The sequence below is a fragment of the Megalobrama amblycephala genome, linkage group LG12, assembly GCF_018812025.1.
Source record: "Megalobrama amblycephala isolate DHTTF-2021 linkage group LG12, ASM1881202v1, whole genome shotgun sequence".
Classification (NCBI taxonomy): domain Eukaryota; kingdom Metazoa; phylum Chordata; class Actinopteri; order Cypriniformes; family Xenocyprididae; genus Megalobrama; species Megalobrama amblycephala.
Genome location: NC_063055.1, coordinates 17,816,514 through 17,888,602, shown reverse-complemented (window position 1 = coordinate 17,888,602; position 72,089 = coordinate 17,816,514). Strand labels below are relative to the sequence as shown.

General features: G+C 40.5%; 1 protein-coding gene, 1 long non-coding RNA gene and 2 pseudogenes across 3 annotated transcripts; all 4 read left to right on the top strand.

Moving 5' to 3' along the window:
• Positions 1-12,308: 12,308 nt before the first annotated feature.
• LOC125280158 lies at positions 12,309-14,704 on the top strand (annotated as a pseudogene).
• Positions 14,705-24,634: 9,930 nt separating this feature from the next.
• On the top strand, positions 24,635-27,130 carry LOC125280157 (annotated as a pseudogene).
• Positions 27,131-31,224: 4,094 nt separating this feature from the next.
• Positions 31,225-33,233, top strand: LOC125279976. The gene is made up of 2 exons (XR_007187503.1): positions 31,225-31,461; positions 32,570-33,233. It is a non-coding gene; the product is annotated as an uncharacterized LOC125279976 (long non-coding RNA).
• Positions 33,234-54,560: 21,327 nt separating this feature from the next.
• On the top strand, positions 54,561-55,775 carry LOC125280679 (cystatin-like protein). Of its 2 annotated transcripts, XM_048211394.1 has the most exons (4): positions 54,568-54,790; positions 54,939-55,043; positions 55,160-55,225; positions 55,341-55,775. In XM_048211394.1, the coding sequence occupies exons 1-4, from the start codon at positions 54,614-54,616 to the stop codon at positions 55,434-55,436; spliced, it is 444 nt and encodes a 147-aa protein (XP_048067351.1). In that variant the 5' UTR covers positions 54,568-54,613; the 3' UTR covers positions 55,437-55,775. The 2 variants fall into 2 exon arrangements, with proteins under 2 accessions (XP_048067352.1, XP_048067351.1); XM_048211395.1 differs by lacking the exon at positions 55,160-55,225 and having other exon boundaries at positions 54,561-54,790.
• The last annotated feature ends 16,314 nt before the right edge of the window (positions 55,776-72,089 follow it).

Below are 72,089 nucleotides of genomic sequence, written 5' to 3'. Positions count from 1 at the left end.
GCTTTGGCTCCCCTCTCTGTACCTCTGTGCTTGGCTGGGGGAGGTTCTTCTGCTGCAGGCAAGAGAGTCTCAGTTCTCTTTGGGCCATGTCAAGTTCATCTTTGGTGTTGTCCAGCTGCTGGGTCAGAGCTTCAGTCCCAGGTCTGGACACATCCAGAGGACGTTCACAGGTCCTGATCCTGTCATCTTTGTCCTAGAGTTCAGAATTTGCTATTTTTAACAGTGACTATTTGTGACAGAGTTCTTTTACCAAATCCTCTCTGGCTGCCTTTTCCAGCTGCTCTCATTGTCAGAGCCTTTGAGGTTTTGTGGATTTTCTTCTGTGCCTCTATTCTGTCAGGGTCTGTCCTGAGCCTCCATCTCTAGCTGGTCTATGTGGCTTTTAGCATGCATTAGCTCCTTGTGAGTCTCTGTGATCTGGAGTTGGAGGGTGTTCACCTCCTGTTTCAAACCAGTGAGGCTGTGGGCCAGGAAGAAGTTGACTTCAGTCAGATCATCATGATCATACCCCTGGTTTGAGTCATCTGCCTTTACTTCTCTTCCATCTTTGTCCAGTTGCTTTTGGCTCTGATGCTGTAAGGGATCAGCAGCCCTGGTTAGGAGGGTGTTCCTCACCACACCTAGCCAGTCCTTTCGGTCTGCCATCTGGGCAGTTAGGCTGAGCATCTGCAACATTTAGGCACGCTTGTGGTGAGAGTAAGGGCAAGAGACTACTGCACGATCAAACAGAATTTAGGGCTAAAGGCACAGTGAGCAGCCAGGTGTATAAAGCTAGGTTTAATAAATGACTTAAGATGGTTCTTAATGTCAAATTATTTATCAGAACGTACTGATGGCTCACAACGGGCTCGACCTCTGAACGAATGGAAGAGAGAAAGGGAGAGGAGGAGGAGAGCTTCCCATTGGATTGTGTTCATTAGTGGTGCTCAAAATTATGCCATAGCAATCGTTCAGATTACTTTTGTAACTGGCTCATAAAATTGAAACAACTGTTGTAAATTAACAAAATCAAGAAGGAAAGTATGTCTAGTTGCTTGTGGTTATATTGGGAAATTAAACCACACAAGAAAAAAAGGAAGATGTAAGTAAATCACAAAGATGAAAGAAATAATACTAGTAAAAATTAATAGCTGACTGCTATTATAATTAAAATCAATAAAAAGATTTAAAGAAGTGACTAAAACAGCAGAATGGGTTTAGATCAGTTCACACTGCACACACACAAGCTGTAGTTAAAGGCTTCACATAAATGATGCTAACCGCTAACTGTAGAAGCTATTAGTTAGCTTAGCCTGAGCGGAAGGGTTGCTAGGTGGGGTTAGCTTAGCCACCTAGCCTGGTTTGTTTACACCATGGCATCACAAGGTGATGAGTTAGCACTTCCTGTGACAAGTCGTTGTCATGGGAACCAATGCACACCACAGCAATTCAAACAGTTCATGAAGACGGTCTGCTCATTTCAAACTAGTTACGTACAGAGTTAAAATGTGACGCTTATACTTTCAGATTTTCAAAAACTTGATATTACATTTAGTAAAATGCAAATATGTTTTGGCATTTGCAAATTTTACTCATGTAAACTCTTCTCTCTACTTTAAACAACGTCTTGTACTTGTTTAAAGGGGAATTACACAGTTTGCTGTAAGTCCAAGCTTGTTTAAGCATATATAGTTAAGTCCGTCTTGTGCAGGTATACTGATATTCCTTTCAGCGAGTGAAACACAGTTTTGGTCAAGAGGTAGCTATGCTTGTAGATGCAGCCAAAGTTTAGATGAATGACATCAATCTTAACTATAAAAGGGGAGCATTACCCAAATCTACATTTATATAACGCTGTACTGAGATTCATTCATCAGAAACAGGTTAAGCAATACTGCAATTGGTATTTCTCCAACCAAAGCAGAATAATCAATTCTGGTACAGTTTACATGCCGCTGAGTTGAGATTCCTTCGTCAACACAGGCTTACGCTCTAATACTGAGATTAGGATTTCTTCGCTAAAATCAGATTAACTTTACGCTGATACCATTTGAACATATGCTAAAATGTCTTAAGACTCTTTCTGTTACGGCAGAGGTGTCACTTCAAGCTATAGTTTTATCTGCATCTAACAAGCCAGCACCATCGATCTACATGCGAATCAACGTTGTCAAACGTCATGTCGGAATTATCAATTATTAAACACACTTGGACGATGGTTTAAGCGAGTGGCGTTAGGCCATGCTGGCTTAACCGGCTCAACCTAGTGTCATATTTCAAAATAGCTCGTCGTGGATAGTCATGAGCATTTGAGATTTACACATTCACACAAGGTTTCCTTCCACTCCTACTGCAGACTCCTGCATTTCTGCGAACACACATTTTCATCTACTTTAAAAGCTTTATGCCCTATGCTGCCTAGGAACCTTTGTAGAAGCTATGGGTAAAGCACTGCGTTTGCAGTTCAAAGTCATTGGGGTCTTGAGAACCCCCTGCTGAGGGGCCTTGTGTGTTACAGGCCTTCTGTGTCAGGTCACATGAGTGGCACTGTGTGAGGGCAGGTTGTGCTGTCCAAAGGGGTGACTAGCTGTTGTAGGAGGCAAAGGTCCTGTTGGTGTCCTCCATTCATTCCAGGTTTGTCTGAGTCGGTGGCAGTAACCTTGGGACTTTCAGATCTGCCCTGCTTGGTGTCGGGGCAGCACTCAATCTGCATTCAGGCTTCTGGGTCTGAGAAATCCTTTATGCAGACTGGCTTCAGCTGCTGATAGTCTAATTGGAGTTTTTCTGGCTGTTAAGTCAAAACTCATAGTGAATCTGGTGGGGTGTGATCCAGAACAGAGAGCCTGTCTTGGTGGATCACACCAGTCAGGGACTTTGGAACGAAAGAGAATGTCTATTATGTTGGCATTGGTGCTGTGGTCTCCTAAGCTGCAGGCTCTGGCCCCTCCCCCCTTTGTGAAGGGTTGGGGGAGCTCTCGCTGCTGCTGCTGCAAAGTCCATCAGGTTGCAAGTTCCTTGTGTGGTCCATTCTTAGTTGTTCGGCTGTTTCAGTTCTTTTCGGACCACAATGTGTTTGTTTCTCACGCTGCTGAATTGTGGAGTCAGTGTTTGACTTTCAGTTCTGCATGCGGGTGGCCTTCAAGGGCCTTAGCTTTAGTGTCTCTTTAAATTCAAACCTTACGTTCCTTACGTTCTTTAACTGGCAAAGTTCAACAGCTGTCAGAGCCTCCTGAGGACTGGTGACCTCCCTCAATTGCTCTGCTCTGTCATGGTTCTTGCATCTGTCCTGTGTCTTCTCATGCTGAGTGGGTTGGTTCTCTGTGGAACTCAGTGACTTGCAGCGTTCGTTCAATTACCTCCTGTTGGAAGCCCGTATGAGCATGGGCTAAGGAGAGGATGAAGCTCTTTTGGCTCAGGTCAGGTGTCACGTGTGTGCTGGTGCTGCCGATCTCGCTGTCCCTTGCTCTGCGGTTGCAGGTTGTTGACTGCTTTAGCTGAAGGGCAACCATCACATTGTTCCGCTGGGTCTCCAGGGGGTCCTGGATGGCAGGGCTGGATGTACTGGGCAGACAGGCACACTTATGGGGACATGAGAGAAAGAGATAGCACAGGCAAATGCAAGTTCGTACAGCTATGTGGGCCGTATAGGGAGTGACTAGCTGAAGTGGGGGAAGCCAGCATGAGACTAAGGTGTTTAACTATCTTGGATGACAGCTGTAAGCTGTGTTGACTGATGACGGGGCTGGTACACGTCATTAAACTATTACTCAGAGTACAGATGATTCCTTTCCAGAAATTATCACCATAAGGTAAAAGAATAGAACAAACTGGTAGAGGGAGAGAGAGAAAAAAAATGAAATAAGAAAAGGGAAAGGAAGGAAAGAGGTTTTTTACCCATTTAGTCTTGCTAGGAGATATGGTTAAGCAGGTGTCACTGGTTCAAGTGATGACCTAATCTCTAGACTAACAGAGAAAGACCAGATGCCTTGAGGTCGAAAGGAGAAGAAACAACTGGAAGAGTTTCTAGTCCTTTCCGGAGCCCCAAGTGCACTGGACGGTGGCCGTACTTCATGTACTCAGCACTAAGGAGTGAGGAGGGGGAGCTGAGAGATAGGTGTTAGCGTAGTAATAACCTATAACTCATTATGCCTCATTAAGGAAACAACAGTTTCTAGAACTACTGTAATCCTATAGAAAAAGGGAAGAGGGTGATAGTAGAATAACACAAAAAAAAAAAAAATAATAAAATAAAATAAAAACAGAAGGTCCCTTTAGACCTAGGGAATGTGAATACCCAGGTTGATTTAATTAAATGCTAAGTTTAATTAAATCCAACTTGGCCAAACAGAGATATAGAAAGAAAGTGAAGGAAATAAAATGACACGTAGAGGAGGAATGAAGTTGAACAAAATAAAATTAGAATTTCCTAGTAGATTTAGAAATCTAAAAGGAAAGTTAAACAGACAAAATTGATTTAATTAAATTTTCAAATTTTAACCAAATTCAACTTGGCTGCATAGGGATAGTCAGGTGAACAAAGTATTAGCATGAAGTAGAGATAGGCAACTAAACAAATTGATTTAATTAAATTTTAAATTTAATTTAAATTCAACTTGACTGAATAGAGGTACTCAGACTTGACAACGTGAGTGACGCCACATACGCACACACACGCGCACACATACAAACGGTTTAAACCAGAGATGGGTGCCTTTTGAGGCGTGCCTTGTGAAGCTTTGGAACTCAAATGAATCGTTTGTGTTGCATCAGTGATTCGGAGCGTGTGTCAAACTGCCACAGTCACGTGATTTAAACGTGAGTAAACAAGGCTTTGTGATGCGTCCTAGCAGTTTCAAAGTGTTTCAATAAGCGCTACAGTTTACTGAAATATCATGTCTTGACAGAAACCTCAGGTTTAAGGATATTAGATGATTCATTGATCACATTTAATTGATAACATTTGTGAATGGTTTATTAAAGATGTCTCATATTCGCTATTCGTATTCATGTGTCTCTAGTATTCACTACGCTTACTGTTCTGACTCGCAAAGGGGCGCTTTGAGCGGTTCGAACAGTGAATCGTTTGTGACGCAATTGATTCATTTGATTCGGAGCTTCACAACGCATTGTGTTCCCATCAGCGGTTCAAATCAAAATCCCTCCTAAAGGGAATCCCAAAGTCTATAAAGTCTTTGGCTTGAATGCTTCATGCTTGCACATGTCTAGGTGCTAGCAGGGTGCTAGCAGCTTTTAGTCGAGGTAAAGGGTTTTAACTCGTAGGGTATACGCGTAGGGTTTCTATAGAGCTAGATTCGGCTACGCGTGATTCGTTGTTTGCACAACAGTCTGTGATGTGGGTGTGCTGCTATCAGACTTTCAGAGGTGTCTGCTCTACACGCTCTGTTGTCATGCGTTGCCAGGAGACCAATGCCAGCCCGCAACACGATCAGAATGGAGCAGAATTCTAACCGCGTTGCAAGCCCGCATTAAGAACTCCAGTGTGGTCACGCATAACTCATAAATCACAACAGCACATCACTTCACAGACAGTGGTGATTGCTAGTTAGCTACGCTAGAATTTACACCACAGGTTCATTGCGTGTGTTTCATATGTGCGGTCCCGCGCATGAATATGAATACAGTGACGGAACGAACAGTAAAAAGGCCTTTAATCGGTGACTGGGGAGTCTCGCCCAGAACACCATTACAAACGCTGTAGTGAGATTTCTTCGTCACACAGGTAAATTTATGCTGCTTAATCTGGAATTCCGTCATCAGAAAAAGGCTTATGCATTTACAGCTGAAAGTGGGGATTTCTTCGCCCAGATTCAGGTTAGTTTATTTGTTCGTGCTGCTAATCTGAGATTCCATCGTCAGAAAGACTTATGCATTTAAAGCTGAAAGTGGGGGTTTCTACGCCCAAATTCAGGTTAATTACTTTCGATACCCTTTTGTACGCGCTACTAATCTGCGATTCCGTCGTCAGAAAAGTTTTACGCTCATTTAGCAACTGAAATTATGATTTCTTCGATAATTTCAGGTTAGCTTCTTCATACAATTTAAACATGCCTTATAGCATCGAGGAACGTTCTGCCGTTCAAGAGAATGTGCATTGAAGCCCCCAGTTTGTGCATGTATAAGATGTTAACAAAAATTATGCCAAAACACATGATTGATTACTGGTCCATCTGCAAACAATTGCTTAAAATGATGCCCGCATTCTCCACCAAATATGTAGCGAAAATTAACTCAAAGGGGAAATATTAATAATTATTCATAACTCATTATGATTATTAATTATGATTAATTATGAATATGCAAATCCGTTAATCAGATTAACTGGACGTAGCTACATTAAAATTAACATTACAATCAGTTAACCTGTTCGTCCAGTGAACGCTCAGTGTTGATTGTTTATTAATTCTAAGAAATGTCAATTTCCAAGTTATGGAAAAATAATATTTCTTATTGTACTGTACTACTCATGTAGTCCGGATCTATCACTTAAGAGGCAATTCATTAGCAGACGGAGTCAGAACCAAATGTGTATTGTGCACAATCTTTATTAACTAACTCACAAACACATAACTAAACTAACAAACACATAACATAACATACATAAAGGGTCACACACACACACACACACACACACACACACGCAAGTCAGAATGAGTAATGATAGTGTTGAACCGGAAGAGATGCTGTTACTAGAGCTACATGAAATGTCAAAGGCAATCTGGAAAGGACTCATCAGTTTCTTTTAGCAATAGCAAAGGTAAAGTCTTTACAAATCAATACTAAATCGCTGTTTAGCATTAAAATGTACGATACTTGCAAGATGCCTTTAGGCTGAAGAGTGTCGGATCTGCAGGTTGAGGATAACTCTTGAAGTTATCATCTGAAGTTGTTGCCAGTCTGTTGGGTGATGAGCACATGGCTGGGTGTTGTAGGCCAGGGGCCTACCAGCCTTGCGGCCGGCCTCTCTAGGCCCGACAAAACAAAAACAAAAGGAGATTTGTTCGGTCCAGAAGCAAGGAAGAAGAAGAGAGGGAGTGGCACTGTTCGCTGGTTTTTAACCTCTGGTCAAAGTCACACCTCTCAGTTGTTGACCGGACCAATGAAGATGTTGTAATTCTGGGTGGCAACACCCCTCCTGTCAGGGCTTTTACAACCCAGAAAGATTAACAAGCTGAGTTCTTGAATCAGAACTATTAAATATTCTTTTAATACTGATGTGTTGCACAGGTATGGATGTACCGCATACACAAACATTTAAATCTTCCCGCTACGAATGTATAGACACTAAACATGGCATGATTGAAGTTACCGTGCAGGTCATAACATTTAACAATCATCAAACATGTAAATACAATGAGTACAATACAACATCAGTAATAATGGATACCATTTCCTGAGAAGGAATCATTTATAGCACAGTCTGTCTATACATTAATGCCATAGAGTCTGTGTTCTGTGTGGAAAATGCAGGGAAGATGCAGATTTTCTATGTCTCTACTCTGTTCTCCATGCGGCAACCACATTCCTCAGCGCAATAAACTTGTAACTGAAAACTTCCCGGGGGATGGGGACAGACTCCAGAGTGAGCTTAAAACTATTGGTTAACTAACCAATAATTGTGTCTGATTTGCCTCAGTCATTATGGTTTCTTATTAAGTACTAAGAAAAGAACAAAGAGGGAAGTGTGTACAGATGCAAACACACAATTTAAATAATGAATAAATGCAAATCAGATTAAAAAAAAGAAAAAAAAAAAAAAAAAAAAAATCAAAACATGTTGTTCCCTTACATTTATCCTTACAAATTCAGCTGTGTTGAACAATCCCTGAAGGAGTCAGTCGATTGTAGGCATAGTACTTCCAAGTTCTGAATAGCATCATGTTTGTTTAATGTTAATATTTCTTCCAGGAACTTCTGTCCAGTGCAATGTGTTCCTGCATCATTTCTTCTCTGCATGACGCATAACGGTCAGGAATGTCTTCAAACATCTTAAAAAGATTTCTTGAAGGTGGTGTTTTGGGAGCCATAGTCCAACTTCGGCACAGCAAGGGTTAGTTGTAGGTGGTGAGAGTGGCCATGGTATTCTGACATCTGTAACACAAAGGTTACTTGTTGCACACTTGCAACACCTCTAAAGGCTAGAGCACACCAAGCTGATGCCAATGAACTAGTGGTTGGCTCACGTCGGCAGCGTCTGTGTCCAAAGTTGTCCTGACACACCAAACCAATGCTAGACAGCCGACGGCCAAGTTGCACGTCAGTTCTGCACCTGTGTGAGATGAAATGCCTTTACAAACCAGCAGGTGGCAGTATCCGAACAGCCAATCAGAATGATTAGATGGCCCGACGGACTGACGAGCTCCGACGCCGATTCAACCTTTTGAATCGGCCGAAAAAAAGCCAACGAGGACCAACTTCAGCCGACGGTGCGGAACACACTGAGAAAAACTTAGTCGGCCAACGAACAAAACTGCCAGACGGCCGACTGTCGGCTTGGTGTGTTCCGGCCTTAAAGGGATAGTTCACCCAACAGCATTCGCTTAGTGATGTCTGATCGCGCTCTGACAGCGGCAGTGATGTCTCGCTCTCATTGAAGTATATGCGCGAGACATCACTGCCGCTGTCAGAGTGCGATCAGACCTTACTAAAGAGTGCTGAGCACGGTTGGACATAGTGGTGTATTAGAGATAAAAAAAAAATGATATAAATACTGTTTGGTTTCTCACACAAACCGATCGTTTCGTGTCTTAGGACATCAATGTGTCGTCACGAGCCGCAGGGTTTAATTTGGACTTGTCTATGCAAGTTTTATTTACTCTTATAGTAGAAGTTCCCATCCACTAGCATTATTTGACTGACAGACGGCAACGGTTGCAGTTAAAAATCATCATTTGTGTTCTACTGAAGAAACAAAGTCACCTACATCTTGGATGCGCTGGGGGTAAGCAGATAAACATCAAATTTTCATTTTTGGGTGAACTACCCCTTTAAGCATTGTGTAACGTTCATATATGCCTTCTGTTCTATTTGGCGAGTGTTATAAAAATACTTTCATTCATACAGATTCATAAATAATTAATTTGGAAAAATGCCTTAGTAAAACGCTCATAAAACCCCAAAAATGACTGACCCCATCCATGTTCTTTCAGAGCAGTTTCACAGTCAACAAACAACATACATGATTAGATGGCCCGACGGACTGACGAGCTCCGACGCCGATTCAACCTTTTGAATCGGCCGAAAAAAAGCCAACGAGGACCAACTTCAGCCGACGGTGCGGAACACACTGAGAAAAACTTAGTCGGCCAACGAACAAAACTGCCAGACGGCCGACTGTCGGCTTGGTGTGTTCCGGCCTTAAAGGGATAGTTCACCCAACAGCATTCGCTTAGTGATGTCTGATCGCGCTCTGACAGCGGCAGTGATGTCTCGCTCTCATTGAAGTATATGCGCGAGACATCACTGCCGCTGTCAGAGTGCGATCAGACCTTACTAAAGAGTGCTGAGCACGGTTGGACATAGTGGTGTATTAGAGATAAAAAAAAAATGATATAAATACTGTTTGGTTTCTCACACAAACCGATCGTTTCGTGTCTTAGGACATCAATGTGTCGTCACGAGCCGCAGGGTTTAATTTGGACTTGTCTATGCAAGTTTTATTTACTCTTATAGTAGAAGTTCCCATCCACTAGCATTATTTGACTGACAGACGGCAACGGTTGCAGTTAAAAATCATCATTTGTGTTCTACTGAAGAAACAAAGTCACCTACATCTTGGATGCGCTGGGGGTAAGCAGATAAACATCAAATTTTCATTTTTGGGTGAACTACCCTTTAAGCATTGTGTAACGTTCATATATGCCTTCTGTTCTATTTGGCGAGTGTTATAAAAATACTTTCATTCATACAGATTCATAAATAATTAATTTGGAAAAATGCCTTAGTAAAACGCTCATAAAACCCCAAAAATGACTGACCCCATCCATGTTCTTTCAGAGCAGTTTCACAGTCAACAAACAACATACAGTGTAAGTTGATTTTAATAAATATTAGTATTTATTACAATGATTTTCAGTATATTGATATAACATTTTAATTAATCATTTAACAAATATAAATTAATAAAGACTGAAAAACAAAACATCAAACTGGCAGTGAGCAATTAAGGAAGATTAAATCCAAATTTTGGTTGACATAAATAGCTGAAAGCAATGCTCTGGCACCATCTAGCTGTCAGAAAAATGTATAACACAGCTGAAATGATTATCCAAATGTGCGACTGACAAACCTAAAGCGTGATAAATATAGTTTTCTCAAGAAAATGCATCAATAATTCTCTAAATGTGCAAACGTTTGACTAATGTGCATTGTTTTAAAGCACTGACAGGAGTCACACGACAGCTTACACGACTAAATATGAATGTTTATTTCTTCTACATATAAAACACGTATTGTTTTGATAAAGCGATTGATATGTACTGGCAACTTGAAAATTACATTTAATCATGGGCATTTCTAACGAAACAGTGGAGTAATTTTGAATATGGAGTATTGTTTTTTTTTTTTATATATATAAATTCGTTTCATGGTTTCTTAAGACTGAATTTAAAATATTACAAAAATACATAGGCTAACTTCTTGCTCTTTTACTTAACGTCCTTTTTCTGTTTTCTGCTGTCACACGGCATGATGCCTGAGCCGAAACATTAATTTAAAAAATTTAAACCATAAACTATTACAACAAAATCCACACAACTCATCAAATGTTGAATCCGCATTAACATTTGCATGTTGTAAAAATATTTAAAGACAGTAAATTACCGTCATGTTTACATTACACATAGATAGGCTAATCCTCTGAGAGCAAGGGAGACCCACACAACTTGGCACTGCCTGCTGTAAAAAGCTGTCACACATCTAAGCTCATCGCGATCTCGATTTCCGTAATACTCAGTGAAACTGTTTACACTGCACAACTAATCTCTTAGACTGCATCATTTACATTTTGTTTACGTTGTTCAACGCTAGCAAAAACACGTTGTAAATAAAAACCTTTGACGCTCTCCAAATTATACACCGCATAAATAATTTACAACGCAAAAGACAATATTAGACCTATCTTACCTGAGGTAGTGATGGCCGATTTCGAAACACTGCTTCATGAAGCTCCGAAGCTTCATGAATCTTTTTGTTTCAAATCAGTGATTCGGAGCGTGTATCAAACTGCCAAAGTCACGTGATTTTAGTAAACGAGGCTTCATTACGTCATCACTGTTTCGAAACAGTTCGAAATTTCAGTGGTTCACCGATAGAGGGCGATGATAAAGTGAGCCCATGAATCATGCAGATTCACTGAGAACTATTGAACAAGTGTCTAGGGCTTTACCCTATGGTTTTACCTGATCTCCGATCAGTTTTATACAGTTGTAGAGCCTCGAATCATTACGGCACATTTGATTCAGCTGCTTCAGTGTTTCATGAAGCCTCGATCTGCCCATCACTAACCTGAGGATGACTGAAATCGGCAACAATTTATAACAAAGCACTGATTCACCAAACAGACAGCAGTATGATGATTTTCCTAAATAAACGCAGACGCCCCGCCCATATTGCAAAACGGACCAATCAATCACATAGGAACTCACCAACACTCTTGCAGCATTTTAGAATGTCATTTAGAATGTGACGTCACAGTAATATGCTGCTATGAAGAGACTCACTTTGTTCAATCTGCATCACTTACAGTTAATTGCTCATTGTAGTTACTTTGCAGATCTTGCAGCTTTATACGTGGATTCTCACTTTGCGCATTTTGTTGCTAGTTGCTCAGTAAAGTGTTCATTTGCACATCTGGCAGCTTACAGTAGTTACCACATTCAAAATGGTACTACTTACCTTACTGGGACTGACTGCTTTACTTCTGAGAGAAAGGAGAGAAGTCAAGAACACAAACTCAGGTCAAGATGAAAAAGTTGACCAGAGTGATCTACAACCCGTGGGTAGTACTGATGGTAGGCCTAATTTAAATAAATGTCCATGTTATGAGAATATGTAACACTGTGTTTACTAGTGTCTACATTTTTATGTTTTGGAAGGGCCACAGTCGAAGTCTGTAACTTAATCTGTAACTTAATTTGCCACAGAACAATCAATGTATATGCACAATTAAAAACTGAAATTTTACTACAGAATTCAACTTAACATAGGGACCTCAATGCATGTTTAACTATTTTTAGTGGAAAACAAGAATGTGTCCTGTGAGAATGCCATAATTTATAGCAAGCTTAGCTGCAGTATTTATTTATATGGTTATGTTGATGTCATTACCCTCTACCAGTAATCCAGAAGTCCTCCCTACTGTGGAAGAACCCATCAGTCCCCCTAAAACTGATGATGATGACGCCTTTTATGATTTTGTTGGTGATGCATCTGAATGGAGTGCTGAGGTCCTCCATGCTCTCAACAGTGTCATGTGTGAGTTTAATGTCAAATCAATCGACATCTCCCAGGTTCCAGTCTCTGATGTGTCAGACTGTAGAGTCGATGTCCCACAAGCTTCGGATAATCCAGCAGTGGACACTGTGGCATCTCAGTCAAGCCAGCTGAAGGATAATGAGGAAACAATAATGGGTGAGTTTGCTACCACAACCCTAACATAACTCAATACACGCTTTGATACAAGATCTTTTTTTTTTTTTTTTTACTTGGACACAGAACCATCAGGAGTTTGATGGTTTAAATTGACTTAAAAGTGCAATTTCTTTCAGGGTAGTTGATAACATGTAAATTAACTTTTTTTTTTTTTTTTTTTTTTTTTTACATTGAGCAAGATTTCATTTCAGTTTGTATGTATGTATAAAGTGAAGTTGTATTTTACACTGGGAAAAATATTTTTATTACATAAATAGTCTTGTAATGTGACTAAATTAATTTCTAAAAGCATAACTATCCAATGTAGTATCTCAATTAATTAATGCAAGTATGTAGTATCTCAATTAATGTATGAATAGATAAATATTGTTTTAGTTTTAGAAGTATGTCCTCTGCAGGACACCGCTTGACATTTCATGTTAACAACTCTTATTTTTCTTTGAACAGACATCAACAGTTGCAGCGATAAAATTCAGCATTCAGCTAAGTAAAGGCAGCTTTGGCACCATTTATTCAGGGATTCGCTTGGGTGATGGCCTAAAGGTGAGATCTCTTTTACTTAAATTATTTGTATAGTAAATTATTTTCCCTGTCTTATATTTGTATATTCTTATATGTACTGTATGTCAACAATTTAGAACACTTGACCCATAAGACATGCTCTACATCAGGGGTGTGCAATCACCATTATCTAGCCCGATTTTTAATTAATTAATTTTAATTAAACACACCCAAACAAGCTAATAAATGTCTTTAGGATCATTAAAAACTTCCAGGCAGGTGTGTTGGAGTGGCCCTCCAGGAGCAGGATTGGACACCCCTGCTCTACATGCTTAGAATTTAATTAAGGAAAATTGACATGTCTGTCTCCATCTAACCATCATAAGAATTGTCTTTCTTCTAGGAGGGTTATTCTGAACCTCTTCAATTAGAGCTGCAACATCAGCACTCAGAGGATAAGGAGAGAGATGGAGCCTCGGACAACGAGACTAAATCAGACTCCGAGGTTCCTGAAGTTTCCCGTTCCTGCTGATGACACACCAGAGGTTCTCAACAAAGTTACCCTCAGGCCTTACCTTACGATTGAAGAACTTGTGGGAGAGATATGCATGGGAGATTCTCACTCCGGCTATGATCTCCTCCTTCTTCTTCATTATCATTGTAAATCTGGGTCCGATGGCTCTGATGATGATGATGATGATGCCATGCTTTCTGATCAAGTGCTTCCATCAGATCATCACAACTGGTTACAGAGTGTATCACTGTTACCACATACCATGGTTCAGAACCGTAAGCTTGTACTTCCTGCTGTGTGTGAGCTACTTCTTCTATGAGGAAAAGATCAGAGATTATTTTTTCACTCTGGTGCAGAGGGAGGAGTCTGTACACATGCTCAGCAAATACCATCACTTCATTCCCTTTGCCCTGTACCTTCGTAGGGTTCTGCATGGTTGTTTTGAGTCTGGTGAAGAAACTCAATCGCCTGCCATTCTGCATGTTCATCTGGACTCATTTGACCCTGCTGATTGTGGCGATTCACTCAGGCTTAATCATTCAAAACCTTTTTGAGGAGATGATCTGGTTTATTGCACCCATCTCCAGTATTATTTGTAACAACATAATCGATTGCATGTTTGGATTTATTTTCAGTCGTAGCCTTTAAGTTGTCTCTTAATAAGACATGGGAAAGGTTTATCGGTGGCTTCCTCTCCAGTGTTGTTGTGGCAAGCAGGACGAGGGTGAAAGCCGTGAGAACGGGGTGAGGCCGGTGGCGTGATTGACACCATGTTAGCGTGAAGCCGGTGGCGTGATTGATGAGGAGCGCCACCTGTTGCTCCTGATGCTTCCATCTCCTTTTCTCTCACCTCTTCTGTCCATACCTCCAGGTGCTGCGGCTGCCGTGACAGGTCCCCCTAGATGGGGGAGTAGAGCACAGTCTTGGGAGTACTCCCCAGCTTGTGAGGGGCAATGGGGGTAAGTGGCAAGCAGGACGATGGCGAGAGGGGCGTGAGAACGGGGAGAGGCCGGGTGTGTGATTGATGATGAGCGCCACCTGCGTGCCACATCCAGTCTAGAGTTTCTCACGGAGGAGCTCCTGATGCTTCCTTCTCCTTTTCTCTCACCTCGTCTGTCCTTACCCCACTTTTACTTTTTTACTTTGTTTTGTTGTTTGTTATTTTTATACGATTAAAAAGTTGTTGAATGTTCGCTGGTTCCCGCCTCCTTCTTCCGTTCTACGAACTGTGTTACAGTCAGTGTTGGGCACGTTACTTTAAAAAAGTAGTTATAGTTACTAGTTACTTCTCACAAATAGTAACGGAGTTAGTAACTGAGTTACATCATTATAAAAGTAACTAATTACCAGGGAGAGTAACTATTGCGTTACTTTAAAAAAAAAAGAAAAAAAAAGTGTCAAATAACTTGAATGCCCCCATTATTAAATATAAGCCTAAGAATAAATAATTCTTGACCCGACTCGTGACTCATGATCCGCTCTTGCTTATGAAATTTCTCTGTACTGTCATTAAAGAAAACATAGTTTCATATTTATGTTTAAATAGTCCTATGTTATGTTTTAAAATTCATTTACTTGATTATGAAAAGTGAACACCATGAGTAAGATGCATCATAAGATGAGTCATGGAGTGGGTCAGACATGATTTTGACCACTTCATTTTGTAAAAATTGTATCTTAATTTTAATCAATGTTTCATCAACCAGTTGCCTGGATTTAATAAATAAGAAGCAAATATAGCAGGCAATATAATCATGGATGCGCGGGCGCAATCACTGGCGCGTGAACTGGAGCGCGACTTATAGGCTAAATGAACCAAAACTCAGCGGCTGCTTGCCTCGCAGACATTATATCTATAGAAAGCTTGAAATATCTACTTTAAAGACGAAATAATTAAAAACGAAAAGAGTCTACTCTGATTATGTAATCCGAATGTGCATTTTCTCTCTAGGCGCGTCCAGTATATGCGGAGATGATGGGTCAGCAATGTCAACTTAATCTTTGCAGCCGACACTGATTCAGAAAACATTACTTTATTAATAAACAATTAAAATGTCTCCTTGCTGTTTTTTGTCATATTCATAATCATTACTTTTGCCGGTTCTTTATGGCAAGCGTTATGCATACGCTTGAGTGCATAGCCTATATTACATAAACGCTCATTATTAGTTTATTCTCTCCAGTATTTAAGAAATTAAATTAATATAAATGTGATTAGTCAACTAATGGCTTAAATGAACAACTACTAATCGACTAGAAAAAACTTATTTCACATATTTTCGATCCAGCATGTCACATGATTATCGCAGTATATAGGACCTTCGAACCAGAAAGACACAGCTTACATTTTACTAAAAGGTTTTTGTCTTTATGCTCAACTAAAGTGAAATAATGAAGGATATTTCCACTTTGAGAATCTCGTCTTGCTCTCGCCTACACTCGCCATGACTGCCGCACATACTTGAATAAACGGAAACACGCCCACAGTGCGTCTTCATGTTTACAGTGATTGGCATCCACCAATCCTACAATGCGTCGCTGCTGTAAACAGGTTAGGCTGTAGGCTACGCTTCAGCCAAAATTAATTAATTTTAAAAAGTAACGTAACGGTAACGGAGTTAAAGGGATAGTTCACCCAAAAATGAAATTTTGATGTTTATCTGGTTATCCCCAGCGCATCCAAGATGTAGGTGACTTTTTTTCTTCAGTAAAACACAAATGAGGATTTTTAACTCAAACCGCTGCTGTCTGTCAGCCACATAATGGGAGTAGATGGGGACTTCGGTAAGCAGATAAACATCAAAATTTCATTTTTGGGTGAACTATCCCAGTAATTTATTTAAAAAGTAATGCGTTACAGTATTAGTTACTGTCAAAAGTAACTGCGTTACTGCCCAACACTAGTAAAAAGTTGTGTTGTAATACTACTGTCCTACATGGCTACAGTTTACTCCTACTCTGTGTGTCCATTGGAGTTAAAATAGCAACTCTCAACACTTTCACAGTGAACTGTGAGCCATCTGATCTCTTCCAGCTTCCAGGACTACAGCCTACCATCTGTACTGCAGACTATTATAGGCTGGACTATTATGAGGTACCAAACTCTATAAAAGCAGACGTTTTGGCAGTTTGCTGGTCTAGAGCAATTTCATTATTACTTTCATTACTGCAGTCAGAGCACTGATTTGTAGAGTGGGAGAAGTTATTACATTTCTTAACAGGTCAGTTACAAAAAGGATACCTTTACGATCAATCCTGTATCGTTTTATCAACTCCCTGTCATCATTTCATAATATATGCTACATAACATAATACATATACATAACTCCAATACATTATATCTGTGTTGAAAAGTGTGTGGCCTCCTCCTCTCTGCTGCCATCTTGATATGCTGGTTAGTCCAGTTATATAATCACAACCCCGGTTGAGGCAAAGTCACATGAGTTTTTTGTTGCACATCGAGGGATTTATTTGTAAATGTGTTTATGCACGTCTTATCACTTAAAAAATGTATCCATCTTGAGCGCATAACTTTTTTTATGCACATTTTTAGAATGTATGCGCATATTGGCATTTCCATCCAGTATTGGTTTTATGCAATATCCCAAAATGTGCATAAAAACAGATGGATGGAAACATATCTTCTGACCTTGTGGGAGTGCAACTGGTCCTGTGACATTTAATGATAGGTGTACATTTAACTGTGCAACTACAAATGTTATTTAAATGCAAGCTGTAAATTCAGCTGTTCTAATCTACTCTTTTCTGCTTTTCTTGTGAATCATAATCTGAACAAAAAACAATACAAAAAGGGTCACACACTGTTATGTTCAGTATATGACAATATATCAGGGGTTCCTAAACTTTTCCATTCCAGGACACAGCTAGACAAGTATAATCTATGTCAAGACCCAAATAAATCCATGAAAACAAAGTTCTGTTTACGTAAATAATTAATTGTGTCACTGTGTTTATGATCAGACATCAGCATTAGAGTAGATGAAATATGTCCATACAGACTCTGATCCAAATATGAACTTTGATCCGTGATGTGAGTGTTTTTAAACTCATTGCAGAAAACGCTCTCATGCTAGTTCTGTGTGTGTATGAATGTGAAATGTTTTTTTACAGACATATTTTTCTTATGTGTTGGTAGATAGCCAAATGCACATTGGGGCGACGTAAAGAACGCACTCTTATGACCATGTCTCTGAAAGACAACAGCACTGAGTTGAACAGACAGAGATGAACAAACATTGTTTTAACAAGTTACATGCGCGCTCACTATAAAACATACAGTGGATATATTTCTATATTAAATCGCAACCTTTGTGATTCTAAAATCAGACCAAGCTATATTGAGATTTGTTTAATGTTGGTAATCGTGCAGCACTCTGCTAAAAATATTTTTGTGCATGTATGCCATTCACTGAAATGTAGCTGCAGCCAAGTGACTTTGCGCGACACACCTTTTCCCGCTCTGCAACACACAGTTTGAAAACCCCTGCAATACTAAATGACTATATTATATATTCAGTTCTCAAGGAATCAGTCCTCCTGCAGTGTAAAAGAAACTCACTTCTGCTTTGTTCCTCATCTAGACACTAGTAAAAATTGTCTTCAATGTCACTCTGATATTGGAAGTTTCCTCCTTGCTCCAGGTCTGCTAAAATCTCCAATACTATAAGTATTGGAGATTCCAATACCCAGCTTTAGCATCTCCTCAAACCCCAAGATTTCCCTATACAAAACAGAGATGTGTGAATAATGGCAACATCTGCACCGTTTGGTGTGAAAGCTGAAGTGCAGACATAAAACAACAACTATTCACATAGGTTTTAGAGATTTTAGATTAGTTAGTTCCCTTTGTTAATGGCCATGTCTAACTGCAGTACAAGTGCCTCCATGATCGCATCCTTCGAGTCCTGAAAAAACTTGAATATCAGTGTCTGGCAATCAAAGCCTATATAATGAAACTGCATTATTCACAATATCCACAAAAGCATGGCTTAAAATAGTAGTTCACTTCAGAATAAAAATTTCCTGATAATTTACTCACCCCCACGTCATTCAAGATGTTCATGTCTTTCTTTCAGAGCTAGTGCAAGACGCGCTTTTGTGGTTAAAGGTATATAACATTTTTATTGATTTTTTTATTTTATTTTTTAAATGACAGATCGTTTCACTACATAAGACCCTTATTCCTCAGCTGGGATTGTGTAAAGCCTTTTGAAGCTGCACTGAAACAGCAATTTGGACCTTCAAACCGTTGATCCATGTTGAAGTCCACTATATGAAGAAAAATCCTGGAATGTTTTCCTTAAAAACCCTAATTTTTTTTCCGAAGAAAGAAAGAAAGAAAGAAAGAAAGAAAGAAAGAAAGAAAGAAAGACATGAACATCTTGGATGACGTTGGGGTGAGTAAATTGTCCGGAAATTTTAATTCTAAAGTAAACTAATCTGTTAAACATTTAAGAATGATGAAAAAGTATACAGTTTTTCAATCCTCAGGCATTTTGACTGAAAAATTGTCATCTCCTCTTTTAGCCCTATCTCTCTTTTGCAGATGTCCTTTATTTGTATGTCCAGTGTGTCCTTCATGGTTTCTTATTAAGTACTAAGAAAAGAACAAAGAGGGAAGTGTGTACAGATGCAAACACACAATTTAAATAATGATTAAATGCAAATCAGATTAAAAAAAAAAAATCAAAACATAGGCTATGTTGTTCCCTTACATTTATCCTTACAAATTCAGCTGTGTTGAACAATCCCTGAAGGAGTCAGTCGATTGTAGGCATAGTACTTCCAAGTTCTGAATAGCATCATGTTTGTTTAATGTTAATATGGTTCTAGAAATCTCATCTTTTTTTTTAAAAAATTCATACTCAATATAATATAATCATCGTCAGTCACTCTAAGCGAGTATGACTGTCCTCTCTTTTGGGTCTACTTGTGGGTCTTCAGATGGCTGTAGAGGCCAATCCGTACTTTACATACTTTGGTGCAGTGTGGGCAGGGGAGGGTGGTGATCTTTAATGATGGTTGAGCCTTTTTGTCTTTCTCCTTGCGAAGCTGTTGCTTTGTCTCTGCGCACAGCGGATTTCTGTTTCATGATGTGCTGCACCATCCTGCAAGGATTTCTTCCAGGAACTTCTGTCCAGTGCAATGTGTTCCTGCATCATTTCTTCTCTGCATGACGCATAACGGTCAGGAATGTCTTCAAACATCTTAAAAAGATTTCTTGAAGGTGGTGTTTTGGGAGCCATAGTCCAACTTCGGCACAGCGAGGGTTAGTTGTAGGTGGTGAGAGTGGCCATGGTATTCTGACATCTGTAACACAAAGGTTACTTGTTGCACACTTGCAACACCTCTAAAGGCCAGAGCACACCAAGCCGATGCCAATGAACTAGTGGCGACGAAAGCAGACTGCGTGGTTGGCTCACGTCGGCAGCGTCTGTGTCCAAAGTTGTCCTGACACACCAAACCAATGCTAGACAGCCGACGGCCAAGTTGCACGTCAGTTCTGCACCTGTGTGAGATGAAATGCCTTTACAAACCAGCAGGTGGCAGTATCCGAACAGCCAATCAGAATGATTAGATGGCCCGACGGACTGACGAGCTCCGACGCCGATTCAACCTTTTGAATCGGCCGAAAAAAAGCCAACGAGGACCAACTTCAGCCGACGGTGCGGAACACACTGAGAAAAACTTAGTCGGCCAATGAACAAAAACTGCCAGACGGCCGACTGTCGGCTTGGTGTGTTCCGGCCTTAAAGGGATAGTTCACCCAACAGCATTCGCTTAGTGATGTCTGATCACGCTCTGACAGCGGCAGTGATGTCTCGCTCTCATTGAAGTATATAGGCGAGACATCACTGCCGCTGTCAGAGTGCGATCAGACCTTACTAACGAGTGCTGAGCGCGGTTGGACATAGTGGTGTATTAGAGATAAAAAAAATGATATAAATACTGTTTGGTTTCTCACACAAACCGATCGTTTCGTGTCTTAGGACATCAATGTGTCGTCACGAGCCGCAGGGTTTAATTTGGACTTGTCTATGCAAGTTTTATTTACTCTTATAGTAGAAGTTCCCATCCACTAGCATTATTTGACTGACAGACGGCAACGGTTGCAGTTAAAAATCATCATTTGTGTTCTACTGAAGAAACAAAGTCACCTACATCTTGGATGCGCTGGGGGTAAGCAGATAAACATCAAATTTTCACGTCGCATTTTGCCAGTAATTTCATTACCTTCAGATTACCATCTCACAATTCGTAAGCATTGTGTAACGTTCATATATGCCTTCTGTTCTATTTGGCGAGTGTTATAAAAATACTTTCATTCATACAGATTCATAAATAATTAATTTGGAAAAATGCCTTAGTAAAAATGCCAGACACAAGACTTGTCATAAAACGCTTTTATATATAGTGACATAAGCGCGCGCCTCCAAAATGGATGCCCCGCCCAAGTATGTTGAAAGAGAGTAAAGTTAATTTTTCTGAGAGAAGAATTTATTTTTCCGAGGTGACCATAAATGGCTTTTAGAAAAATGTATAAAGTTAACAAAGACGCAAAACCTTTTTTTATTGTTATGTTTACTTTCAGGTGGCCGTTAGCAGGCAACCGGGAAAACATTCAAGCCGCTGGAGAGGACACACATTTCTCCGTGTTTATCAGTTTTTTACAAAAAGTTCAACATGCGTCAGATTGGTTAAGTAACATTACCCATAGTCTACTTTAAGTAGTTTTGTTAATATTTTTACCTCTGTTTATATGATTTTCCTTGATCGTCTGATAATGTTAGCAAAATATTAGTATTTATTACAAAAACGTGATTTTATTTTATGTTTCGCTGTAGTATATTTACAGTTTGATATAAATTTTTATTTGGCGTTTTGTTCATGTTCTGTGTGTTTTTCAAAATAAATAATTGAATTCATTTAGTCTGCACATCGTTCAATGTTGGATAGCCTTTAATTAGTTTGGGCATAAATAAATTAGACTGATGTCCGCCCAAAAAAATAAAATAAATATAAAAATTACAACTGAACAACACACAACTTATAATACAAACTGCCACGCGTCGCAGTTATTAACTGAGCAAAAGTTACGTTGTGGCGAGTATAGACCTTTCACTTTTCCGGTTGCCATCGCCACGACGAAAGTTTGAAATCGTTGCAACGTAACAGTCACGTTTGGTTGCTGGGTTGATATAAAATTTTAATTAATCATTTAAATATAAATTAATAAAGCTTAAAAACAAAACATCAAACTGGCAGTGAGCAATTAAGGAAGATTAAATCAATTTTGGTTGACTAAATAGCTGAAAGCAATGCCTGGCACCATCTAGCTGTCAGAAAAATGTATAACACAGCTGAAATGATTATCCAAATGTGCGACTGACAAACCTAAAGCGTGATAAATATAGTTTTCTCAAGAAAATGCATCAATAATTCTCTAAATGTGCAAACGTTTGACTAATGGGCATTGTTTTAAAGCACTGACAGGAGTCACACGACAGCTTACACGACTAAATATGAATGTTTATTTCTTCTACATATAAAACACGTATTGTTTTGATTAAGCGATTGATATGTACTGGCAACTTGAAAATTACATTTAATCATGGGCATTTCTAACGAAACAGTGGAGTAATTTTGAATATGGAGTATTGTTTTTTTTTTTTTTTTATAAATTCGTTTCATGGTTTCTTAAGACTGAATTTAAAATATTACAAAAATACATAGGCTAACTTCTTGCTCTTTTACTTAACGTCCTTTTTCTGTTTTCTGCTGTCACACGGCATGATGCCTGAGCCGAAACATTAATTTAAAAAATTTAAACCATAAACTATTACAACAAAATCCACACAACTCATCAAATGTTGAATCCGCATTAACATTTGCATGTTGTAAAAATATTTAAAGACAGTAAATTACCGTCATGTTTACATTACACATAGATAGGCTAATCCTCTGAGAGCAAGGGAGACCCACACAACTTGGCACTGCCTGCTGTAAAAAGCTGTCACACATCTAAGCTCATCGCGATCTCGATTTCCGTAATACTCAGTGAAACTGTTTACACTGCACAAAGAATCTCTTAGACTGCATCATTTACATTTTGTTTACGTTGTTCAACGCTAGCAAAAACACGTTGTAAATAAAAACCTTTGACGCTCTCCAAAGTTACACCGCATAAATAATTTACAACGCAAAAGACAATATTAGACCATAAATCTTACCTGAGGTAGTGATGGCCGATTTCGAAACACTGCTTCATGAAGCTCCGAAGCTTCATGAATCTTTTTGTTTCGAATCAGTGATTCGGAGCGTGTATCAAACTGCCAAAGTCACGTGATTTTAGTAAACGAGGCTTCATTACGTCATCACTGTTTCGAAACAGTTCGAAATTTCAGTGGTTCACCGATAGAGGGCGATGATAAAGTGAGCCCATGAATCATGCAGATTCACTGAGAACTATTGAACAAGTGTCTAGGGCTTTACCCTATGGTTTTACCTGATCTCCGATCAGTTTTATACAGTTGTAGATGTTTTAATTATACATTAGAATAATTAAAATGAATAATGGTAGTTATTAATCTCTTATTGGCCTGTTTAGCTTGAGCCATGGAACAGATAAACAAGCCTTTAAAATTGATAAAAGAGCACAAATTATACAGACACTCGATATTTAATCTTATTAGATGATTAGTTAATTCCATTTAATTGATTTTACTTTAAATAAAACTTTTGAAATACATTTGTTAAAGTGTATTTTTAATGCATGTTTGGCCTGAGTTTTGTTGCATTTGCACTGCTCTGACCACTAGGGGTCAACCGTGGAGACGGGTGTCAGATTGTTTCGAAGCCTCGAATCATTACGGCACATTTGATTCAGCTGCTTCAGTGTTTCATGAAGCCTCGATCTGCCCATCACTAACCAGAGGATGACTGAAATCGGCAACAATTTATAACAAAGCACTGATTCACCAAACAGACAGCAGTATGATGATTTTCCTAAATAAACGCAGACGCCCCGCCCATATTGCAAAACGGACCAATCAATCACATAGGAACTCACCAACACTCTTGCAGCATTTTAGAATGTCATTTAGAATGTGACGTCACAGTAATATGCTGGTATGAAGCAGTGTTGCCAGACGTACGATAATTATCGTATTTGTACGATAATTTTGACCTCTGTACGATGTACGATCAATAATGAAAAAAATCCCATAATGTACGATAATTTCAGTATTTTGTGACACTTCAAATGATGGTCCTTATAATCGGTTCATTGATCTAGCTGTGTGGATCCTCTACATCATGGTTGTAAGGAGAACGTGAACTTTGTTACGCATGTCTTCCATCTCATCTCATGTTACATCTTCTCGGCCAATAATCGTGGAGAATGACTCTCTCTCACGAGCACAAGTTAACGTTCCTGCCGCGGCGCTTAGGTCAGTTGTTTCTCACTAAGGTACGCCAAATTATTTATGTATTGTGGTAATTTGCAGGTCATGTCAAAAAGTTGTTGGTCTATAGATAAAGCTGTATTCTGTACATTTGACTCGTCATGTCACCTTTATTTATTTATACAGCGCTTTTTACAATGCAGATTGTGTCAAAGTATAGCTTTACAGAGATAAAGGGAACATCATTTTGGTTGTACAGCAGCTAAAATAGTGTGATTGTCCAGCTTAAGTTAGTTCAGTATTGATTCTTTCCGTTATAAAAATCATTAGTTATTAATTTAGTTCATTTACCTATACTAAAAAGTCATGTACGATAATTTTCTTCCAAATACGATAATTTTGAGCTTCTGGTACGATAATTGGACATTTCCAATCTGGCAACACTGGTATGAAGAGACTCACTTTGTTCAATCTGCATCACTTACAGTTAATTGCTCATTGTAGTTACTTTGCAGATCTTGCAGCTTCATACGTGGATTCTCATTTTGTTGCTAGTTGCTCAGTAAAGTGTTCATTTGCACATCTGGCAGCTTATGGTAGTTACCACATTCAAAATGGTACTACTTACCTTACTGGGACTGACTGCTTTACTTCTGAGAGAAAGGAGAGAAGTCAAGAACACAAACTCAGGTCAAGATGAAAAAGTTGACCAGAGTGATCTACAACCAGTGGGTAGTACTGATGGTAGGCCTAATTTAAATAAATGTCCATGTTATGAGAATATGTAACACTGTGTTTACTAGTGTCTACATTTTTATGTTTTGGAAGGGCCACAGTCGAAGTCTGTAACTTAATCTGTAACTTAATTTGTAACTTAATTTGCCACAGAACAATCAATGTATATGCACAATTAAAAACTGAAATTTTACTACAGAATTCAACTTAACATAGGGACCTCAATGCATGTTTAACTATTTTTAGTTGGAAAACAAGAAAGTGTCCTGTGAGAATGCCATAATTTATAGCAAGCTTAGCTGCAGTATTTATTTATATGGTTATGTTGATGTCATTACCCTCTTTAGGTCAAACTTCTCAGCATACTACCAGTAATCCAGAAGTCCTCCCTACTGTGGAAGAACCCATCAGTCCCCCTAAAACTGATGATGATGACGCCTTTTATGATTTTGTTGGTGATGCATCTGAATGGAGTGCTGAGGTCCTCTATGCTCTCAACAGTGTCATGTGCGAGTTTAATGTCAAATCAATCGACATCTCCCAGGTTCCAGTCTCTGATGTGTCAGACTGTAGAGTCGATGTCCCACAAGCTTCGGATAATCCAGCAGTGGACACTGTGGCATCTCAGTCAAGCCAGCTGAAGGATAATGAGGAAACAATAATGGGTGAGTTTGCTACCACAATCCTAACATAACTCAATACACGTTTGATACAAGATCTTTTTTTTTTTTTTTTTACTTGGACACAGAACCATCAGGAGTTTGATGGTTTAAATTGACTTAAAAGTGCAATTTCTTTCAGGGTAGTTGATAACATGTAAATTAACTTTTTTTTTTTTTTTTTTTTTTTTTACATTGAGCAAGATTTCATTTCAATTTGTATGTATGTATAAAGTGAAGTTGTATTTTACACTGGGAAAAATATTTTTATTACATAAATAGTCTTGTAATGTGACTAATTAATTTCTAAAAACTATCCAATGTAGTATCTCAATTAATGTATGAATAGATAAATATTGTTTTAGTTTTAGAAGTATGTCCTCTGCAGGACACCGCTTGACATTTCATGTTAACAACTCTTATTTTTCTTTGAACAGACATCAACAGTTGCAGCGATAAAATCAGCATTCAGCTAAGTAAAGGCAGCTTTGGCACCATTTATTCAGGGATTTGCTTGGGTGATGGCCTAAAGCTGAGATCTTTTTTACTTAAATTATTTGTATAGTAAATTATTTTCCCTGTCCTTATATTTGTATATTCTTATATGTACTGTATGTCAACAACTTTAGAACACTTGACCCATAAGACATGCTCTACATCAGGGGTGTGCAATCACCATTATCTAGCCCGATTTTTAATTAATTAATTTTAATTAAACACACCCAAACAAGCTAATAAATGTCTTTAGGATCATTAAAAACTTCCAGGCAGGTGTGTTGGAGTGGCCCTCCAGGAGCAGGATTGGACACCCCTGCTCTACATGCTTAGAATTTAATTAAGGAAAATTGACATGTCTGTCTCCATCTAACCATCATAAGAATTGTCTTTCTTCTAGGAGGGTTATTCTGAACCTCTTCAATTAGAGCTGCAACATCAGCACTCAGAGGATAAGGAGAGAGATGGAGCCTCGGACAACGAGACTAAATCAGACTCTGAGGTTCCTGAAGTTTCCGTTCCTGCTGATGACACACCAGAGGTTCTCAACAAAGTTACCCTCAGGCCTTACCTTACGATTGAAGAACTTGTGGGACAGCTATGCATGGGAGATTCTCACTCCGGCTATGATCTCCTCCTTCTTCTTCATTATCATTGTAAATCTGGGTCCGATGGCTCTGATGATGATGATGATGCCATGCTTTCTGATCAAGTGCTTCCATCAGATCATCACAACTGGTTACAGAGTGTATCACTGTTACCACATACCATGGTTCAGAACCGTAAGCTTGTACTTCCTGCTGTGTGTGAGCTACTTCTTCTATGAGGAAAAGATCAGAGATTATTTTTTCACTCTGGTGCAGAGGGAGGAGTCTGTACACATGCTCAGCAAATACCATCACTTCATTCCCTTTGCCCTGTACCTCGTAGGGTTCTGCATGGTTGTTTTGAGTCTGGTGAAGAAACTCAATCGCCTGCCATTCTGCATGTTCATCAGGACTCATTTGACCCTGCTGATTGTGGCGATTCACTCAGGCTTAATCATTCAAAACCTTTTTGAGGAGATGATCTGGTTTATTGCGCCCATCTCCAGTATTATTTGTAACAACATAATCGATTGCATGTTTGGATTTATTCTCAGTCGTAGCCTTTAAGTTATCTCTTAATAAGACATGGGAAAGGTTTATCGGTGGCTTCCTCTCCAGTTGTTGTTGTGGCAAGCAGGACGAGGGTGAAAGCCGTGAGAACGGGGTGAGGCCGGTGGCGTGATTGACACCATGTTAGCGTGAAGCCGGTGGCGTGATTGATGAGGAGCGCCACCTGTAGCTCCTGATGCTTCCATCTCCTTTTCTCTCACCTCTTCTGTCCATACCTCCAGGTGCTGCGGCTGCCGTGACAGGTCCCCCTAGATGGGGGAGTAGAGCGCAGTCTTGGGAGTACTCCCCAGCTTGTGAGGGGCAATGGGGGTAAGTGTTGGCAAGCAGGACGATGGCGAGAGGGGCGTGAGAACGGGGAGAGGCCGGGTGTGTGATTGATGATGAGCGCCACCTGCGTGCCACATCAGTCTAGAGTTTCTCATGGAGGAGCTCCTGATGCTTCCTTCTCCTTTTCTCTCACCTCGTCTGTCCTTACCCCCTTTACTTTTTTACTTTGTTTTGTTGTTTGTTATTTTTATACGATTAAAAAGTTGTTGAATGTTCGTTGGTTCCCGCCTCCTTCTTCCCTGTTCTACGAACTGTGTTACAGTTGTGTTGTAATACTACTGTCCTACATGGCTACAGTTTACTCCTACTCTGTGTGTCCATTGGAGTTAAAATAGCAACTCTCAACACTTCTACAGTGAACTGTGAGCCATCTGATCTCTTCCAGCTTCCAGGACTACAGCCTACCATCTGTACTGCAGACTATTATAGGCTGGACTATTATGAGGTACCAACTCTATAAAAGCAGAAGCTTTTGGCAGTTTGCTGGTCTAGAGCAATTTCATTATTACTTTCATTACTGCAGTCAGAGCACTGATTTGTAGCGTGGGAGAAGTTATTACATTTCTTACAAGGTCAGTTACAAAAAGGATACCTTTACGATCAATCCTGTATCGTTTTATCAACTCCCTGTCATCATTTAATAATATATGCTACATAACATAATACATATACATAACTCCAATACATTATATCTGTGTTGAAAAGTGTGTGGCCTCCTCCTCTCTGCTGGCTGCCATCTTGTTACTCCTAACTAGGTTAGGATACCTTAAATAAAGCACTCTTAAATACATTATGAGGGGAATTATTAAGGGAATTATACCAAATCATTTTGATGACAGACTTTCTAAAATATCTAAAACAACATTTGAGATGCTGTGCAATGAAACTGATATGCTGGTTAGTCCAGTTATATAATCACAACTAGGGCTGCACAACGATTACTCGCGATTAATCGTTTGCAAAATAAAAGTCTGTTATGTAATATATGTGTGTGTTCTGTGTATAATAATTAAAATGTATATATAAGTACATGCACATACATTTATATATTTAAGAAAAAATTATATATAAAATATATATGTATATATTTCTTAAATTTATACATGTATGTGCATGTATTTATATATACATAATTATTATACACAGAACACACATATATTGTTACAGTACAGAAGGGACTGAGGCAGATGTAAAATAAACAGGTAAGTTTATTGATGTCAGCAGAGTGTGAACAGCAGTGCGGGTGATGAAAGGTGAAGAATGATGATGAAATCTTGCTGATGTTTGCAGGAGTGGAGAGAATGGATCGCGCTGGAGACTTGGAACACAGGAGACTGGAGACTTGGAACACAGGAGACTGGAGACACTCACACACATGAGGAGGAACACAGGAGGGAAACTGGAAACGTCAGAGACAGGTAAGTAGATCGTCTGGAGTCCTTGAGGTAAGCATACAGGTTAGTAGCATACAACGAGACCGGACAGTGAGTGTGTGTGAGTGTTGGCTTTTTGAAGTGCTGGTGATTGCGGTGATAATGATGTGCAGGTGGCGGTGATTAGTACTCGGGAGATGGAGTGCGCTGGGATTGAGTGAGGGTGGAGCCTGGCGTGTCTGTTACATATATTACATAAACACAGGTTTTTATTTTGCAAACGATTAATCACGATTAATCGTTGTGCAGCCCTAATCACAACCACGGTTGAGGCAGTCACATGAGTTTTTTTGTTGCGCATCGAGGGATTCATTTGTAAATGTGTTTATGCACGTCTTATCACTTAAAAAATGTATCCACCTCAATTGAGCGCATAACTTTTTTATGCACATTTTTAGAATTTATGCGCATCTTGGCATTTCCATCCATCTATTTTTATGCACATTTTGGGATATTGCATAAAACCAATGCTGGATGGAAATGCCAAGATGCGCATACTTTCTAAAAATGTGCATAAAAAAGTTATGCGCTCAATTGAGGTGGATACATTTTTTAAGTGATAAGACGTGCATAAACACATTTACAAATGAATCCCTCGATGCGCAACAAAAAACTCATGTGACTTTGCCTCAACCGTGGTTGTGATTAGGGCTGCACAACGATTAATCGTGATTAATCGTTTGCAAAATAAAAATCTGTGTTTATGTAATATATGTAACAGACACGCCAGGCTCCACCCTCACTCAATCCCAGCGCACTCCATCTCCCGAGTACTAATCACCGGCACCTGCACATCATTATCACCGCAATCACCAGCACTTCAAAAAGCCAACACTCACACACACTCACTGTCCGGTCTCGTTGTATGCTACTAACCTGTATGCTTACCTCAAGGACTGGAAACATATCTTCTGACCTTGTGAGAGTACAACTGGTCCTGTGACATTTAATGATAGGGGTACATTTAACTGTGCAATTACAAATGTTATTTAAATGCAAATACTTTAAATGTAATTGCAACATATAACATGTATGTACAGTACATAGTAAGTAAATTGTATCAGTTGGTTAAATAGTAGTTAAGGCCACCTAATATAAAATGTGACCTACCAACTATAAAATTGTGATTATTATATGGTCTTTTCAATTGTAAGACCAATTATGAATGTAATTTGATACTTATGACTGATCATGCCCAAGCTAGTTGCGCTCAGTCTGTGTTTATAGTCAGCATTTAAAATCATATAGTTTGTTGAGTTCAGTCTGTTTCAGCTAGTCGTTAAGTGTGTCCCTGGCTTTAAGGGAACATTTCATTTTATATTTTTTAAATGCAAACATTATGGGAATGTTACTTTTGAATGTTCTATAGACATTCTGAAACATGTAGGAACATTTAAAAACATGTTAGATGAATGTCACACTAAAACCTTTCAGAAAAAAAAACAGCCCTCTTAGAAGCATGACTTTTAAGCAAAACAAAACTTCTATTCAAATTCTGTATAGATTATATAGAGCCTAGAAAGCGTGCAGAGAATGCTGCCTTTATAATCACCAAAGCAATGCTGGTCCTAGACTACGGAAGCTTGTTTCTGCCATGAAATAAAAAAAATGAAAAGATAACTGTGACTTACAGATGATTCAGGACTGACTAGATGTTTGCTACATCCTCTGCATGGATTTCAAGGAAATGACTCATGCAGTTCAATCAACTTTTCTCTTGGCAATATACACAGTCTCTTGTCAATTTCTTCCTGAATGCTTTGCAGAGCATCCATCTTTACTGTATTGTTTCAAAGTGACTATAGCTGTGTTCCAATACAGAGGCTGCATCCTTCGAAGGACTCAGACTTCAGAGGCAGCATCCTTGGAAGGCCGTGAAGGTCGGACTGAGCGTTGTTAAATGGGATGGTCTAGCCTACGGAGGGTTGTTTAGTTCTACCTTGTCACTTTACTAAACTTCTCTACAACTGGGTAGTTAAGGGATGAATGTCGCTAGGCAGTTCCTGCTGATCAAGGGGGATGAACTGTGTAACATCTATCCCAGCTTTGCCTCCAGAATAGCAGTACTCCTGAAAAGAAGTATAAAGTTATATAAAGAAGTTTAAGTTTATAAGTATAAGTTTATTTATTTTTAAAGCACCTTTAAAACATCCACAGGACTGACCGAAGTGAAGAAAGAAAACATTTCCTCTCTCACTGTATGATCATTTCGGTTATTATCATATTATTATGTTATTATAATTTCAGGCCGAGCCTCTAGGTAAAACAGCACCCTCTAGTGTTTACACTGGAATTTGCTTTTTGTTGTGATGGCAATGGAAGAAGCACAGGATGAAAAGTGGACACAGGGGAGTCAGTCGGCAAATATTTACCCCAACTTGATAGCACTTTCTACTGTGGTTGAAAAGAAATATGCTAAAGTTAGAGTAGATATCAACTGGTTTTCAGTCAAGAGGGCAAGGAAATGAAACATGGCTGCAGAGGATGCAACACAGAGTCCAAATGTTACTCCAAGTTAGCAATTATATCGTTGGAAATGACTGAAAAATGAAATTTCATAGAAAAGAGGTTGAGATTTGCCTGTAGCTCACTTCCTCATTAAAACTACCCCAAAGAGAAGCACTTATGAACACAGGACCAATCAATGCTCCCATTTGAAGTAATCTTAATGTGTTGAACTCTGTGTTTAATTGACCATTGCATGGAGAACATAGTGTTGAGTTCCAGAAGTCTCCTGAAGCACTGATCACTTGAAACTACCCCAACAAATAGCACTTACCAAATACAACAGACGAGTCAGTGCCATTGTGAGGGTACCGATAATGACAATAGAAGCAGCTGAAAATCTTGTCCAGTGTGTAGCCAGAAACTTGGTAGGATGTGGGACGAGATCATTTGCATTCAGAGATGTTGCCTGTATTTAGGAAGAGCTGGTCTGAGCCATGTGGTTTACCAGCACCCAATATAAGGGTGTCCATACCCCCTTGGCTATGGCCATGGTCGTTGACACTCTGCTTTTTTTTTTTTTTTGTGAAGCCAATCAAGTTTTGATTGCTGTGTTAACATCTTTGGAACGACTCAGCATTTTTCAGCATGGGTGGACTTTTTACACATTTAAAGCACTTCATGCAAATGCAACAATTACAAACTTAAAATGACTCTGGACAAACTTAAATTTAGACCAGAGTCATTTTAAAAGGAAAGACCTACACTAAATACAAAAACAGGAAAAGGCAGACTAAACCTCTTGGTTTAAAACAGCACCCTCTAGTGTTTACACTGGGTATGCTGCAACACCAACATGACTGAGCTATAGAGAAGCACTTGTTCTTAAATTAGGAATGCTTCTCTTTGTAGTCATCTAAAGGGGCTCTTTAAAATGTAAGAGATCTGATAAAAAGTGGACACAAGGGAGACAGTCAGCAAATATTTACCCCAACTTGATAGCACTTTCTACTTTGCTTGAAAAGAAAGATGCTAAAGTTAGAGTAGATATCAAATGATTCTCAGTCAAAATGGCAAGGAAATGAAACATGGCTGCAGAGGATGCAACACAGAGTCCAAATGTTACTCTTTTGTTGTGATGGCAAGTTAGCAATTATATCGTTGGAAATGAAAGTTAGAGTAGATATCTGAAAAATGAAATTGCAGAGGATCAACACAGAGTAGAAAAGAGGTTGAGTTTTGCCTGTAGCTCACTTCCTCATTAAAACTACCCCAAAGAGAAGCACTTATGAACACAGGACCAATCAATGCTCCCATTTGAAGTAATCTTAATGTGTTGAACTCTGTGTTTAATTGACCATTGCATGGAGAACATAGTGTTGAGTTCCAGAAGTCTCCTGAAGCACTGATCACTTGAAACTACCCCAACAAATAGCACTTACCAAATACAACAGACGAGTCAGTGCCATTGTGAGGGTACCGATAGTGACAATAGAAGCAGCTGAAAATCTTGTCCAGTGTATAGCCAGAAACTTGGTAGGATGTGGGACGAGATCATTTGCAGTCAGAGATGTTGCCTGTATTTAGGAAGAGCTGGTCTGAGCCATGTGGTTTACCAGCACCCAATATAAGGGTGTCCATACCCCCTTGGCTATGGCCATGGTCGTTGACACTCTGCTTTTTTTTTTTTTTTTTTTTTTTGTGAAGCCAATCAAGTTTTGATTGCTATGTTAACATCTTTGGAACGACTCAGCATTTTTCAGCATGGGTGGACTTTTTACACATTTAAAGCACTTCATGCAAATGCAACAATTACAAACTTAAAATGACTCTGGACAAACTTAAATTTAGACCAGAGTCATTTTAAAAGGAAAGACCTACACTAAATACAAAAACAGGAAAAGGCAGACTAAACCTCTTGGTTTAAAACAGCACCCTCTAGTGTTTACACTGGGTATGCTGCAACACCAACATGACTGAGCTATAGAAGAAGCACTTGTTCTTAAATTAGGAATGCTTCTCTTTGTAGTCATCTAAAGGGGCTCTTTAAAATGTAAGAGATCTGATAAAAAGTGGACACAAGGGAGACAGTCAGCAAATATTTACCCCAACTTGATAGCACTTTCTACTTTGCTTGAAAAGAAAGATGCTAAAGTTAGAGTAGATATCAAATGATTCTCAGTCAAAATGGCAAGGAAAGGAAAATTGGCTGCTGAGAGGATGCAAAAGTGTGTCACAATGTTGTTAGCACTTGAAAGGTACAAGTTGGAGGGAGAGGTAAAAAGCATAGAACTACAATAGATATAAAAGCAGAGAGTGGCAGGCCAAGCCTCTAGGTAAAACAGCACCCTCTAGTGTTTACACTGAATTTGCTTTTGTTGTGATGGCAATGGACGAAGCACAGGATGAAAAGGGCACACAGGGGATTCAGTCGGCAAATATTTACCCCAACTTGATAGCACTTTCTACTTGTTGAAAAGAAAGATGCTAAAGTTAAAGTAGATATCAAATGATTCTCAGTCAAAATGGCAAGGAAATGAAACATGGCTGCAGAGGATGCAACACAGAGTCCAAATGACTCCAAGTTAGCAATTATATCGTTGGAAATGACTGAAAAATGAAATTTCATAGAAAAGAGGTTGAGTTTTGCCTGTAGCTCACTTCCTCATTAAAACTACCCCAAAGAGAAGCACTTATGAACACAGGACCAATCAATGCTCCCATTTGAAGTAATCTTAATGTGTTGAACTCTGTGTTTAATTGACCATTGCATGGAGAACATAGTGTTGAGTTCCAGAAGTCTCCTGAAGCACTGATCACTTGAAACTACCCCAACAAATAGCACTTACCAAATACAACAGACGAGTCAGTGCCATTGTGAGGGTACCGATAGTGACAATAGAAGCAGCTGAAAATCTTGTCCAGTGTATAGCCAGAAACTTGGTAGGATGTGGGACGAGATCATTTGCAGTCAGAGATGTTGCCTGTATTTAGGAAGAGCTGGTCTGAGCCATGTGGTTTACCAGCACCCAATATAAGGGTGTCCATACCCCCTTGGCTATGGCCATGGTCGTTGACACTCTGCTTTTTTTTTTTTTTTTTTTTTTGTGAAGCCAATCAAGTTTTGATTGCTGTGTTAACATCTTTGGAACGACTCAGCATTTTTCAGCATGGGTGGACTTTTTACACATTTAAAGCACTTCATGCAAATGCAACAATTACAAACTTAAAATGACTCTGGACAAACTTAAATTTAGACCAGAGTCATTTTAAAAGGAAAGACCTACACTAAATACAAAAACAGGAAAAGGCAGACTAAACCTCTTGGTTTAAAACAGCACCCTCTAGTGTTTACACTGGGTATGCTGCAACACCAACATGACTGAGCTATAGAGAAGCACTTGTTCTTAAATTAGGAATGCTTCTCTTTGTAGTCATCTAAAGGGGCTTTTTAAAATGTAAGAGATCTGATAAAAAGTGGACACAAGGGAGACAGTCAGCAAATATTTACCCCAACTTGATAGCACTTTCTACTTTGCTTGAAAAGAAAGATGCTAAAGTTAGAGTAGATATCAACTGGTTTTCAGTCAAGAGGGCAAGGAAATGAAACATGGCTGCAGAGGATGCAACACAGAGTCCAAATGTTACTCCAAGTTAGCAATTATATCGTTGGAAATGACTGAAAAATGAAATTTCATAGAAAAGAGGTTGAGTTTTGCCTGTAGCTCACTTCCTCATTAAAACTACCCCAAAGAGAAGCACTTATGAACACAGGACCAATCAATGCTCCCATTTGAAGTAATCTTAATGTGTTGAACTCTGTGTTTAATTGACCATTGCATGGAGAACATAGTGTTGAGTTCCAGAAGTCTCCTGAAGCACTGATCACTTGAAACTACCCCAACAAATAGCACTTACCAAATACAACAGACGAGTCAGTGCCATTGTGAGGGTACCGATAGTGACAATAGAAGCAGCTGAAAATCTTGTCCAGTGTATAGCCAGAAACTTGGTAGGATGTGGGACGAGATCATTTGCAGTCAGAGATGTTGCCTGTATTTAGGAAGAGCTGGTCTGAGCCATGTGGTTTACCAGCACCCAATATAAGGGTGTCCATACCCCCTTGGCTATGGCCATGGTCGTTGACACTCTGCTTTTTTTTTTTTTTTTTTTTGTGAAGCCAATCAAGTTTTGATTGCTGTGTTAACATCTTTGGAACGACTCAGCATTTTTCAGCATGGGTGGACTTTTTACACATTTAAAGCACTTCATGCAAATGCAACAATTACAAACTTAAAATGACTCTGGACAAACTTAAATTTAGACCAGAGTCATTTTAAAAGGAAAGACCTACACTAAATACAAAAACAGGAAAAGGCAGACTAAACCTCTTGGTTTAAAACAGCACCCTCTAGTGTTTACACTGGGTATGCTGCAACACCAACATGACTGAGCTATAGAGAAGCACTTGTTCTTAAATTAGGAATGCTTCTCTTTGTAGTCATCTAAAGGGGCTCTTTAAAATGTAAGAGATCTGATAAAAAGTGGACACAAGGGAGACAGTCAGCAAATATTTACCCCAACTTGATAGCACTTTCTACTTTGCTTGAAAAGAAAGATGCTAAAGTTAGAGTAGATATCAAATGATTCTCAGTCAAAATGGCAAGGAAAGGAAAATTGGCTGCTGAATAGCATTCAAAAGTGTGTCCAAATGTTGTTAGCACTTGAAAGGTACAAGTTGGAGGGAGAGGTAAAAAGCAAAGAACTACAATAGATACAAAAGCAGAGAGTGGCAGGCCAAGCCTCTAGGTAAAACAGCACCCTCTAGTGTTTACACTGAATTTGCTTTTGTTGTGATGGCAATGGACGAAGCACAGGATGAAAAGGGCACACAGGGGATTCAGTCGGCAAATATTTACCCCAACTTGATAGCACTTTCTACTGTGGTTGAAAAGAAATATGCTAAAGTTAGAGTAGATATCAACTGGTTTTCAGTCAAGAGGGCAAGGAAATGAAACATGGCTGCAGAGGATGCAACACAGAGTCCAAATGTTACTCCAAGTTAGCAATTATATCGTTGGAAATGACTGAAAAATGAAATTTCATAGAAAAGAGTTGAGTTTTGCCTGTAGCTCACTTCCTCATTAAAACTACCCCAAAGAGAAGCACTTATGAACACAGGACCAATCAATGCTCCCATTTGAAGTAATCTTAATGTGTTGAACTCTGTGTTTAATTGACCATTGCATGGAGAACATAGTGTTGAGTTCCAGAAGTCTCCTGAAGCACTGATCACTTGAAACTACCCCAACAAATAGCACTTACCAAATACAACAGACGAGTCAGTGCCATTGTGAGGGTACCGATAGTGACAATAGAAGCAGCTGAAAATCTTGTCCAGTGTATAGCCAGAAACTTTGGTAGGATGTGGGACGAGATCATTTGCAGTCAGAGATGTTGCCTGTATTTAGGAAGAGCTGGTCTGAGCCATGTGGTTTACCAGCACCCAATATAAGGGTGTCCATACCCCCTTGGCTATGGCCATGGTCGTTGACACTCTGCTTTTTTTTGTGAAGCCAATCAAGTTTTGATTGCTGTGTTAACATCTTTGGAACGACTCAGCATTTTTCAGCATGGGTGGACTTTTTACACATTTAAAGCACTTCATGCAAATGCAACAATTACAAACTTAAAATGACTCTGGACAAACTTAAATTTAGACCAGAGTCATTTTAAAAGGAAAGACCTACACTAAATACAAAAACAGGAAAAGGCAGACTAAACCTCTTGGTTTAAAACAGCACCCTCTAGTGTTTACACTGGGTATGCTGCAACACCAACATGACTGAGCTATAAAGAAGCACTTGTTCTTAAATTAGGAATGCTTCTCTTTGTAGTCATCTAAAGGGGCTCTTTAAAATGTAAGAGATCTGATAAAAAGTGGACATAAGGGAGACAGTCAGCAAATATTTACCCCAACTTGATAGCACTTTCTACTTTGCTTGAAAAGAAAGATGCTAAAGTTAGAGTAGATATCAAATGATTCTCAGTCAAAATGGCAAGGAAATGAAACATGGCTGCAGAGGATGCAACACAGAGTCCAAATGTTACTCCAAGTTAGCAATTATATCGTTGGAAATGACTGAAAAATGAAATTTCATAGAAAAGAGGTTGAGTTTTGCCTGTAGCTCACTTCCTCATTAAAACTACCCCAAAGAGAAGCACTTATGAACACAGGACCAATCAATGCTCCCATTTGAAGTAATCTTAATGTGTTGAACTCTGTGTTTAATTGACCATTGCATGGAGAACATAGTGTTGAGTTCCAGAAGTCTCCTGAAGCACTGATCACTTGAAACTACCCCAACAAATAGCACTTACCAAATACAACAGACGAGTCAGTGCCATTGTGAGGGTACCGATAGTGACAATAGAAGCAGCTGAAAATCTTGTCCAGTGTATAGCCAGAAACTTGGTAGGATGTGGGACGAGATCATTTGCAGTCAGAGATGTTGCCTGTATTTAGGAAGAGCTGGTCTGAGCCATGTGGTTTACCAGCACCCAATATAAGGGTGTCCATACCCCCTTGGCTATGGCCATGGTCGTTGACACTCTGCTTTTTTTTTTTTTTTTTTTGTGAAGCCAATCAAGTTTTGATTGCTGTGTTAACATCTTTGGAACGACTCAGCATTTTTCAGCATGGGTGGACTTTTTACACATTTAAAGCACTTCATGCAAATGCAACAATTACAAACTTAAAATGACTCTGGACAAACTTAAATTTAGACCAGAGTCATTTTAAAAGGAAAGACCTACACTAAATACAAAAACAGGAAAAGGCAGACTAAACCTCTTGGTTTAAAACAGCACCCTCTAGTGTTTACACTGGGTATGCTGCAACACCAACATGACTGAGCTATAAAGAAGCACTTGTTCTTAAATTAGGAATGCTTCTCTTTGTAGTCATCTAAAGGGGCTCTTTAAAATGTAAGAGATCTGATAAAAAGTGGACACAAGGGAGACAGTCAGCAAATATTTACCCCAACTTGATAGCACTTTCTACTTTGCTTGAAAAGAAAGATGCTAAAGTTAGAGTAGATATCAAATGATTCTCAGTCAAAATGGCAAGGAAATGAAACATGGCTGCAGAGGATGCAACACAGAGTCCAAATGTTACTCCAAGTTAGCAATTATATCGTTGGAAATGACTGAAAAATGAAATTTCATAGAAAAGAGGTTGAGTTTTGCCTGTAGCTCACTTCCTCATTAAAACTACCCCAAAGAGAAGCACTTATGAACACAGGACCAATCAATGCTCCCATTTGAAGTAATCTTAATGTGTTGAACTCTGTGTTTAATTGACCATTGCATGGAGAACATAGTGTTGAGTTCCAGAAGTCTCCTGAAGCACTGATCACTTGAAACTACCCCAACAAATAGCACTTACCAAATACAACAGACGAGTCAGTGCCATTGTGAGGGTACCGATAGTGACAATAGAAGCAGCTGAAAATCTTGTCCAGTGTATAGCCAGAAATTTGGTAGGATGTGGGACGAGATCATTTGCAGTCAGAGATGTTGCCTGTATTTAGGAAGAGCTGGTCTGAGCCATGTGGTTTACCAGCACCCAATATAAGGGTGTCCATACCCCCTTGGCTATGGCCATGGTCGTTGACACTCTGCTTTTTTTTTTTTTTTTTTTTTTTTGTGAAGCCAATCAAGTTTTGATTGCTGTGTTAACATCTTTGGAACGACTCAGCATTTTTCAGCATGGGTGGACTTTTTACACATTTAAAGCACTTCATGCAAATGCAACAATTACAAACTTAAAATGACTCTGGACAAACTTAAATTTAGACCAGAGTCATTTTAAAAGGAAAGACCTACGCTAAATACAAAAACAGGAAAAGGCAGACTAAACCTCTTGTTTAAAACAGCACCCTCTAGTGTTTACACTGGGTATGCTGCAACACCAACATGACTGAGCTATAAAGAAGCACTTGTTCTTAAATTAGGAATGCTTCTCTTTGTAGTCATCTAAAGGGGCTCTTTAAAATGTAAGAGATCTGATAAAAAGTGGACATAAGGGAGACAGTCAGCAAATATTTACCCAACTTGATAGCACTTTCTACTTTGCTTGAAAAGAAAGATGCTAAAGTTAGAGTAGATATCAAATGATTCTCAGTCAAAATGGCAAGGAAAGGAAAATTGGCTGCTGAATAGCATTCAAAAGTGTGTCCAAATGTTGTTAGCACTTGAAAGGTACAAGTTGGAGGGAGAGGTAAAAAGCAAGAACTACAATAGATACAAAAGCAGAGAGTGGCAGGCCAAGCTCTAGGTAAACAGCACCCTCTAGTGTTTACACTGAATTTGCTTTTGTTGTGATGGCAATGGAAGAAGCACAGGATGAAAAGGGGACACAGGGGATTCAGTCGGCAAATATTTACCCTAACTTGATAGCACTTTCTACTTTTGGTTGAAAAGAAATATGCTAAAGTTAGAGTAGATATCAACTGGTTTTCAGTCAAGAGGGCAAGGAAATGAAACATGGCTGCAGAGGATGCAACACAGAGTCCAAATGTTACTCCAAGTTAGCAATTATATCGTTGGAAATGACTGAAAAATGAAATTTCATAGAAAAGAGGTTGAGTTTTGCCTGTAGCTCACTTCTTCATTAAAACTACCCCAAAGAGAAGCACTTATGAACACAGGACCAATCAATGCTCCCATTTGAAGTAATCTTAATGTGTTGAACTCTGTGTTTAATTGACCATTGCATGGAGAACATAGTGTTGAGTTCCAGAAGTCTCCTGAAGCACTGATCACTTGAAACTACCCCAACAAATAGCACTTACCAAATACAACAGACGAGTCAGTGCCATTGTGAGGGTACCGATAGTGACAATAGAAGCAGCTGAAAATCTTGTCCAGTGTATAGCCAGAAACTTGGTAGGATGTGGGACGAGATCATTTGCAGTCAGAGATGTTGCCTGTATTTAGGAAGAGCTGGTCTGAGCCATGTGGTTTACCAGCACCCAATATAAGGGTGTCCATACCCCCTTGGCTATGGCCATGGTCGTTGACACTCTGCTTTTTGTTGTCATCTAAAGGGGCTCTTTAAAATGTAAGAGATCTGATAAAAAGTGGACACAAGGGAGACAGTCAGCAAATATTTACCCCAACTTGATAGCACTTTCTACTTTGCTTGAAAAGAAGATGCTAAAGTTAGAGTAGATATCAAATGATTCTCAGTCAAAATGGCAAGGAAAGGAAAATTGGCTGCTGAATAGCATTCAAAAGTGTGTCCAAATGTTGTTAGCACTTGAAAGGTACAAGTTGGAGGGAGAGGTAAAAAGCAAAGAACTACAATAGATATAAAAGCAGAGAGCGGCAGGCCAAGCCTCTAGGTAAAACAGCACCCTCTAGTGTTTACACTGAATTTGCTTTTGTTGTGATGGCAATGGAAGAAGCACAGGATGAAAAGTGGACACAGGGGAGTCAGTCAGCAAATATTTACCCCAACTTGATAGCACTTTCTACTGTGGTTGAAAAGAAAAATGCTAAAGTTAGAGTAGATATCAACTGGTTTTCAGTCAAGAGGGCAAGGAAATGAAACATGGCTGCAGAGGATGCAACACAGAGTCCAAATGTTACTCCAAGTTAGCAAATTATATCGTTGGAAATGACTGAAAAATGAAATTTCATAGAAAAGAGGTTGAGATTTGCCTGTAGCTCACTTCCTCATTAAAACTACCCCAAAGAGAAGCACTTATGAACACAGGACCAATCAATGCTCCCATTTGAAGTAATCTTAATGTGTTGAACTCTGTGTTTAATTGACCATTGCATGGAGAACATAGTGTTGAGTCCAGAAGTCTCCTGAAGCACTGATCACTTGAAACTACCCCAACAAATAGCACTTACCAAATACAACAGACGAGTCAGTGCCATTGTGAGGGTACCGATAGTGACAATAGAAGCAGCTGAAATCTTGTCCAGTGTATAGCCAGAAACTTGGTAGGATGTGGGACGAGATCATTTGCAGTCAGAGATGTTGCCTGTATTTAGGAAGAGCTGGTCTGAGCCATGTGGTTTACCAGCACCCAATATAAGGGTGTCCATACCCCCTTGGCTATGGCCATGGTCGTTGACACTCTGCTTTTTTTTGTGAAGCCAATCAAGTTTTGATTGCTGTGTTAACATCTTTGGAACGACTCAGCATTTTTCAGCATGGGTGGACTTTTTACACATTTAAAGCACTTCATGCAAATGCAACAATTACAAACTTAAAAGACTCTGGACAAACTTAAATTTAGACCAGAGTCATTTTAAAAGGAAAGACCTACACTAAATACAAAAACAGGAAAAGGCAGACTAAACTCTTGGTTTAAACAGCACCCTCTAGTGTTTACACTGGGTATGCTGCAACACCAACATGACTGAGCTATAGAGAAGCACTTGTTCTTAAATTAGGAATGCTTCTCTTTGTAGTCATCTAAAGGGGCTCTTTAAAATGTAAGAGATCTGATAAAAAGTGGACACAAGGGAGACAGTCAGCAAATATTTACCCCAACTTGATAGCACTTTCTACTTTGCTTGAAAAGAAAGATGCTAAAGTTAGAGTAGATATCAAATGATTCTCAGTCAAAATGGCAAGGAGAGGAAAATTGGCTGCTGAATAGCATTCAAAGTCCAAATGTTGTTAGCACTTGAAAGCAAGTTGGAGGGAGAGGTAAAAAGCAAAGAACTACAATAGATACAAAAGCAGAGAGTGGCAGGCCAAGCCTCTAGGTAAAACAGCACCCTCTAGTGTTTACACTGAATTTGCTTTTGTTGTGATGGCAATGGACGAAGCACAGGATGAAAAGGGCACACAGGGGATTCAGTCGGCAAATATTTACCCCAACTTGATAGCACTTTCTACTGTGGTTGAAAAGAAATATGCTAAAGTTAGAGTAGATATCAACTGGTTTTCAGTCAAGAGGGCAAGGAAATGAAACATGGCTGCAGAGGATGCAACACAGAGTCCAAATGTTACTCCAAGTTAGCAATTATATCGTTGGAAATGACTGAAAAAATGAATTTCATAGAAAAGAGGTTGAGTTTTGCCTGTAGCTCACTTCCTCATTAAAACTACCCCAAAGAGAAGCACTTATGAACACAGGATCAATCAATGCTCCCATTTGAAGTAATCTTAATGTGTTGAACTCTGTGTTTAATTGACCATTGCATGGAGAACATAGTGTTGAGTTCCAGAAGTCTCCTGAAGCACTGATCACTTGAAACTACCCCAACAAATAGCACTTACCAAATACAACAGACGAGTCAGTGCCATTGTGAGGGTACCGATAGTGACAATAGAAGCAGCTGAAAATCTTGTCCAGTGTATAGCCAGAAACTTGGTAGGATGTGGGACGAGATCATTTGCAGTCAGAGATGTTTCCTGTATTTAGGAAGAGCTGGTCTGAGCCATGTGGTTTACCAGCACCCAATATAAGGGTGTCCATACCCCCTTGGCTATGGCCATGGTCGTTGACACTCTGCTTTTTTTTGTGAAGCCAATCAAGTTTTGATTGCTGTGTTAACATCTTTGGAACGACTCAGCATTTTTCAGCATGGGTGGACTTTTTACACATTTTAAAGCACTTCATGCAAATACAACAATTACAAACTTAAAATGATTCTGGACAAACTTAAATTTAGACCAGAGTCATTTTAAAAGGAAAGACCTACACTAAATACAAAAACAGGAAAAGGCAGACTAAACCTCTTGGTTTAAAACAGCACCCTCTAGTGTTTACACTGGGTATGCTGCAACACCAACATGACTGAGCTATAGAGAAGCACTTGGTCTTAAATTAGGAATGCTTCTCTTTGTAGTCATCTAAAGGGGCTCTTTAAAATGTAAGAGATCTGATAAAAAGTGGACACAAGGGAGACAGTCAGCAAATATTTACCCCAACTTGATAGCACTTTCTACTTTGCTTGAAAAGAAAGATGCTAAAGTTAGAGTAGATATCAAATGATTCTCAGTCAAAATGGCAAGGAAAGGAAAATTGGCTGCTGAATAGCATTCAAAAGTGTGTCCAAATGTTGTTAGCACTTGAAAGGTACAAGTTGGAGGGAGAGGTAAAAAGCAAAGAACTACAATAGATATAAAAGCAGAGAGTGGCAGGCCAAGCCTCTATGTAAAACAGCACCCTCTAGTGTTTACACTGAATTTGCTTTTTGTTGTGATGGCAATGGAAGAAGCACAGGATGAAAAGGGGACACAGGGGATTCAGTCGGCAAATATTTACCCCAACTTGATAGCACTTTCTACTGTGGTTGAAAAGAAATATGCTAAAGTTAGAGTAGATATCAACTGGTTTTCAGTCAAGAGGGCAAGGAAATGAAACATGGCTGCAGAGGATGCAACACAGAGTCCAAATGTTACTCCAAGTGAGCTATAGAGAAGCACTTGTTCTTAAATTAGGAATGCTTCTCTTTGTAGTCATCTAAAGGGGCTTTTTAAAATGTAAGAGATCTGATAAAAAGTGGACACAAGGGAGACAGTCAGCAAATATTTACCCCAACTTGATAGCACTTTCTACTTTGGTTGAAAAGAAATATGCTAAAGTTAGAGTAGATATCAACTGGTTTTCAGTCAAGAGGGCAAGGAAATGAAACATGGCTGCAGAGGATGTAACACAGAGTCCAAATGTTACTCCAAGTTAGCAATTATATCGTTGGAAATGACTGAAAAATGAAATTTCATAGAAAAGAGGTTGAGATTTGCCTGTAGCTCACTTCCTCATTAAAACTACCCCAAAGAGAAGCACTTATGAACACAGGACCAATCAATGCTCCCATTTGAAGTAATCTTAATGTGTTGAACTCTGTGTTTAATTGACCATTGCATGGAGAACATAGTGTTGAGTTCCAGAAGTCTCCTGAAGCACTGATCACTTGAAACTACCCCAACAAATAGCACTTACCAAATACAACAGACGAGTCAGTGCCATTGTGAGGGTACCGATAGTGACAATAGAAGCAGCTGAAAATCTTGTCCAGTGTATAGCCAGAAACTTGATAGGTTGTGGGACGAGATCATTTGCAGTCAGAGATGTTGCCTGTATTTAGGAAGAGCTGGTCTGAGCCATGTGGTTTACCAGCACCCAATATAAGGGTGTCCATACCCCCTTGGCTATGGCCATGGTCGTTGACACTCTGCTTTTTTTTGTGAAGCCAATCAAGTTTTGATTGCTGTGTTAACATCTTTGGAACGACTCAGCATTTTTCAGCATGGGTGGACTTTTTACACATTTAAAGCACTTCATGCAAATGCAACAATTACAAACTTAAAATGACTCTGGACAAACTTAAATTTAGACCAGAGTCATTTTAAAAGGAAAGACCTACACTAAATACAAAAACAGGAAAAGGCAGACTAAACCTCTTGGTTTAAAACAGCACCCTCTAGTGTTTACACTGGGTATGCTGCAACACCAACATGACTGAGCTATAGACCACTTTGGAGCAGACGTCACAATTACGTCACTTGCAGCTGCGTGCGCATACTGGTTGCAGAAAAATAGCGGTAGCAATTGAAGGAAAATGTGCAAAATCCACAGAATAAGAGAAAAATGTTTTGTTGTGCCTCTGGATGTTGGAATCGGAATGCAAAAAATATAGTCTTCATTTTTAAAGAAAACCATCCTTTGAAGATAAACAGAGACGTTTCACAGCCTGGACTGATGACACCTGCAAGGATTAGTCTACTATTAAAGCAGGAATTTGATGTAAACAGTAAGTCTACATAATATTCATATATGCAGTTCAAAGGACATACATACATAGCAGTTACAGCATGAAATAATATTTAAACCTATAACATTTTACATAGATAACTTTTAAACATAGTCTATCAAATTTTTATTTCACAATTCTGACTTTTTTCCTGCATTTGTGTGTTTATTACTCCCAGTTCGGACGTTATAACTCGCAATTGTGAGTTTATTTCACAATTCTGAGGGGAAAAAAGTCAGAATTGCGGGATAAATTGCAATTCAGAAAAGACAGAATAACGAGTATATCTCACAATTCTGTTTTTCTTTGTAAGAAATGTGAGATATAAACTCAGATTTGTGAGAAATAAAAGTCAGAATTGTGAGATATAAACTCGAAATTAACTTTTTTTATTCTTTTATTTCGTGGCTTCCATAGACTGCCACTGCTCAACTGTCATTTTCTGCAACCAGGTAGGCTCCGCCCATAAAAAACGTCATCGCTGTTTGCAAACACCAAATTGGTCTATAGAGAAGCACTTGTTCTTAAATTAGGAATGCTTCTCTTTGTAGTCATCTAAAGGGGCTCTTTAAAATGTAAGAGATCTGATAAAAAGTGGACACAAGGGAGACAGTCAGCAAATATTTACCCCAACTTGATAGCACTTTCTACTTTGCTTGAAAAGAAAGATGCTAAAGTTAGAGTAGATATCAAATGATTCTCAGTCAAAATGGCAAGGAGAGGAAAATTGGCTGCTGAATAGCATTCAAAAGTGTGTCCAAATGTTGTTAGCACTTGAAAGGTACAAGTTGGAGGGAGAGGTAAAAAGCAAAGAACTACAATAGATACAAAAGCAGAGAGTGGCAGGCCAAGCCTCTAGGTAAAACAGCACCCTCTAGTGTTTACACTGAATTTGCTTTTGTTGTGATGGCAATGGAAGAAGCACAGGATGAAAAGTGGACACAGGGGAGTCAGTCGGAAAATATTTAGCCCAACTTGATAGCACTTTCTACTGTGGTTGAAAAGAAATATGCTAAAGTTAGAGTAGACATCAACTGGTTTTCAGTCAAGAGGGCAAGGAAATGAAACATGGCTGCAGAGGATGCAACACAGAGTCCAAATGTTACTCCAAGTTAGCAATTATATCGTTGGAAATGACTGAAAAATGAAATTTCATAGAAAAGAGGTTGAGATTTGCCTGTAGCTCACTTCCTCATTAAAACTATCCCAAAGAGAAGCACTTATGAACACAGGACCAATCAATGCTCCCATTTGAAGTAATCTTAATGTGTTGAACTCTGTGTTTAATTGACCATTGCATGGAGAACATAGTGTTGAGTTCCAGAAGTCTCCTGAAGCACTGATCACTTGAAACTACCCCAACAAATAGTACTTACCAAATACAACAGACGAGTCAGTGCCATTGTGAGGGTAACGATAGTGACAATAGAAGCAGCTGAAAATCTTGTCCAGTGTATAGCCAGAAACTTGGTAGGATGTGGGACGAGATCATTTGCAGTGATCATTTTTGTGAAGCCAATCAAGTTTTGATTGCTGTGTTAACATCTTTGGAACGACTCAGCATTTTTCAGCATGGGTGGACTTTTTACACATTTAAAGCACTTCATGCAAATGCAACAATTACAAACTTAAAATGACTCTGGACAAACTTAAATTTAGACCAGAGTCATTTTAAAAGGAAAGACATACACTAAATACGAAAACAGGAAAAGGCAGACTAAACCTCTTGGTTTAAAACAGCACCCTCTAGTGTTTACACTGGGTATGCTGCAACACCAACATGACTGAGCTATAGAGAAGCACTTGTTCTTAAATTAGGAATGCTTCTCTTTGTAGTCATCTAAAGGGGCTCTTTAAAATGTAAGAGATCTGATAAAAAGTGGACACAAGGGAGACAGTCAGCAAATATTTACCCCAACTTGATAGCACTTTCTACTTTGCTTGAAAAGAAAGATGCTAAAGTTAGAGTAGATATCAAATGATTCTCAGTCAAAATGGCAAGGAAAGGAAAATTGGCTGCTGAATAGCATTCAAAAGTGTGTCCAAATGTTGTTAGCACTTGAAAGGTACAAGTTGGAGGGAGAGGTAAAAAGCAAAGAACTACAATAGATATAAAAGCAGAGAGTGGCAGGCCAAGCCTCTATGTAAAACAGCACCCTCTAGTGTTTACACTGAATTTGCTTTTGTTGTGATGGCAATGGAAGAAGCACAGGATGAAAAGGGGACACAGGGGATTCAGTCGGCAAATATTTACCCCAACTTGATAGCACTTTCTACTGTGGTTGAAAAGAAATATGCTAAAGTTAGAGTAGATATCAACTGGTTTTCAGTCAAGAGGGCAAGGAAATGAAACATGGCTGCAGAGGATGCAACACAGAGTCCAAATGTTACTCCAAGTGAGCTATAGAGAAGCACTTGTTCTTAAATTAGGAATGCTTCTCTTTGTAGTCATCTAAAGGGGCTCTTTAAAATGTAAGAGATCTGATAAAAAGTGGACACAAGGGAGACAGTCAGCAAATATTTACCCCAACTTGATAGCACTTTCTACTGTGGTTGAAAAGAAATATGCTAAAGTTAGAGTAGATATCAACTGGTTTTCAGTCAAGAGGGCAAGGAAATGAAACATGGCTGCAGAGGATGCAACACAGAGTCCAAATGTTACTCCAAGTTAGCAATTATATCGTTGGAAATGACTGAAAAATGAAATTTCATAGAAAAGAGGTTGAGATTTGCCTGTAGCTCACTTCCTCATTAAAACTACCCCAAAGAGAAGCACTTATGAACACAGGACCAATCAATGCTCCCATTTGAAGTAATCTTAATGTGTTGAACTCTGTGTTTAATTGACCATTGCATGGAGAACATAGTGTTGAGTTCCAGAAGTCTCCTGAAGCACTGATCACTTGAAACTACCCCAACAAATAGCACTTACCAAATACAACAGACGAGTCAGTGCCATTGTGAGGGTACCGATAGTGACAATAGAAGCAGCTGAAAATCTTGTCAGTGTATAGCCAGAAACTTGATAGGTTGTGGGACGAGATCATTTGCAGTCAGAGATGTTGCCTGTATTTAGGAAGAGCTGGTCTGAGCCATGTGGTTTACCAGCACCCAATATAAGGGTGTCCATGCTCCCTTGGCTATGGCCATGGTCGTTGACACTCTGCTTTTTTTTTTTGTGAAGCCAGTCAAGTTGATTGCTGTGTTAACATCTTTGGAACGACTCAGCATTTTTCAGCATGGGTGGACTTTTTACACATTTAAAGCACTTCATGCAAATGCAACAATTACAAACTTAAAATGACTCTGGACAAACTTAAATTTAGACCAGAGTCATTTTAAAAGGAAAGACCTAGACTAAATACAAAAACAGGAAAAGGCAGACCAAACCTCTTGGTTTAAAACAGCACCCTCTAGTATTTACACTGGGTATGCTGCAACACCAACATGACTGGGCTATAGAGAAGCACTTGTTCTTAAATTAGGAATGCTTCTCTTTGTAGTCATCTAAAGGGGCTCTTTAAAATGTAAGAGATCTGATAAAACAAGGGAGACAGTCAGCAAATATTTACCCCAACTTGATAGCACTTTCTACTTTGCTTGAAAAGAAAGATGCTAAAGTTAGAGTAGATATAAAATGATTCTCAGTCAAAATGGCAAGGAAAGGAAAATTGGCTGCTGAATAGCATTCAAAAGTGTGTCCAAATGTTGTTAGCACTTGAAAGGTACAAGTTGGAGGGAGAGGTAAAAAGCAAAGAACTACAATAGATACAAAAGCAGAGAGTGGCAGGCCAAGCCTCTAGGTAAAACAGCACCCTCTAGTGTTTACACTGAATTTGCTTTTGTTGTGATGGCAATGGAAGAAGCACAGGCTTCATGCCCTGTTCATGCCCTCTTGGCCATGCCATGGTCGTTGACACTCTGCCTTTCTGTGAAGGCAATCAAGTTTTGATTGCTGTGTTATCATCTTTGGAACAACTCCGTTAAAACAGCATCCTCTAGTGTTTACACTGGATTTTCTTTTGTTGTGATTGCAATGGAAGAAGCACAAGATGAAAAGTGGACACAGGGGAGTCAGTCAGCAAATATATTCGCCATCTTGATAGCACTTTCTACTCTGGTTGAAAGGAAATATGCTAAACTTAAAGTAGATATCAAATGATTCTCAGTGAAAGGATTCAAAAGAGTGCAACAATTATGAACTTTTTCCCTACGTTTAGCCCAAAGTCATTTTAAAAGAAAAGACTAAATACAAAAAAAGGAGACCAGGTTTAAAACAACACCCTCTAGTATTTACACTGGGTATGCTGCAACACCAACATGCTAAAGAGAAGCACTATTTCTAACATTAGGAATGTGGTGAATCCAAAATGGTTTTTATTCATATTCATGCATTTTATTTATATTTATGTTAATCATTTGTGGCTTATGATTTATCAATTTTACTTTTGATTTCATATATTTATGTACTCCTACTTTATATATTAATTCTCATATTTTCAAGTAGACTTTATTGTACTCTTATGGTCATTATTCTTTATGTATGCTTGTTATATTCAATTGTTCGTCAAGTGTTCCAGTGTGACAGGTCATGCTGACAAGTTTGTGGTTAGATAATGGATGCCTGCCAAGTACTGCAGAAGTGATGTTTTTCAGAATTAGTTGCTCATTTGAATCGGATCAAAATATGTCTATTATTATTTCTGCTGACATTTGATAGTGTAAGATTTGCAAAATTCCATGTGGGATTGTTTCCATTGTTTTTATGACCTTTGCCCTCTGTTTAGAAGAATAACAGGCACTGCAATTATGGTTAAAGTCTAGTAAAGCGAAATAAACAAGGTATAGATAGTGGATATAAACACAGCCATGAGTCAAAGTTTATATTTGCATAATGTTGGTTTGAGTTCAAATCAAACATTGAATGTTTTATCAGGGGTTGTGTAAACTTTCCATTTGTACTTTGAAAGCAGAAAAACATGAGCATTAAGTAAACTTGAAGTTTATGCTGCATAGTCATTAAAGGGATAGTTCACCCAAAAATGAAAATTTGATGTTTATCTGCTTACCCCCAGGGCATCCAAGATGACTTTGTTTCTTCAGTAGAACACAAATGATGATTTTTAACTCCAACCGTTGCCGTCTGTCAGTCGTATAATGCATGTCGATGGTAACAAAATCTATGAGAGTAAAAATCATGCACAGACAAATCCAAATTAAACCCTGCGGCTCGTGACGACACATTGATGTCCTAAGACATGAAAAGATCGGTTTGTGTGAGAAACCGAACAGTATTTATATCATTTTTTACCTCTAATACACCACTATGTCCAACTGCCTTGAGCGTGCGCACGGCATCCGATGCATGTGTATGCGCTCTGGCATAGTTTAAACATGGTGCCTGTAGTACAACAGTTGTTATACAAATGGAAGTACACCACTAAAAAACATGGTTTTATTACATCAAAACTTCATTTTATTTTGTTACTTTTCGAAAGGGCAGCTTCACAAATAAAAAGGACACATACAAAGATCTTGTTCACATACCTCAGTTGGATGTGGAAAAATCATAGGCACATCTGATGGTTTAAGCTGACGTGATCATCTCCTGGGTATGTACAATCATCAGGGGGAAAATGATCGCTGCAGACCCTCAACAACTTTAGTACGTTAATGAGTGTGTTGATATCCAGGCGAAGAGCAATCAACCATAACTTCAGGCGAGCAGGCTCAGAATTTGGGAATACATGGAAAGTATCTTTTTAGTAGTCTTTTAGTTTTAAGTCAGTTTGAACAATCTGGATAAGCGCAAGTAAGTACCATTTTGATTAGCCCTCGTACCTACAATGTTTGTGCACTGTGTAAACAATGAGTGACGTATATGTGCAATTCCGTGCGCTCGCTCAAGGAGTTGGACATAGTGGTGTACTAGAGGTAAAAAATTATATAAATACTGATCGGTTTCACACACAAACTGATCATTTCGTGTCTTAGGACATCAATGTGTCGTCACGAGCTGCAGGGTTTAATTTGGATTTGCATGGTTTTTTTTTATTCTCATAGATTTTGTGACCATTGACATGCATTATAAGACTACCAGACTGCAACAGTTGGATTTAAAAAATCATCATTTGTGTTCTACTGAAGAAACAAAGTGACCTACATCTTGGATGCCCTAGGGGTAAGCAGATAAACATCAAATTTTCATTTTTGGGTGAACTATCCCTTTAAATGACAATGTTAATGTACTTGACATTGTCAGATACATTAACATTGTCATATCCATTACTATGCCAATCTCTCTGAGAGTTGTCATGACAGAACTCTCAGTAACCCATAGAGGAACTAGATAAACATGCACAGATGCTTCTTTTCTGAACACTGCAGCTTAGAGATGGGACATGGGCACCCTGACTGGTCTGCAGCTATGCAGCCCCATATGCAACAAACTGTGATGCACTTTGTATTCTGACACCTTTCTATAAGATCTAGCATGAACTTCTATCAGAACCAGCATTAACTTCTTCTTTGAGCTACAGCAGCTCATCTGTTGGATCGGACCACACGGGCCATCCTTCACTCCCCACGTGCATCAATGAGCCTTGGCCGCCCATGACCCTATCGCCCATTCACCACTGCTCCTTCCTTGGATCACTTTTGATAGATACTGACCACTGCAGACCGGGAACACCCCACAAGACCTGCAGTTTTGGAAATGCTCTGACTAAGTTCACTTGCTGCCTAATATATCCCACTCACTAACAGGTGCCGTGATGAAGAAATATTCAGTGTTATTCACTTCACCTGTCAGTGGTCATAATGTTATGCCTGATCGGTATATGTACACAATAAAGGATAATGATAACACTTTTTGAATATTACATGTAAAGCTATTTTTGTCTTCATTTCTAAATATTCTTTATATGTAGCTATCAATATATAGCCATACATGCTCAATGCATATATTGCAGTATTGAAAAATATAAGCACTAGTTTCCCATATGGAAATGTATTATGTAATATGTCTCTTTATATTTTGCAGTATATTCCCATATAATTTTGTTAAAGGGCCATCTTATAAGTTGGGTTTGAGTCATGCAGATCTTAATATTATATAATATTATATTGGCTCATCTAAAGACATTTAGATTGACGAATCAGTATATTCTTATAAGAAAATAAGAGATTTTATTGAACTTCAAAATTTGTATGACTGAATATGTTTGAAAACTTATTTGCTGACATGGTGTAACCTTTGATTTATTGTTAAAAACTTCTTGATGGTCTTAAAAATATGAATTGTTGGATTTACTTAAAAAAGAAGTGTCAAGTGGTTCCACGCAACTATATTGAGTAACTTGTACAAATAACAGTTTAGTTGTATGAACAAAAGAAATTTAAGTAAAGCTGACAAAATGTATTTGAGTAAATACAAATCATTTGAATGTCACTGTTACATAATATTTACAGGTGCTGGTCATATAATTAGAATATCATCATAAAGTTGATTTATTTCACTAATTCCATACAAAAAGTGAAACTTGTATATTATATTCATTCATTATACACAGACTGATATATTTCAAATGTTTATTTCTTTTCATTTTGATGATTATAACTGACAACTAAGGAAAATCCCAATTTCAGTATCTCAAAAAATTAGAATATTGTGAAAAGGTTCAATATTGAAGACACCTGGTGCCATACTCTAATCAGCTAATTAACTCAAAACACCTGCAAAGGCCTTTAAATGGTCTCTCAGTCTAGTTCTGTAGGCTACACAATCATGGGGAAGACTGTTGACTTGACAGTTGTCCAAAAGACGACCATTGACACCTTGCACAAGGAGGGCAAGACACAAAAGGTCATTGCAAAAGAGGCTGGCAGAGCTCTGTATCCAAGCACATTAAAAAAGTGAAACAAAACCCATTCAAATTCACTGCTGCTGAGTGGTCCAAAGTTATGTTCTCTGATGAAAGTAAATTTTGCACTTCCTTTGGAAACCAGGGTCCCAGAATCTGGAGGAAGAAAGGAGAGGCACACAATCCACGTTGCTTGAGGTCCAGTGTAAAATTTCCACAGTCAGTGATGGTTTGGGGTGCCATGTCATCTGCTGGTGTTGGTCCACTGTGTTTTCTGAGGTCCAAGGTCAACGCAGCTGTATACCAGGAAGTTTTAGTGCACTTCATGCTTCCTGCTGCTGACCAACTTTATGGAGATGCAGATTTCATTTTCCAACAGGACTTGGCACCTGCACACAGTGCCAAAGCTACCAGTATCTGGTTTAAGGACCATGGTATCCCTGTTCTTAATTGGCCAGCAAACTCGCCTAACCTTAACCCCATAGAAAATCTATGGGGTATTGTGAAGAGGAAGATGCGATATGCCAGACCCAACAATGCAGAAGATTGACTCCATGCCACGCCGCATTGCTGCAGTAATTCAGGCAAAAGGAGCCCCAACTAAGTATTGAGTGCTGTACATGCTCATATTTTTCATGTTCATACTTTTCAGTTGGCCAATATTTCTAAAAATTTGGTATTTTCCTTAGTTGTCTGTTATAATCATCAAAATTAAAAGAAATAAACATTTGAAATATATCAGTCTGTGTGTAATGAATGAATATAATATACAAGTTTCACTTTTTGAATGGAATTAGTGAAATAAATCAACTTTTTGATGATATTCTAATTATATGACCAGAACCTGTATATGTGCAGTTTACTTAATAATGTTATGTTTATTACATAAGGTGAACACATCTATTGACTTAATTTTTACTTTTTTTACTATTAAATGAACTATTTTCTAAATGCACTCAAAATATAACTCATTGAACAAACTCAATTGAATTGAGAGCAGAAATTCCATCCAAAACATGCGTATATGAGTGTGCACAGCCTAAACACAGGTGCCACTCTTCTGCATAATGGTAACCAAATTCAAAAACATTACAGAAACTCTAAATGTCCAACATAACTGAACATTAAACACTAACATATACTAACAACATCTTTCCCTTTACTGAAAAACACATAAAATAACACTTTAATCCCTAAATTTACTCTTCTAATGAAGTCCCTTGCAAAGCATGCCGGGAACTACCGATCCACTGCCCAGTTAGTTATGTCGACATTAATTTGTGTGTTTCACTCAGCAATGTTAAGCTGACTGAACAAAAACTTACTAAGTAAAGCTGTCAATACTCATTTTTAGTAGAAACAAAGTTAAATTACATTTATGTAGTTACATGAGTTTAAGTAATGTGAACTTAGGTGGTTTGAGTGAAACCAACAACAATGAAAGTAATTTTTTTTAGTGTGTGTGTGTGTGTGTGTGTGTGGGTGGGGGGGGGGGGGGGGGGGGATTTGGGGCTGTGGTTGCAAAGCAGACCAATCACAGCTGTTGAAGTCTGTGTAGACGTGACACCAGTTACTGCTTCTGACCAGATCAGGCAAACAGTGAAGAACTTCAGTTACTTGTCAAGATGAAAGGTTTACTGTTACTGTTTAGCACTCTGTTACTGCTGGAGTCAACGGTGGGAGACAAAGAATATCATCAGCTAAGCCAATATGAGACAGATATTATTGACAGAGCAATAGAAGAAGCCAATGACAGATATGGAAGAACCAAACATCTTGATTTTGCCTCCATTATAAGTGCAGTAAGTTATTTAATTCAAATGTAACACCTTTGTCATTTTATTTTGTTTTCTGTGCTTATTTGCCTTAAAGTCCTTGATAAAAAATATTTAAACATTTCCTATGGTTGTCATCTTTATGCTTTACCTGTATCTTTCCCCTACATGACAGAATTATGATAAGCGCATACTTAATGTGTTATTAAAACCCACCTCATGTAAGAAGACAAAAGTGTTTGTCCATCGGAAAGACTGTAAAATCCAAGATGAGGCTAGAGTAAGTAGCTACTCACTCTGACAGAAGGATCTTGATTGTCTAAATGCCTATAGGAGACATTGTAGAATACACTTAAAAAAAAAATTACAGTTTCACACCATTCAATTTTTTCTCAGCCTAGAGTTTCTTGTGTTGATTGTCGTGGAAAAATGTCCTGTTTGCCTCTCAGAGAAAAAACAAAGGTACATCACATATTAGTCCATGGGGTCAAAGACCTCATTTATTCACCATTATGATTCAATCTTTTTGTTGTCAAGATATTTCTGCACTTAAAGGTTTTAACTGTTCTCATTGCAGATTAAACAGACAATATTTGAATGTTCGCATCACCATATTGGGGAAGGACATCTGATGGCACTCTTAGCAGGAAATGAGCAACAAACAGAAAATTAGCAACAACCTAAATGTCTGGAATGTGCCTGGGAAATAAAAATGCAACTGGCCATATGAATTAAAAAACAAAACTACTAATGAAATGTACCCTGTAAACTTGGCCTCTCAGGTAACAGAAAATTATACATATAGAGTTTCTTTAACTAGAATTTAATTATGAAGATTAATGTGTATTTTTGCTCAACTAGCAGTTTTCAATGTTTCAATGTAATGATGTAATTTTGAGAGAAATATGGAAAATAAAGTAGCCTTAATTAGTATGTCCTAGTGTCGAATAACATACAAGTCAAATTCATAATTGTTTAAAAAAGTAAAAAAAAAAAAAAAAAAAAAAAAAAAGTCTAAATATTCTTCATAGAAAACATTGTAAAACTGCCCCCATTAATAAAATCTTGATCTTTAGACAATTTATTGGCACTGAATTTGAAAGGTTCAAGATAATCTTGAAGAGTTATTTAGTTATTTTGATTGTTTTCATTAGTGTTTCAAATTGATGTATATCAATAGTTACAAATTATATTAAGGGACCTGAAGGTCAAATGCTAACTGTTGGCTTTGTTAAGAAATTTAATTAATCATAACTAGCATTCTTTTTTCTTTCAGGGTTAACATTTACATGCTTTTGAAAACTAAATGTCCCCAACACTTGGGCCAAAATGTGTCTGAATATAACAAAAGGGGAAAATTAGACAGCTGAGACTGTCTTCCAAAAACCCCCCGACCCTATAGGTTGTTTTTCAAGCACCTTATTACGACTTATATTTACATTTTGAAGTCATGCGCCCTCTGGTGGGCGTAAAAATAATGACACTGTTGTGTTATGTCTGTCGTCATGAAATGACGTATGACTGTCATTACCAATCAAAATGCATGTTCATTTAAATGCTATGTGTGGACTTTTTACACCATTTCTCCTATTTCCATTTAGCAAAACTATTTTTTTTTATTAACGACTACACCCACCCCCATCCCTAAACCTAACCTTAGTGATTTATAGTGCTTTATGAGCATGTGTTCCCTGGGATCGAACCCACGATCGCATGATCACATGATTTCATATTGTTATTGCAATGCTCTGCCAATTGAGCTACGCCAAACCCCGAAAAATGACGCAGATAAAAGGGAACAATGCATTAAAATGAAAGTGTCCTGTTGTCAAAAGGGGCGCAATTTTAGCAAACGCTCCTATGGGTAGTATTTCAGGGAAGTGACAAACAACCTATGTGGTCGTATTGGTTGGAGAACATGTTGGGCGTTCTATACAAGGTTGGACTCGGGATTGCAATGACACAATGAAAGCATATCGTGTTTTTGTTAGTTACGGCAAAATAGAATAAAAATGACATCGCTTTGAAACGAGGTAACATTACTAATGTTAGAGTTTGTTTTTACATTGATATTCATTGGATTCAGGATGCGCTGAAATCTTGGAAGTGACGTCAAATGACGAGTCTCACTGAGGTCGGGGTTGATCGATGTACCCTAAGTATACACGGCAAATTTTCAAACGTTGAGTGGTGTTCCAGATGATATATAGAAGCAAGTGGGAAAAATCTGTCTGGAACGCAGCATTACTTGTTATATGCATATGCAACCACTTACAAAAAAGTAGTATGCCTTCATAGATTTGTATGCTTTCATTTGTTTTCTGGAGTAGTCTAGAAGGATGTCCATGCCCGGTTGCATAAAGCAACTTAAGTGTAATTTTCCTTAGTATAGCATGTTTTGGAAAACTTAAGTGCTACATGGTACGAGCTGGTTCAATACATAGATTGTAAAAAATCCAAGTCTTCTAACAAGACATGATTGGCCGCTTTATATGATAAACATTTTAATTTCACCAAACAGACACTGATTTCATAATTAAGTCTGTTTTATACTGCTACTACTGAAGTACTTTATCCATGGGTTTCAAAGACGTCACTTCTGCTATGCCCCCGGCATATTTGTGTCCAAGATGGCAACTAACACAGCAGCGATTTATTGATGATCATCTTTAGTTTTAGCGCGAGCGCTTAAACAGCAACACAAAACATTATCTACGATTGTGGATGTCATATTAATAACATTTTAATTGTATACACTATTGTATTAAAATGTTTGGAATTCTAGTTGTTTCTGCATGTTGTTACAGGAAGAACGCATCCACAACAGGAGCTATTCTGACTATGTTACTAGTTCATGCGTGCATCCCAGATAGCATGTAGTAATCGGCCCGCTTGGCTGCCCCGCGGCACCTGTGGCTCAGAATCGGCATCGGCGTGTGTTAACCAGGCCGATTGTGGCCCGCAGCTCGCTCTGGGACATGTATATTTGGTATGGCTGTAAAGCACTGGGCCGATTCCTGTTCACTGTAACTGGCCCAACTCTGGCTATAGAGATCTGCCACTTCTGGCTCGGCTTATGTTCACTTACAGTCACAGATGGTTACATAAGCAATAATTAAATTTGTCTTAAAGGTCCCGTTCTTCGTGATCCCATGTTTCAAACTTTAGTTAGTGTGTAATGTTGTTGTTAGAGTATAAATAAAATCTGTAAAATTTTAAAGCTCAAAGTTCAATGCCAAGCGAGATATTTTATTTAACAGAAGTCGCCTACATCGAACGGCCAGTTTGGACTACATCCCTCTACTTCCTTCTTTAATGGCGTCACTAAAACAGTTTTTTGACTAACCTCCGCCCACAGGAATACACAAGAGTTGCGTTTGTAGAGTGTGTTTGTCGCCATGTCGTCGAAACGCTGTTATTTTCATCCCGCAGTCCAATCACCGGGTCTGATTCCGGCTCAAATTGATAGGGTAAAATTAAAGACGTTTACAATAACACTGAGCACGTGCATCTCCACGTTATGGTAAGAGGCGTGACCTTTCCGGGCACGGTGCGCTCAGAGCTGTCGAATCACAACACAGGAACCGCTGGCACAATCAGAACTCGTTACGTATTTCTGAAGGAGGGACTTCATAGAACAAGGAAGTCATCAGCCCGTTTTTATGACAGTGGAAACAGCGGTATACAGATAAGTAAATTATGTGAAAAATACTGTGTTTTTTTATACGCGAAACATGAACACATGTTATATTGCACACAATCAAAGCTTCAAAAAAACATGAAAAACAGGACCTTTAAAATTGACTTCATTTCCTGCTAGTATCTGATATGAATTAACTAACGTTACACGTTTAATGTAGCGAATTTGACGCGAGCAAAACAATGGATTATTTACCAAAAGATATTAATGTATGGAGTCATGTCGAGAAAACAGTTCTGGTAAGCATCGACGCACATTTACATTTGTAGTATTTTTACTTAGCAGACACTTATAAAAGAACTTTCTAAAGTTAACTTCACGTGACTGCCGCGAACGCGGCTTTCTTGGCTTGCCTGAAAACTTTCGATATGCCACTACAGCTAATAAATGGACGAAATGTTTTCCATCTTTGATCTAAGCATTGATATGTGGATCTCGAGTGTTTATGCTGCATTAAACTGCATAACTGCATTAAACGATCAACACTCCAATCTGCAAACAAAGAGCTGAGGAAGAGGATGATGGCGGTCCTGCATTCAAGAGCAGGTTTGTTTTTAGTTTCCACGCTCATAGATTTATATAAATCCAATTGTAATAAGCAACAGTTGTTCCCTTTCAGTCGTTCACGTTCGACGTACGTCAGTAGTGACCGACGAATTGGGATATCGCTAGAGAGCCCCTATCAGCTTCGAGAAGACTAAAACAAGCCAATGAACATTGGCGTGCGATATTTGCATAACGCACCCCTCCCCATCCGGGGCATATAAAAGGGGGAGGAGATGCAATCGCACTCTGTCTTTCCCTTCGGAGCCAAGCTTTGGTGTCCTACGGCTGAGAAGATCTTCATAAAAGGAAAAACAGCACACTCTTACCGTGTTTGGCGCTACGACACTGCAGCGAGTCCACGAGTTCCGGGTCCGGGCAGCAACATCGGCTGTGAGATAGCGTTCCGCTGTAATTCCAACACTGTTTGGTCTGCGATTTGGCCGGGTCCCGTGTGTGTGTGTTTACACACTTCGTGACACTCCCTGTGTGTCTCATTCACAAGAGAGCTGTGAGTTTCCCCCTCTATTAGACTTTACAGACGAACTCTGCATCTGGGGAGATGGCATTTCGTCTGTGCGCTACTGGATGTGGTCGTTCCCTGGTCCCTGCTGATGGGCACAATCGCTGTATCACGTGCTTGGGCGTTCAGCACGCTGAGGCCGCGTTTGTAGATGGTTCATGTTCTCATTGTGGGAACATGACTATCGCGGTGCTGAGGTCGAGACTTTTGTTCCTTGGTTCTCAGGGAGCGGGGGTCCCCTCCCCTATGCCCCGTGCGGCCGTTTTCTCTGGCTCCGGTCGGAGTGACGGTTCGTCGGCGTGTAGGCAGGGTGACTTGAGGGTCACGGTTAGGGCTTCCCCGCCGAGCGTTGCTCCGCGGGCCCCTGCCGCCTCTACAGCACCGCAGCCAGTGGTGTTACCGCCGTGTCATGCCGGGCCCTCTTCGGAGCGTCCGGTATTGTCCTTCGGTGCACCTGCGGAGGACCAGATGTCGATCACGGTATCGGAAGGCGAGCATGAGTCCTCGGGAGAGGATGACTCGGCTGAGCCCCCGTCTCATGGCGTGGCGGCTGTGGCCGAGTCGGATCCTGAGTTGATGGCTGTGCTTTCCCGGGCAGCCGAGAGCGTCGGGCTCGCGTGGAACCCTCCACCCTGTCCCGGCCCCTCTCGGCTTGACGATTGGTACCTCGGGGCGGGCCGCGCTGGTCCTCAGCGTCCCGCCCCGATGCCTTTCTTCCCGGAGGTGCACGACGAGGTGACCAGGTCTTGGCGGACGCCGTATAGTGTTCGTTCGAGACCAGGCCCCTCTCCACCCTGGATGGCGGAGAGGCTAAAGGCTATACGGGGATCCCTCCAGTCGAACGGTCTGTAGCGATGCAGTTGTGCCCTACGGCCGCCGGCTGGCGTGGTGACCCGCGCCTTCCATCCCGGGCCTGTAAGTTTTCTTCCTCTCTGACGGAGAAGGCTTATAGAGCTTGTGGGCAGGCCGCCTCCGCCCTGCATGCCATGGCCCTTTTGCAAGTATACCAGGCAAAAGCGTTATCGTAGATGCCGCAGGGTGGTCTTGACCAACATCTGTTGGGGGAGTTGCGCGCTGCCACCGATCTCGCCCTCCGGGTGACTAAAGTGACAGCACGCTCCGTTGGTCAAGCGATGGCTACTATGGTAGTCCAGCAGCGCCATCTATGGCTAAACCTGGCTGACATGAGGGAAGCCGATAAATATCGGTTCCTGGACTCCCCCGTGTCCCAGGCTGGCCTATTCGGCGACGCGGTGGAGAGCTTCGCCCAACAGTTCTCCGCTGCCCAGAAGCAGGCTGAGGCGATTAAACACGTCTTGCCCCGCCGGCCCGCTGCTGCCTCCACCCCGCCGGCGGCGCAACCTCAGCCTGCTCGTCGCCGAGGGCGCCCACCCGCGTCGTCCTCCACCCCTGCTAAGTTGGCCAAGCAGCAGCCTCCACCAGCCAAACAGCAGGGAGCCGGCGCCGGCCGGGGCGCCCAGCCCGCTCAAGCCAAGCCAGGTGGCAAGAGGTCGAGGAAGTCGCGATCCTGAAGCGGGCGACCTGGAGGAGGAAGTTGCAGCTCTTCGGGGGGGATTCCATCTGCCCCTCCACTCCCGGGGGAGGGCCGGGAGAAACTTGTTGTGTCTGTCCCGCCGCTGGCTCTCCGGAGTCCAGCGGTACCCACCTTTTCACAGAAAGAGCTGTTTCCCTTCCATCCTCCAGGTCACAAGAGGGCGCGGTTGTCAGGACCCGGGGCTCTGCCTCGGTGTCCGCAGCCCCCTCTCATTTCGCCAGTGGGGGGCGCCCCGATGGTGCAGGCCGTACCACGTGTACTGTCTCCCATCGGTGCTGTCACCCCGCAGAATCTGACTCCACTTCGGGCCGCTGCGCTGTCCGAGTCGAGTCCCAGTATTCTGCCTCGCTGCCCCACGTCCGGTGCGCCTGTGGTGCCCTTGGTCCCGCTCGTTCGGTGTCTGGAAGCCTGGTTAGCGCTTCCCAGCCCGTCCCGCTGGCTCATCCGCACTATCAGGCTCGGCTATGCGATTCAGTTCGCCCGGCGTCCCCCAGTGTTCAGAGGTGTCCACTACACTCAGGTGTCACTGGACAGCGCTCCTGTTCTTCGGGCGGAGATTGCTGTCCTCCTGGCGAAGGGTGCAATCGAGCCGGTCCCTCCAGCCGATATGAAGTCAGGGTTTTACAGTCCCTACTTCATTGTACCGAAGAAAGGAGGTGGGTTACGGCCAATCTTGGATCTGCGAGTCCTGAATCGGTCCCTTCACAGGCTGCCGTTCAAGATGTTGACGCAGAAACGCATTTTTCAATGCATCCGTCCCCAAGATTGGTTCGCAGCAATAGACCTGAAGGACGCGTACTTTCATGTCTCGATTCTGCCTCGTCACAGACCCTTCCTACGGTTTGCGTTCGAGGGTCGGGCATATCAGTACAAAGTCCTGCCCTTCGGGCTGGCCCTATCTCCCCGCGTCTTTACGAAGGTTGCGGAGGCGGCCATTGTTCCCCTCAAGGAACAAGGCGTTCGTATTCTCAACTATCTCGACGACTGGCTTATTCTAGCCAGTTCGCGGGAGCAGTTGTGCGAACACAGGGATCTGGTGTTGGCTCACCTCAGCCGGTTGGGTCTTCGGGTCAACTGGGACAAGAGCAAACTCTCCCCCGGGCAGAGGATCTCTTATCTCGGTATGGAACTGGACTCGGTCGCCCTGACTGGCAACTCACAGAGGAGCGCGTCCAGTCGGTGTTGAACTGCCTGAGTGCGCTCAAGTGCAGGACAGCGGCCCCACTGAAAATGTTTCAGAGGCTCCTGGGGCATATGGCATCCGCAGCCGCAGTCACGCCGCTCGGATTGCTTCATATGAGGCCGCTCCAACACTGGCTTCACGGCCGGGTCCCGAGATGGGCGTGGCAACGCGGCACGTTCCATGTTTCTGTGACACTGAGCTGCCGCCGTGCCCTCACTCGATGGTCAGACCCCTCGTTCCTGCGGGCAGGAGTTCCCCTCGAACAGGTGTCCAGGCACGCTGTGGTTCACACAGACGCCTCGACCTCAGGGTGGGGCGCCACGTACAACGGGCATGCAGCCTCAGGTCTTTGGACGGGGCCTCAGCTGCATTGGCATATCAATTGCCTCGAGTTGCTGGCAGTTCGTCTTGCGCTGGGCCGCTTCAAGGAGCTGTTGACAGGCAAGCACGTTCTAGTCCGCTCAGACAACATCGCGACCGTAGCGTACATCAATCATCAAGGTGGTCTACACTCCCGCCGCATGTCGCAACTCGCCCGCCATCTCTTGTTATGGGGTCAGAAGCATCTGAGGTCGCTTCGTGCCATTCATGTCCCGGGTGTGCTCAACCGTGCAGCCGACGAGCTCTCACGGCAGCCTCCACTTGCGGGCGAATGGAGACTCCATCCCCAGGTGGTCCAGCTGATTTGGCATTACTTCGGCGAGGCTCAGATAGATCTGTTTGCCTCCCAGGAGAATGCTCAGTGCCAGTGGTTCTATTCCCTGACCGCAGGTACCCTCGGCACGGATGCACTGGCACACAGTTGGCCCCGGGGTCTTCGCAAGTATGCGTTTCCCCCAGTGAGCCTTCTTGCTCAACTCTTGTGCAAGCTCAGGGAGGATGGGGAGCAGGTCTTGCTGGTGGCCCCTTATTGGCCCACCCGGACTTGGTTTTCGGACCTGATGCTCCTCACGACAGCCCCTCCCTGGCCCATTCCTCTGAGGAAGGATCTTCTGACTCAGAGAGGGGGCACCCTGTGGCACCCGCGTCCCGACCTGTGGAACCTCCACGTGTGGTCCCTGGACGGGATGCGGAGGTTCTAAGTGATCTCCCGCAAGCGGTTGTAGACACTATCACTTCCGCAAGAGCTCCTTCCACTAGGAGTCTCTATGCGTTGAAGTGGAACCTGTTCGTTGACTGGTGCTCTTCTCACCGAGAAGACCCCCGATCATGCTCGGTCAGATCTGTGCTTTCCTTCCTGCAGGAGGGTCTGGAGCGAAGGCTGTCTCCCTCCACCCTCAAAGTGTATGTTGCCGCCATTGCCGCACATCACGATGCAGTTGATGGGAAGTCCTTGGGGAAGCACGATCTGGTCGTCAGGTTCCTGAGGGGAGCGAGGAGACTGAATCCGCCTCGTCCCCCCTCCATACCCTCTTGGGATCTCTCCTTAGTTCTTTCATCCCTTCGGCGTCATCCCTTCGAGCCCTTGCAATCAGTCGAGTTAAAAGTACTGTCCCTTAAGCCCGTCCTCCTGGTTGCATTGGCCTCGCTCAAGAGGGTAGGGGACCTGCATGCATTTTCGGTCGACGAATCGTGCCTGGAATTCGGGCCTGGTGATTCTCAAGTTATCTTGAGACCCCGGCCTGGATATGTGCCCAAGGTTCCTACCACTCCCTTCAGAGATCAGGTAGTGAACCTGCAAGCGCTGCCTTCGGAGGAGGCAGACCCAGCCCTGGCTTTGCTCTGTCCAGTCCGCGCTCTGCGCGTTTACGTGGATAGAACTCGAAGCTTCAGGACCTCAGAGCAGCTCTTTGTCTGTTACGGAGGCCAGCAGAAGGGAAGGCTGTCTCCAAGCAGAGGATGGCCCACTGGATTGTGGATGCCATCGCCCTGGCTTATGATTCCCAGGGCGTGCCTTGCCCGTTCGGGTTGAGAGCCCACTCCACCAGAGGAGTGGCCTCTTCCTGGGCGTTGGCTCAGGGCGCCTCGCTGACAGATATCTGTAGAGCTGCGGGCTGGGCGACACCAAACACGTTTGCTAGGTTTTATAGCTTACGTGTGGAACCGGTTTCTTCCCGTGTACTCGCTTCCACGAGCCGGTAGACGCGTTGAACCTGTTCTATGTGTCGGCTTGCAATGCCATTCCCGCCCTGTGGGCTGGATACGTGCATCTTTGACTCCAGTCGTGTTCCCCGATCGGTGAACCCTGTCGAGTTCCTCCGCCTCCCCTTTCGGCTCGGACATTGCGGAGTGTCTGATGCCAGACCAACATCCATCTTCGATGTTGTCTGTTGGTTGGGTTCCATATGTTGCAATCCCTCTAAGTGAGTGACTCCATATGTGTATTGTCCACGGTTACTCCCTACGGTGAGCCCGTGTCTTCCCCTTAGCAGAGTTTCTGCTGTCACCTGCCAGATGAGTCTCCCCCTACTCAGGTGGAGCCATCCCAGGGACTCATATGCGTTCTGCCCTTCGGGCCAGGCCATATGTTCCACGTAAATTCCTTCCCCACTGGGTGGGTAGTGGCTCCGCAGCACCCCCCTACGGGTTCGCTTCCCCAGTGTAGTCTAGTTTTACTTAGTGGGTATATCGGAACAGCAGTAGACTTCCCGGCGTAAGCTCGCCCCCTTCACCGTCCCAATTTGTGCGACGGGCGGCTGAGCTTGCACTGGGCACTGGAAGGGGTTCGTAACTGTGGCGTTTTATTTGGGATCCCAATTCGTCGGTCACTACTGACGTACATCGAACGTGACCGACTGAAAGGGAACGTCTCGGTTACGTATGTAACCCTCGTTCCCTGAAGGAGGGAACGGAGACGTACGTCCCGTCGCCACAGTTTCTGTACCCTCGCTGTTGTGCGGACACCAGTTGTCTCCTCAGCGAAAAACAGAGTGCGATTGCATCTCCTCCCCCTTTTATATGCCCCGGATGGGAGGGGTGCGTTATGCAAATATCGCACGCCAATGTTCATTGGCTTGTTTTAGTCTTCTCGAAGCTGATAGGGGCTCTCTAGCGATATCCCAATTCGTCGGTCACTACTGACGTACGTCTCCGTTCCCTCCTTCAGGGAACGAGGGTTACATACGTAACCGAGACGTTTTATTCCATGTTTTTTCAAGAAGGTGAGTGAAGAGGATTTGTTTATACTGTCATAGAAGATCATTGTTTTTAAATAACCTCAATTAACTAAACACATACGTTAGTTGCATAAGCTAGTTTCACTGCTTTTTTGTTATGATTAGAATGTACTGCAATCCTATGCAGAATCCATCTTCAGTTGCTAAATGTAAGCAGAATTTACTTTCACAGATGCTTATGACTGTTAATACTGGACAACACAAACACAATCACAGCTTTTGTTGCTAACTAGCTGCTTCTTCACTCAGCATGTTAAGATGCTCAGGAATTAGTGATTATGGCCCAATCCCAATTCTATTTTATACCCCTTCCCCTTCCCCTTGCCCCTTGAAACAGAGTGTCAAGGGGTAGGGCTGAAAATATTCCCCTAAGAAATGGGACACCACTACTAGACCGTTACACGTCATCATAAGTCGTCGCTAGCTCCTACGTCATAGATGCGCCGATGTTTATCACACACTTCTAAGATGCCATCGATGGCTGTAGTGATCTCTGTTGCTTGGGCGACAGCTATTTTTACTATTAGTGCACATATCTCACAGTAATCAGGCACAAGCAACATAAACGTTTAATAGATGACTCACTCCCAAAGTTGTTTTGCTGTGTATTTCGATTTCAAAAAACGCTGCTCGTTTTCTGCACGAAAACGTATGAGCCTGCGTGTTTGGTTGATACAGAACATACAATACTGATAAATAAGCACACAAACTGAATGCACTTTTTGTTTATATCATGTAACGTACACGTATTTATGGACGTAACCACAACAAAACAATACATTAATCAGGCATGCGGCAAAAAGACAAGTTAGCTGCCACCGGATTTGAATTTATGTTGTCAAATCAACGCGGGTTTCAATAAAAATATGTTGTGGAACTATCATAAAGTAAAAAACATTAGCAAACTTTTTTCATAGCGATTTTAACAAATCTTTTTCGGAGAACATATCCGTATACATGAACACACGATTAAAGGCAACATAAAACAAGTGATTATTTATTACTAAAATACTGTTTACCGTATGAAAATACTTACATTTATGGGTCTCTCTGCTCGCTCGGTCGGCCATGTTGGAAATTTATCATACCCCTTCGTCTGAAGTGTGGTCCCGAAAAATCTTCGTTTGAAGGGCTACCTGGCCCTTCCCCTACCCCTTCCCCCCCAACCAAATGAGAATTGGGACACCCCTACCCCTTCACGTGAACGCGCAAAACAAAGGGGAAGGGGTAAGGGGTAGGAAGGGGTATAATTGGGATTGGGCCTATTTCTCATGCCATAAATTGCTTTTAATATTTCTCTGTTTTGTAGTAATCAAGAGAAGTGTTATCATCGCTGAAGAAATGGCAGATAGTAATCCCCAGACACAGAAATAACACCATAGATATCATCTTCTGACTGAACTAGCAAGGAGATGTTGGAGTCAATGAGAAAGTTGGTAAGTTCAAGTAAAGTTAGGCACATTCAGTTAGACCATGTTACCTTTATTAATAGATACTTGTATACTATTTGCTCTTTACAGGTGGAATGTAAACCTGAGTAAACACCACTACTTTAATGATAATTTCTAAGTTTACTGAGCGATGTAAATTGCTGTCATCCATGTCACATCAATGCTCTAACTGACTTTTTTTTCTTATTTGATTTTGTAAGGATATCTTAATGAAGAAAATGTAGGGCAACAATGTTAACGTTACCTACCCCGTCATCACAGTCCTACATTATATAAGTGTGTTGCTGCTTTTTATTAAGCACACTGATCTGAGAAATGTGATTTTATTCCTACATTCATGTGAATAAACTAGCAGTAGCTTTATCTATGATTAGTAAACCTTTGCAATCTTTGTTTACTTGCAGGCTGAACTGGATACGAGATTGAGCTTCAACACTTAAGGTAACTTCAGTTGAGTTGAAATGCTAGTTGCGTGATGTTTCCTCAGATAACTGGACACAGACCTGACTTTCTCTTCTCTGCATCCACTGTTGGTTATACACTTGTGTGGTTTTGATTTTCTAGGTTTGTACCAGTTGCACCATATCACTGAAAACGACACGCGTCAACAAGATTTCAGAGACTCTGCGTGACATTTTAAATGTTTATGATCTTCAGGTGAGTTAAAATTTGTCAACACTTACTACCTCCATCACTGTCTTCACTGTATATACAATTAAGTTGGCTTGCTTGTTTAACATGTTAATTTTTGTTTGACTTTGAAGGGTGTGCATGATGTCACCATGAAACGCACTGGAGCCCTCCATGCTCCTCAGTACCTGTGTGAGGAGGACCCACAATTCTTCAAGACTTGAAATGCAAGTATTCAATGCATTAACAGAACTGCCAGTATCAGTGAATGTAATGGTCTACTTTTAGTCTACTGAGTGAAACTTACAGTTGGACCCTCTATGCTTATTTCAGGAGGCGTTGGGAGAGCCAGACATAACTGATTTTGTCAATGTGGTTAACGAAAGAACAAGTCCTTCAAGCACTGCAGTTGTGATAGAAGATGGTCTAAAGTTTTATAATAAAAGACTAATCTTCAAAAAAATCTTCAATTGTACATATTTTTTTTAGGTTTTGTTGTTGTTTTTTGTCTTTTGAGTTAGTTTTTTAATGTAATGAAGTCCTGCAGAGGTGCCTGATCCTGTTCCTGGAGATCCACCTGCCTGCAGAGTTCAGCTAAGTTATTCAGCTCATTATTTTGCTATAAGTACAACAGCAAAACTTTTTCCATTTACCAATGTATTTAAAACATTAAGTTTGTCTATACTTACTCAATTTTACACTCTGTGTATAAGTAAATACCAGAGTATAATTTTTCAAAATGTGGTAAATTTTTACAATACTTGTATAACAACTGCTGTTATTTGATGTAATATAGTTTTGTAATTGTTTTGTAAATAAAATGTTTTCATGCCAACCAGATCAACTGAGTTCTTCTCAAATGGACATATAATTGCTTTTCATAATAATGAGATGTTTGTATAGATTTAAGTAATGATATTTATGTATTATAATTTATAATATTAAATGCAAGTAAGCGTTTTGGCTGGGTATCAAATTTAAATGAAAAATGTATGAACAGTATGGTAGATGTATAAACGGGGATGGGCCGTTTCTGGCGCGCTGTGCGCATTTGCGACGGCCCGATACCGGCTTGATTGCGGAAGCGTCGGCATGGTAACGGTTGCAGCGTCTGGCCCAATAGAGTGCCCCAGGGATGGCGCGTTTTTGTAGGCAAAACCCGGAAGCGAGTTAGCATTTTAGGACTTCCGGTTCCAACGCCGTAAAGTCTATGGGTTTTTTTGAATGGGTTTTTGCTAAATCGCCTGAAATAAGGTCTGTGGTAAACAAAGCCTCTAAATACTTTCACGTTTTGATCTATGACATAAAACACACCAGTTATAACCCACTTGTGATTTTTCAAACTTTTACTGTGTCTTAAATTCAGCGGTTGCTAACAAATTGCTAAAAGGGACTACTTCCTTTGGCGGGGACTTTAGACGTCATCATGACAAACAGGACATTTGGACAGCATTTCTCATGAAAAAGTGGATAAGTATTCATACACAGCGCATATAATCAGCGAGCATGTTTATAAATAGTTATTTTCTAAATAAAAGTTTGAGGACGCTTGGTGGTGACGACGTTGATCCGCGACCATGGCGTGCTGTAGTCTATTTATAGCCTACTGTTAGCCTTTTATATCTGACGACTTTATTTAGGCTTCAAAATCTATAAATGTTGTTAACTTGTAAAGATTATCTTGATAGACAAAACGTGTAAGTGTCATAACCCTTTGTTAAACACAGAGCTTATTTTCTGCGATTTTCCAAAAGTCTATGGGAAAAATGAATAGGCTTTCAGTCGAGGGAACCCGTGCGCTGCTAACTTCCGGGTTGGCCTACAAAAACGCGTCATCCCTGGGGCACTCTATTGATTCCGATACAGGCTTGATTCCGGCAGTGTAGGCATGGTAACGGCTGCCGCGTCATTTTGTGCAGATAAAACTCATAATATTAAATTTATGTAGTATAAATATCTGATTAATCTCATTAAGGATGTGTTTCATTGAGGTAAATAACCTGCAGAGCTTTATTCGGTTGTTAAGTCTGACGTCACGCGGCAGCGCTTCCGGGTCCAAACGCTCTACGGCCCTGTCCCAAATGGCACACTTCATGTGCACTTTCGGTCTTGTGGACTTACAATGTCCGCTGCGTGCGCGTGTCCGTTAAGTCCACGAGACCGAACTTTATCTCGGAACCTGTCAGACTCGGATATGGAGAAAAATTCGACATTTGAGTCGTGTACTGAGGAAGAAATGGAGGTAGTTACCATCAAAGATAAGAGAACGAATCAAGATTTACACTCCTATTCCTGCAAGGCTTACAAGGAAAGTGATGGGACCTGTGATTCGAGCCCTAATACACCGGATAAAAAACTTCCAAAGAAAGCGCGCAAAGAACAAATTAAAGTAAGTTCTGAACCATCTTTGGCCGAGCTACAAGACAACGTAATTCGCATTATCACTGCCAAGATCAACGAAAGAGCAGATCAAACTGACGAAGCTGTCAAACACAACACGATGCGAATCGAGGGGCTTAAAAAATCTCTGGAGTTCTGCCATCAAGAAGTAGTGGATCTTTTTCCTATTTAGCACCTAAACTCTGGAACAATCTTCCTAGCATTGTTCGGGAAGCAGACACACTCTGTCAGTTTAAATCTAGACTGAAAACACATCTCTTTGCTCTTGCATACACATAACACATTATCAATACATTAACATTTTTCAAATCCGTTAAAGGATTGTTACGCTGCAATAATTAGGTCGGCCGGAACGGAGAACATTTCCTATAACACTAGATATACCTGTACATCAGAATAAGAATGGCATCTACGCTAATATCTGTCTCTCTGCTTATTCTGAGGTTTGCCGGGTGCTGGATCCAGGCCGTATCCAGATCAGATGGAGAACCTGTGTCTGGACCTGACTACAACGTAGCCCAGGAGACAATGGGCCTACAGATCCAGTTCTGGCAGCATCAATAATTTAGATTTTTAATCTCCGTATTGATCTCCATATCCATTTACATATATTATATATATCTTCCAAGGGGTTTTTTCCCTCCTAGGACTTTTCTCCCAGTGTTAGCACGCTTTTTTCCACCCCTGGGAGTCAGCCGACATTGGCTTAATGTAGCACCATCTTGTATATGTTACATATTACCACGCTTGCTTGTACAGCTTATTTTTAACCACTTCTCTTTTTTCTGTGCTTCTAATATGTAAAGCTGCTTTGAAACAATTACCAATTGTAAAAAGCGCTATATAAATAAATTTGACTTGACTTGACTTGACTAAAGAAAGAAAACAGCAAAATGAAGGTGAGAGTGGAACAAATGCAAAAGAAAGTTACTGAATTGGAGCAAAAGGTAAATAACGCAGATCGGTATAGCCATCGGTACAATCTTCGTGTGTATGGAGTAGCTGAAGAACGGGAGGAAAACGTCAAAGTTAAGGTGAAAGAGATCTGCCGTGCAGCAATTCCAGGCAGTGATGGTGAAGAAATAGTGGCAGCAGTGGATGTGGCTCATCGCATCGGCAGAATGGACAGCGGAAGAAAGAATCAGTTTCCACGGCCAGTGATCGTCAGATTCACGTCTAGAGCGGCAAGAGATGCTTTCTGGAAAGGCGCCAAGAACAATGAGTTTCTCAAGAGCAGAGGTGAAGGAAGATCTGACAGCTGATGACCGGGCAACACGTGCTCGTCTGTGGCCATTAGTAGAGAAGGCTAGGAAAAATGGAGAGAAGGCTTACCTGGTAGGTATTAAAGCATTTGTGAATGGAAAAGAAATTAAAGGATGAACATTTCAGTATAGGGCTCATTTCTCCATCAATAATCAAAGACTTCAGATATTGACTGTTTATCTGTTAAAGTAGCCTATGGTGCCTATTGAAGTTAAAAGAAGACTGTTCTGAGTTATTGTTGATAAATGCAACACAGTTAAAGTGTGTGACATTAATGTTCTTATTAAGTGCACTTGGGATAAGTTAATCTTTATTTTGTTGTTGTTCATGTCAGTTTCAATTCTTTCCATTAATGCCAGAGGTATAAGAAACCAACTGAAAAGAAAATCTTTATTTTTGTATTGTCAAAACAAAGGTGCAGACTTTTATTTCATTCAGGAGTCTCATGCTTGTGAAGCAGATGTAACTTTTTGGAGAAGTCAGTGGGGGAATGATGTTTGGTTCTCATTTGGTACTAACAAATCTGCAGGGGTAGTTATATTAAAAGGTAATTTCAAAGGATGTATTCATAGTAAGCAAACAGATACTGAAGGAAGATGGATAATTCTACATGTTAGTATTGATCTTTCACAATTTATTATAGTAAATGTTTATGCCACAAATAATAAGCAGAAGAATAATCTTTTGTTTTTAACAATTGAGAGTAAAATCAACCAATTGTGTTCTAAATTTCCTTATGCAATGATTATTTGGGGTGGGGACTTTAATACTGTTATGGACAAAGAAATAGACCGATGGCCTCCTAAAAACAATGAAAAAACATGTGAATTAAAAAATATATGTGCAAGATTGGATCTTTTGGATATCTGGAGATATACTTACCCACACCAAAGAATGTACACCTGGAGCAATAATGATTTGACTAAACAATCTCGTATTGATTTTTGGCTAATTTCTGCAAA

What these genes read in the sequence shown, in the direction of transcription:
- LOC125280679 (XM_048211394.1), top strand. Translation starts at nt 54,614, where the DNA reads ATGAAAGGTTTACTGTTACTGTTTAGCACTCTGTTACTGCTGGAGTCA. An exon ending in TTGCCTCCATTATAAGTGCA is followed by an intron (nt 54,791 to 54,938) that starts GTAAGTTATTTA and finishes CCTACATGACAG; the next exon opens with AATTATGATAAGCGCATACT. An exon ending in CTCTCAGAGAAAAAACAAAG is followed by an intron (nt 55,226 to 55,340) that starts GTACATCACATA and finishes TTCTCATTGCAG; the next exon opens with ATTAAACAGACAATATTTGA.